Source organism: Hydractinia symbiolongicarpus, chromosome 2 (genome assembly GCF_029227915.1).
Source record: "Hydractinia symbiolongicarpus strain clone_291-10 chromosome 2, HSymV2.1, whole genome shotgun sequence".
NCBI lineage: Eukaryota > Metazoa > Cnidaria > Hydrozoa > Anthoathecata > Hydractiniidae > Hydractinia > Hydractinia symbiolongicarpus.
This window is the reverse complement of record NC_079876.1, coordinates 15,648,100-15,720,188: the sequence shown is the minus strand read 5'-3', so window position 1 is coordinate 15,720,188 and position 72,089 is coordinate 15,648,100. Positions and strand designations below refer to the sequence as shown.

Sequence of the window (72,089 nt, the reverse complement as noted above, 5' to 3'; positions counted from 1 at the left end):
AGAAACCATATAATACAAAATTTTAATTATCTTAACCAATAAAGGACGAATCCAGCAAATAATCAGGTAAAAAACAGCCTTGGAAACAGTTGGACCACAATAACCAGTTGTCGCAACAAGTGCTCCCCATGTTTTAAACAGAGGATACCAAGCATGAATTATCTAGGTTTTGTCCTCAGCCATCAATTGTTTCAAGAAACTGGTTATTCATTAACTGATAATTTTAATAAACATTTAACAATTTTCAAGGTCTAGCAGACACTTTGTGAATATCTAAACTTCCAATTTTTCACCTTAAAATATAAAAAAGTAATTGCATAAACCTTTGATGATTCCAATGTGAAGTTATCCTTTAACTCAGCACTTCGTTTGATAATTTGTTCACATTCTTTATCAAAACGTTCCCTTGTTATGCATCCATCCATGAACCTCTTTTAATGCATATGAAATTGCAGTTTAACTAAAACTTTACCTGTACGCTATATGAAAAAAGATTAGCAAAATTGATTAAAGCATTAGAATTTATTAATAAGCAATAACTGTATTGAAAACATGAAAAAGAGGAAAGATAACACACTGTAATAATTTTTTTCTTTTGTATTTTCACAAAAGTGCATATACATAATCACTAGTCTTCGGTCATTTTTATTATTGTTTTACCACGTGTGTGGCCCTCTGCAACATGTTTATAAGCATCTAATGCATCATCGATAGTAAATACTTTGTCAATTAATGGCTTTATCTTTCCACTCTCAATTAGTGGCCTAATTTGGTCCAACATTAATGCATTGGGTGTGAAAAAACCCCATCTATAACTTCCCTTTCCAGATGATAGTTGTGATAAATTGGATTGCAAAAACTTTCCACCAGATTTTAATAAACCCAATGCCACGCCTTGTTCATCCATCTCGGGTAGTAAAGTAGGGCGAAGTGACACATAACTTGAAAATGACATGTCTCTCAAAAGTCCCTTAAAAAGTTCAAAGTATTTTTCGTTCAGTGTGTCATATATAACATCAAATGGGCCACATGATTCAAGATCACGTAAGTAGTTTGTTGATGTATAATCGATCACATTCTTAATTCCAATGTTGTTTAAAATTTTAATACCATCTGTGGCACATGTTGTAAACACATCATGTCCAAAACTCTGACACAACTGTACAGCAAATGATCCGATACCTCCAGTACCACCAGGAATAAATACTTTTTTTGGTCTACCAGTGATGGGTACTGCCCCTGAATGGATAAGCGCATTCCAAGTGGTACATCCAACATATGGAAAACTTGAAGCCTCTGTATGTGTTAAGTTACATGGTTTAAGTGACATCTCGCATTTATTTACAACCACGTACTCTGCATGAGTTCCTTGCCCATCAATCCAACGTACACAAGTAACAGCGTCTCCAACTTTAAATCGCCGAAAACGTTTGCCACGTTTGATCACAATTCCAGAACAATCACGACCTAATATTAAAGGAAATTCTGGATGTTTTGACATTCTTCGGAAAACATTCATAGCTTCTCGACCATATCCTCTAGTCATTTCGATATCAAATGGATTGATAGATGCAGCCATAACCTTAATTAAAGCCTGATGAGCCCCTATTTCTTTATCAGTTGGAGGTGATGTTGTTGCATTAATTTTTAGGTCATCAAGGCAATCAGCATATTTATTAAGTTCCACACATTTCATTTGACTGGGCAAGTGATACGCCTTTGAAACCAAACTGCATTTCAATTTCTTTATTGGCAAGTTAAAGTTGGGTAATTTTTTGCAAAACATTTGCCTAAATATACAACTTTTAAGTAATTAAAGACATAAAATTCAATAACTATATAACAAAAAAATCAGTCCACAAAATATCAATCAAATACCGCAGAAAGACGTGATACCACAACATACATGTGTTTTGCATTTTAAAGTGTAGACATTGCAGGAATAACCCGGAAAATGTATTTTTTGCATGTTTCAAACCAAGAATGATATAAGCATATTCCAACAAAAAATTAAATTTCGTTTTTTACAATGCATTACTTGCCATAGGGGGAGTACGTGGTGGCATTGTACCTATAAAATGGCGTTTTCGAATAATGGTTTGTTTTTGGCTCCAAATAGGTTAAATATTATTTGAACGGTAATAATTCCTTTAAAAAAATAATTATGGTGAGTTTGAACTTTCTTGTCAACAAGGTTTAGTCAAAGAAGACTCGACTTTTGAGTTGGTTGTAAATATATATATAAATTAAAAATCTTCAGACCTTCACACTCCTGGAACTTCTACAATGTTTGTTTTCTGCACTGAAACAATAGCCCCTGTAATGGATTTAAGAAAATTTTTTACTGGAAGCAGGATAAACAAAGTATATAACTGAATAAAAGAAATTCAGTATTACGTGTTGTTACAGTTTTAACATATTTTTCTCTATTTTCTATGTTTTTATACAAATATAATATTACAATAATAATAATATAAATGCTCTAAAATGATCAGCACTTGCACAACTCCACACACACCTAAAATTAAACTGAATCTCGGGTCTTATTTGCACACATAAAATCCAATATTACTTGTGCAGAATTTAAACTTTTATGCCAGTTATAACAAAAAATATATATACTACCTACAGAAAAAAGACTGCTCCAACAGTAAAAGTTTCCAGAAAAACAATATGTATAACCCAAAGAAGTCTTTAAAACTACCACCTTAAAGTCTAAAACATTGGAAGAATTAGGTAGATGGAAGTCACATGTGAGTTCCCATCAGCACAACGAACTTTAAAACAAAATCATGCAGCAATTTTTATTATTTATTATTAATTTGCAGTACAAAAAAGACAATAATTCTCACAAATTTAGAAGCACCGTAGTAGTAGTAGTAGTAGTAGTAGTAGTAGTAGTAGTAGTAGTAGCAGTAGTATTTATTTCGTGTGAGATAACTGTATATTTTACATTAAATAAATACCTACGGGGAGACCATCAGATAGTATAAATACTAATGTAGGTGATGGCCACCTATATAAGATCAAACGATTGCAATAAGCAGTATGACACTACAAAAAAAAAATTTTTTAGTAAAATCTTTTTTATGCAGTGGAGAGATTAGTGTTATAGCAATCCAGAAGATAAGTTTTGCAGATTTTTTTTAGTTGTTTTAGAATGAGAGAGGCTAGGTCGTATTGGTGAAAGTGTTGTTGGATATTGTTCCAATTAATAATAGATTGGTAACGTATAGATTTGAGACCAAATGAGGTAGTCCTAACAGAAGGTCTAGCTAGAAGTTTAATGGATTTACTTCTTGTTGAATGATTAGATGAATGGCAGACCAATTTAAAAATATCACAAATATTACCTGGAGAATGCAGATTTATAATATTAAAAGTTAAAATAATGTTGAGAAATTTTATAAGATCTGAAAGAGTAAGAATATTAAGATTAAGAAAAATAGGATTTGATGGTGAGTTAAATTTAGAAAAAGTAATGATTCGGAGAGCAGCTTTTTGTAAGCGAAAAATTCTACACGACTTTGAAGTGAGACCCCACACTTGCGGACTATAAGAAATATGAGAAGAAAATAATGCATGGTAAATTAAAAGTAGGATATCCTTAGGCACATAATATCTTAGTTTGCAAAGAGCTCCATTTGTTTTTCTTAATTTATTGCCAATATAAGATATGTGGAAATCCCAATCTAGAAATTCATCTATTAATATACCTAGATATCTTACATGAGATGAGAATTCAAGTTTTTTTCCATTTAATTTCAGCCTTATATCATAGTTGACTGCTTTATTTCTTTGCCTAAATATGATGACTTCAGTCTTTGCTACATTTAATGCTATTTTATTTGCAGTTAGCCATACATTTTAAATCTATATTTAAATGCTTCTGCATTTTTTTCAGATTATGGTTAGCATATAACATGCAAGTGTCATCTGCAAAATGAAAAATTTCTGAAAAAATTATTGAGTTAATTAAATCATTAATATAAAGTAAAAATAAAATAGGACCAAGAACGGAACCTTGGGGAACTCCATGTTTAATAAAAAGTTTTTTAGATTTGGTGTTAGTTAGGGAGACATATTGTACCCTATCGCTGAGATAGGAGCGAAACCAGGAGTTTGTTACACCTCTAATTCCATAATGTTCAAGCTTTGAAAGGAGAATTTCGTGTGATACAGTTTCAAAGGCCTTTTGAAGGTCTATGAAGATTCCACATGCAAACTTACAATTATCTAAATTTTGTCGAATAGTTTCAGTGAGACTAATTAGTGCATGGGTGGTTGAATGTTTGGTCCTAAATCCAAATTGTTTATTGGTTATAATTTTATTAGAATCTAGGAAAGAAATTAATCGATTTTTAATTATTTTTTCAAAGATCTTATCCAAATTGCTTAATAATGATATGGGTCTATAATTATTTGGATCAAGAGGAGACCCTTTATTCTTGTAGATTGGTATGACACTAACCATCTTTAATATGTTTGGGAATACACCTTGTTGTAGGGAAAGATTAAAAAGTTTGGTTAATATTGCAGAAATTGCTATGTTGGCTTGTTTTAAGATAAGATTAGGGACACTGTTTGGGCCCGATGCTTTGGTTAAATCAAGGTTATTTATGATCTTTAAAACTTCTTCTATTGTTACAGGGTTAAAGAATAATGAGTTACTATTATTATTTTTTAGGTAAGATGAAAAGTGTGTATTGTTATGTGGAATTTGGTTTCTAATTTTATCTGCAACAGAAGTAAAATGTTCATTAAAAGCATTAGCTACAGTTAATTTTTCAGAGATTATTTTATCATTTATTTTTAAGGAAGAAGTGCTAGATCTACTGTTGTTATCTTTATTATTTAAAATATCCTTTATACCTTTCCAAATTTTTCTACTGTTATTTTTGTTGATTAAGAAAAATTCTTTATAATAGTTTGATTTTGAGTTCCTGATAAGATTAACTATACGATTTCTATAAAATTTATATTGGTTTTGATAATATAATTTTTTTTCTTGGTTTTTAGCTTTGATTAACTTTTTATAGTAATTATTGCGGATGTTAATGGATTTTAGAATAGCTCTAGTGACCCAAGGTTTATTTCTATTATATACTTAATTGTTTTTTGATAGTTTTTTATTAGGGGTATGTCTACTTACAATTTGGTCTAATTGATTAAAAAAAAGGTTAAAAGAGTTATTTACATTATTTTCATTTAAAAGCAAAGTAGAATCCCAATCTATAGATTCTATGTCATTTATTACGGCATTAATGTTTAAATTTTTCCAATCCTTGTAATAGGTGTCTAAATTATCCTTGACTTTAAGTCTATTGTCAAAATAAATTAAAAATTGAGGAAGGTGGTCTGAAATTGAGGTGATGATGTTACCTGAGAAATATTTTGTAAATGGATTAGATTTAAATATATTATCAATTAAAGTTTTAGATGTATTAGATATTCTGGTTGGAATTGTTATAGATGGTTGTAAAAAATTAGAATAAAGTTCATCCAGGAAATCATCAACTAGATGGTTACTTTCACATTTTAGAAGATCAATATTAAAATCTCCCATTAAAATAAGTTTTTGTTTTTGCTTAATAGCTACTTCAAAGAAGGGTTTAAGATACAAATTAATAAATTCAGGAATTGGCATATTAGGGTGTTTATAAATGCACCCAACAATGGTATTTTTACGATTGTTATCTAAGATTTCTACAAAAGTCGATTCTAATTTACTTTCAAGAAAGAGCAAATTTGAAAGGTCTGAGCGTACCACTACTGTTAGCGAATTAGAAATATACAAGGAAGTACCTCCTGCATTGCTGCTTGAAAGGTTATGAAATCCTCTATAACCTTTTAAAATTGGTGTTATTGAGTACTTACTAAGTCTAGTTTCACTGAAGCCTAACACATCAAAGTCAATATTGAGAGAGTTCAGAAGAATGTTGATATTATCAATATTCTTGGGAAGAGAACAAGTATTAAGATGAAAATAAGAAAAATTAGGTGTAAGGTCCGAAGAAGAAAGTTGTTCAAGAGTAGAGTTAAAGCTGTTATATTCATAGTATTTACAATTAGTAAACCGTTCATCTTCATCATCAACATTATTTGAAAAAGAGGTTTCAATATGAGAGTTAACGTCAGAAAAAATCTGACTTTTTTGTGCCTCAAACAGAGGTGTATTGTCACTCTGGAATGGAAAAATTTCAGAGTTACACTTTAAACACGACCATGCCTCATCTGAGTTATCCTTGGTGAGTTTTTTGAAGTCATTAGAATTAAGCAAGTTACAACTTGGGTGAACCCAAAGTTTACAAAAATCACAAAAAATACAGTTAGAATTTGCCCTAATCAATTCACTGCATATACTACAAAAAATGTACATGTGTTCCTATGGCTTTCCATCGTTTACAATATCGGAAGAGAGGAGGTAAAAAACATGTTTTTTGTTAGAGACAAAAGCGTGTTTTCTCCAGTTGTTAAACTTCTTTTGAATCAATTTCTTTCAAATCAGGAAACGTTTATAATTATAAGATACATACAACTTATGGGGACTTTTTATTAAAAACAAAACTCAGCAAGAAAATAAACTCTTATAAAAGTGTGATGTTTACCTTCCCTCTGATCGTAAAATAACCTGCGATGAAGTGTTAGTTTTCCCGAATTATCGTAAAGGTGTATTCTAGCATCTTTTTCCTGTCACACAGCCAGCTAAAAGACAGAATCAAAAAGATTACTGCCAAAAATTAAACAAATAACATCACACAGGAATACACTCAATCATAGTGCTGTGTTTTTCCTGTGCGCGCAGAAATGGAGGTAACTTTTCCACTTAGTTTGTTTACATTTTTACCTCCATTTCTGCGCGCGCATCGGGCATTACGTAATCACTTAGATGCATGTGCAAGTAAATATCGGGGCTGTGATTCCATGTTTTCATCTCTATCACTCTCTCTAGCTAGGATGGCTATGGCTACGAAGGGAGAGAGTGACAGGAGACTTCAACATTGGAATGTTAGAAGGATAATACAATTTTCATGACACTATCAAATACAATGCAATCCATAAAAAGTTCTTCCTCTTTTATGCTAATAGATTTTTAAAGCAGCCCCTTTGTTTTGTTAGTGAATGAAAGAAATGACTTGATATGATATATGGAGATATGGATGGCACAGCAGGACTAGAAGCCAAACCACTTGTACGATGGCCCCTATGGCTCACTTCTCTTCCAAATCAAAAACACTTCTCTTCTATATAACGAAACACTTCTCTTCTGTATTTTGACACTTCTCTTTAGTGTTTTGACACTTCTCTTCTACACTTAACACTTCTCTGCATGTGGCTCTTTACAACTTGAATTCTAAAATCTGGTCTGCAATTTTACATCATTGGTCCGTAATTTTAACCTTTTGTGAGGTTTATTACACAGGACCAGTCCCCTCGCCATGTGACATATTTTTTCAACAAGAATAAGGTCTGATGCTGGTACTGAAAACTGTATTTTGGAAGCTGTTGAGATTGCATTAAGATCTCAGCATAATGACGAATATGCTGGCACTGGCAGTTTTATTGTTGGTACACCAACAGCTAAACAAAGAAGTGAGTTTTTTTGGTCACAACTTTCAAAAGACAGACCAAGTTGGTGGAGGTTATTTTTAGGGAACTTGCACTTAGGATTTTTAGATGCTGGTGAAGTACTCATTGCCGAATGTGTACGCTACTGCTTTATGGATTTGATCAGAAAGAACCTTAATGAATTTGCGATCTGTTGGAATCAACATCTGTTAGCACCAAGCAAAGGTGCTACTGCTCCCCGTGGAAGGCCTGATACATTGTACTTTGTTCCAGAATTATATTGTTGCGAGTCTTTTAAAAAAAACTATAGATCTTATTGAGCTAGAAGAATTTAGCGAACTATCTGTACCAGATCACGATAATGAGCCTGAATTTTGCGGAAACAGTTCTTCCAATGGAGGGTTTCTCCAAACTTAAAGGTTACCTCCCGTGAAAAATCAAGTTGAGCTCATTTGAAAGAGCTTGAAAGGTTGTCTAGGAATTTAAACATTTTTTTAAAAAATTCTTGATTGGTTCTTTAGAATTTGGACTAAGAAAATTCAATAATTATGCATGATGTCTGCAAGGGAGTTAATTTAACATTTTTGAAAAGCCATATAGAGTTAAAAAGACTTTCTGGCCATTCACTTTGAAGGGTTTTGAACATTTTACATAATTTTTTTATTTAGTTACCATAATTATGCTCAATGTATACTCATGATGTCATAATTTCGCATAATTAGCGCTACTTTTAAGACAAATATCTCGAAAACGGATAAAGATTTTTCAAAAAAATAAAAAAAGATTTATAGACAACTTTCAAAGATCTTTAATATGAGCTCAACTTGATCTTTAGCGGTGGGGAATCTTTAAGCCAGATACAGCTCATGAAGCTATTGATTATTATATTGACTTGATTTATGCAGTCAAAAGATATATGTAATACAACACCTGTAACAATGTAAAATACTTGGATTTTAGAAATATATATCTTGTTTTTTCAAAACCACAAGTTCTTTTCCCAACATTGCTGCAAAAAAAATATCTTGGTTTTTGTAAACCACGAGTTCTGTTCCTAGGAGACATCACAATCAATGTTTTTCCCGGATAAAGTAGGGTCAATTGTAAGCCGCAAAACGTTCTAGTTTCGCCGAATCGCAATTATAAAAGTTCAAAGTTAGTGGAAACTAGATAAAAATAAAGCAATCTCGTATTACGCTTCTGGGACCGTATAAGAATATCGCTTGAAATTTCGCTTTTTTTCCCGCGAAAAATCTAATTTTGTAGAAACGTTAATATGCCCCGTAAGAATTTATGCAAACTTTACTGGGTTCAAAATTTCCTATGTGCAGGGCCAGGGGTGTGCCATTTATTCATAAACAAGATCTGGATAAATTCATATATTAAGGAACAGATTCAGTCTGGGAAATTTTCAAGCTTATGGAAGAGAAGTGTTTCGCACTGGGAAGAGAAGTGTTTCGCACTTAGAAGAGAAGTGTTTCGAACGGAAGAGAACTTTGGGTATCAAAGTAGAGAAGTTTTTTATACAGAAGAGAAGTGTTTTTATACAGAAGAGAAGTGTTGTTATACAGAAGAGAAGTGTTGTTATACAGAAGAGAAGTGTTTTGACTAAGAAGAGAAGTGTTTTGACTAAGAAGAGAAGTGTTTTTATTGAGAAGAGAAGTGAGCCATAGGGGCCATCGTACCACTTGAGATTGTGAACATAAGGATATTGTAGCTCTAAATCATGGAATAAATATCACTAGCATTATCTGGTCCTGGGAATTCACCTAAATTACCTAGACAACCTTTTGACCACTTGACTTCGCCCAGCCAATGTTATAAAAACGAAAGTGCTGTCTCCATTTTGAGCCCGTTTTCCCGATGCCAACCTCATCCCCAGACTTTTTTATCAGTCCCCGGAGGTCTAATTTGATTCTCTTCTTGCGCGGCGGAAGATTTCAAATATTATATTCAATCTCTTTTAAAATACGCTGCAGCACATTCAAAGAAAATAAATTTGGAAATTGCTACCTTATCGATAAAAAAGTTGGCAAAAAGTGACTAAATTTGAGCTAGGTTGACTAATAATTTTTGTCAACTAAACTTTTTACCGATTTTTTTATTATTACCCGCAACCAAACTTTTTAACGACATTTTTTTTCCAATCCAATTTTTTTTTCGACCGCCTTTTTGCCGTTTTTTCTTCCATGTTGCTAATTTTTATCAGTTTTACGCAATTATTTTCTATTAGTGACTAAATTCAAAAATTTAGTAGGCAAAAAGTGACTAAATTTCGCCCAAGTGACTAATATTTTTGCCGATTTTTTATTTTGCCGACTAATTTTTTCGCTATCTTTCTTTTACCGATAAGGTACATTATCTTTATTGCAGCACTCGATTGTCATTTACATTGGAGCGCCAAAAAATGTCTTATTGTTTGTTTGTTGTTGTTGTTGTTGTTAATGGATAGTCCTCCTCCCCCTTCTTGGGTAATGATTGTGAGTTGTCTGTTGGTATTTGACATCTTCGGATGTAGTTGTTGGTAGTTTGGAAGGTTTTTTTTTAAAGCGGGAAAAATTTCTCTGATAGAAAATTTCATTTTTTGCTGTCTCCCTTGATATGAAGTGATGGTAGTACAAAGTGGATTTTTAATAAAATTACGTTCAACTTGTTTCACTTGCAAAGAGGAAGTTAAATATTTTTAGGGATTTTAGCTTACAGAAAGCTAGACAACACTTCGTACACCGGTTTTCTTGTAACAAAAATATTTAACCAAAATTTAAATAAACTCCTCAGAACCCGTCTATGCTAGTTTTTACGGTGACCCACAAGTATCACGGCACAAATCTACCCCACGGCACAAAAAAACTCCACGGCACAAAAAAATACTCCACGGCACAAAAAAAACTCCATGGCACAAAAAAATAATATCCACAACGTATAAAAATGCACCAGGGCACAAAAAAAAAACCCACAGCACAAAAAAAATTCACGGCACAAAAAAAACCAGAAATATAGTACAATCTTTGTTAAAAGAATTGGATCCTGTTGGTGTTGTGAGACTGGCTCGGAAACTGCGCAGAAGGCTTTACAGAAATCCAGGACCTAACTATGCATGGCATATTGATGGGTATGATAAATACATGGATGTATTGATGGATTTAGCCGTAAGATTATGTGGTTACGCGTGACTAGAACAAACAAATCACCAGATCGTATAGCTTCCATGTACCTAAATGCAATAACAGAAACAGATGGTTGTACAATGGAGTTAATCACTGACTTAGGAACTGAAAATAAAATAACGGCTACTATCCAAGCTTTTTTTCATGACAACCCTGACGCTCATCGCTATCCACCGTCTACAAGAAATCAAAGGATAGAATCATGGTGGTCTTATTTTAGCAAAACAGATCCTCTTGGTGGCGAAACTTTTTTAAAGATTTAGAATCGCAAGGCGTTATTGATCTTACGCGTGAACTGGATAAACAATTGTTGTGCTACTGCTTTTTTGGAATAATTCAAAATGATTTAGATAATATAGTTAAGCACTGGAATACGCATTACATACGTAATTCAAAACACGAGGGTGTAGCGGGGCGTCCTGATTCCATATTTTTTTTGCGAGAAAGATTGGAGGGCAAGATCAAAAGGTTTCTGTCAACAACAGGAATATTCAATACGTATGGAGCCACACAGTACAAAAAAACGAACATGACGTGTATACAGAGTATTTCGATTACGTTACGGCTCAAACTAATCAAAATACTCTGTATACAACATAAAAATCTCGATAAATAAATAAATAAGAACAAATTTGTGCTCTCCTTCGGAGGGTTTTTTCTTTGTACCGTGGCAATTTTTTGTGCCGTAACTTTTCTTTGTGCCGTTCCTTTTTTTTGCCGTGATATATTTTTATAAGTTGTGGACATATTTTTTTTGTGCCGTGGCATTTTTTTGTGCCGGGGAGTTTTTTTGTGCCGTTGGGTAGATTTGTGCTTTGACATTTGTGGACCACCGTAAGTTTTAGGCTTGGCTTTCGTTACTTGGCTTTCAATGCCATGTGCATACTTTAATGTGTTCTCTAGTCGACGTATTTTTCGCTGGATACCCGAAAATTAAAATCCCGCGCCCTCTCTGAAGGTTCGAGAAGAATTTTATTGCGCATGCGTCACAACTGCTATCTTGAATCAGCAAAATTACCAAACCAACATTGTAGCTTGGCTTTCACTTTTCATAAAAATCATTTTGGTGTCGTGGCAGTGAAAGATTGAATTAAATAATATGGCACAAAATCAGTAAGTAAACTTACTTATAATTTATATATGGACTAACATCATTGATTTCTCCCTGCATGATTATTGAGTGTAGTTATCTATAACTACTGCTCTTTTTTATAGCTGTCTCAAAAGGTTCAGTGATAAATAGATGTAGCTACATATTTTACCTGTCTTTTTGGACTTACAGTCCTAGAGTATGCCGACTTGACCTAAAATGGCAAAAAAGCCAAAAAATAGTTCTTAATGCTGAAATGCGTAAAATAAATGAATGTACAAACGATAAATTCAATCAGAAATAAAAACAAAATGAACATGAGAAAAAGGAACATTGATGAAAGAAGCAGTCAAATAATTATACAAAAGTTTTAAGTTGTAAAAACGTATTGAAGGGCATTAGGATAAATGAACCATTATAATTGATTAAAGCTAAAGAAGGCTTGGTAGTCTGCATTATGCAAATTGAGGAATAAATTAAAGCGTCACAAAAGAAATCAAATAAATAAATAAAACAAGTGAATAAACAAGAAAAAAGAAGAAAAAAACGCAATAATTAATCAAAAAGTATAGTAAAAGTAATCAAAATCGAGCAATTGAGTGAGAAAAAAAAACAAAAACTGACAAGTCGAAATAAGGCTAAGATAAAAAGACAAATAAATTAAAAATCAGAACAACTTAAAAGTCTGGCTGTTGCCTTATCAGAAAAGTATTTTTTCGTTAGGTTTGTTAATTTATTATAGCTTCCCACTTGCCGAAGTTGGGACGGAAGGTCGTTAAAGTGGAGGGCAGCAGTGTGGCCGAAAGTACTCTCAATATTGTTTGTCTCAATTAAATTTGTTCTGGAGAAAAAAATGACATTTTTTTTCGACGCGTTTGGTTGTAACACTCATTTTCAAGAATAACCAATAATTACAAGTGGAAAAATTATACAGTATAAACTTAAATGAAGCGTAAGAATACATAACGAAACGCGCCAAAAAACATCGTTTTTTTCTCCAGTTTAGTCCTTGCGAAAACCAACTGGTTCGATTAATTTGTTTTCATAATATTTGTTTGTAACGATCGTTCAGTTACATGCAAAAAAGATAGTGTCAGATCATTGCAACATTAACGGCAAACGAAATTTGCTTAAGATATTTGTAGCTTTTGTAAACGTTTCAAATTTTAGTAAATTAGTGAAGATGGTATTACAGTAATATATCTTTGTCAGGATTAAGCTTTGTGCTAGTCATTTTTGAAGATTAAAATCTCCTGTACGTTTAAATTGCTGTTAAGATAGTAAAACATTATCTTTATTTTCGTTAATAACCCATAAAGAATATCTAAAAAGTCTTAATGTGGTTAGCCTCACTAAATTCAAGGAAAATACCCTTCAGGGACCGCAACGGTGATTTTAAAACGTTTGTTACAAAGTTAAGCCGAGTGCTCTAACAACAAGCTAACGATTTCCAGGTCTAGCTAGTTACAAATGTTTGTAGGGAGGAAAGAATTTGAAAGATAATAAAAAAATTCCAAATAATTTTAAAGCACTCCATCGTGTTTTTTTTTTTAATGTTGCTGGAATTTTCTTAGCAATCTCTAAGAAAAGTATATCTATTTGTTAACAGCCCAGACGTTACATTTAGACTGACATCAAATAATTTAATAGGAATAGTAAAGTCATTGCATTGTGCTTTTAATTTTAAGGCTAAATAGCTTGGAAATAGTTGGAATTACCTGACATCATCTCCTGCGTGGGTAACTAGGGACCACCTGAGACAAAAATTACACCAATTTTTTAATGCTGGGTCAACTCACCTGTTTCGGAATAAACCAGTTAATGACGTCATCAAAAAATCTTTAAACCGCAATATCTTTGTAACCATGCCTTAAAAGCACATGACCCTATACATTTTCTTGATCAGCATTTCAATTTTTTTTGTATATCCACTGCTGACATCAGTAAAACCTAAAAAACTTGTTTTTTCCATTGTTCTTCTACCTAAGTGGATTTTTCCACAGGCCTTATCAACTAGTTGTTTTTAATAAAATGAATTACAGCAACAGGAAAAGCGTAGTTGCATGTGCCAATTTTTTGTGTTTTTTTTTGGTATTATGAATGCCCACCTGTTGCTTTAAAGTAGCTAGTAAAAAGAAGGAAATAAAAGAATATATATTATCCAGAAGTTTAACATTTCGTAATATTTTTAACAGCAATTGATAAAATAGTCCTGGGCATTGGGTGGTGAAATCATGTCAGTGCCCCCTAAATTCACTTGGCATTTGCCGACATGTTTTTAAAAAAAGATTCAAACACGTTGGCAAAAAAATTGCCAACATGATTAAATAAATTTTTACGGATGAAAAGAATTCAATATAACATCTAAATGATTTGTTTTTTCAAAATGAAGAAATAAATGTGAATAATTGTAAAATCCAATATTTAATTTTAATTTTTTTATGGAATTTATAACAAAAATAATCTGCTGAAATTGTAGCTATGTAGTGGGATTATCTTTCGCTAAAATAATTATAATAAAAATAGAAAAACAGGCAGTTTTATTATTGTTATAACACCCTCCTTCATTATGGTTATTACATATGGTGAAAATACACTAGCAGGCTTTTTCAGGAGAGGCGTGGATTGCACATGTACACCTTGGCACACGCCTAAATCATTTCAGGCATGTGATTAATCGCACGCCTAAAAAATAAATATAGAGTTTTGAAAATCAATCTATAAAATCCATTTTGTAGCGTGCGATGGCAGGCCTTAAAATAATTTTTGAAGACTCGTCAGACAAAATGTCTGCCGCATTTCGAGTTCGGTCGGACATATCCGTACCTCGTTTCGAACTTTTTTCGGACATTTTTAAATCTCAAAATTATTGAATAATCCTTGTCCTTTTAATCCAAGAGCAAGCCTATTCATAGCCAACCTAAACATCTTAGCTAATTCACCGACTCCTGACTTAGATAATAGAACTACGTATACATGAATCTTTTGCCTGGTTACTTTGTTGTTGGTAACCAGGTCTTACACAAGAAATCCAGCCATGCGGTTCTTCACTAATGCGGAGGTGAACGCCGACGAAGCACAGATAAAGCAAGTCTGCAACATTGCACTTACAGGCAGAACAGACATTTTATCATTGATTTAAGGTGGCAGTAACCCTTTTTAGCTGTCCAAATAGGTGAATTATTTACTCAGTGTTTCTTTTTACTATTTCCTGAAAATATAGGCCTTAATACATAATAAAATGATTTTAACTTACACTAAAATTGCTGAGTCAGCAGAAATTTCTATTTAAAAAAGTATCATAAGAAAAAAATCGGCTTCTACGAACTCCAACTTTTATACAATCTCGTTATTTTTGATCAGCTTCTGGTTTTAAATGAACCTTGGGTTAACGCTGTTAAAACGGTGTGTGGATTTTTTGTTTATTCTTATTTTTTTAACAATAACCTTTTGTTTTTTTCAAAAGATTCTTTATTAGCATCCCCTGCTGCATCGAACACTGTTAAATGAAAAATATTACGAATAAAAAGATTTCCGCACACTGTATCATGGCTGCATGGTTCACCAAGTATGTCTGAAAATTTTAAAGTAAAACAAAAATGCTATTGAAAGTTAAAACTTGTGCATTGTAGCATAATGAAGACCGTCTTAAATTTATACATAATGCGCTTCTTTGTTGTTATTAACCTTTCTCTTTAATAATTACGTCATTTCTTTCTGTGCAAGCTCATAGACTTAAACTATATTCGACAGAACTAATTAATTATTCATGAATTTTATTTTAAAGAGGAATTGTTGAGGCTAAATATTTTTGGTGAAAGATATAGTATTTTAGCTATAAAATCGTGACAAGTGTGTTATAACAGAAAAAAAAATGAATATATAGTCTGTAAACAATTTTTGGTAACTAATTATGTAAAAAATAAAAGGATTACTGCCACCTTAATTGTCAATAATTTCTTATTTGACAAAACAATTTGAAACTATTGCAGGTCTGAATTTAATTGAGTTTTTTCTTAATGCTGCATGTGTCATTTTAATTCCAACAATTTTAAAAACGAAACCCAAGAGAAGCATATTTTTTGCCTATTTGCTTGTGATAACCTAAAAAATAAAAAATAAATTTATGAAAATGACAGTATAGTCATGCATAGGATTTTGGACATGTAGAAAAGGAAGTTAAGATTGAGAGAGTTGCTATACGTAGACGCTCGATCGTGTTTGGGATTCACGATTTAAAACGTCCCCCACTTTTCTACCACAAAATGAATCCGCCACAAAGATTAAGCTCTTATGGCATGCACAACATCCTTTGCACGTGGGTTTTACATCGCACACCTTACTTGATTTGCACTAACTAAAATGTAATACTACTGCGTCACTTAAATAATCGAATAGGGATAATATATAACTAGTAGTAAGCCTGTGAAAAAATCCATGGGTTTGCCTGTCCTTTTTATACCCTATTGTGTGCGCCTCGCTACTTGAACAGCTAAGCTACCATTTTGCGTGACAGACAGATGGATTTTTTTCGGGGCCTGTCTTTGATGTTGCATACACGATCGGTGCACAGTGCTGAATGTGCACGCAATTTTTTGAGGCCTAATTAAATGGGTTTTTTTATTGTTGTTAATAAAAAATGTAAGACTGTTGTTAAATAAATCACCATAGGAAAAATATGTGCAAAAAAACAAGATAGGATATGCTTGCCATTATGAATTCCAAATAATTTTAATGCTGCAAAAGACTTAAAAAATTAAGTAAACTAAAGATTAAAGATTTTCACTTAGATTTGGAATTTCTTATAGGGGCAAAAAGCATTAAACTAAATTTCATAAAATAGGGTTTCTGTTTTTCTTATAAATTTAAGTGGGAGGAGAATGACTTGCTGTATAAATTATCAAACAGCACAAGTCTAACTGCTGTATGACGTTCTAAATAACACAAGTATATTCTGTATAATTTTGAAGCAAATAAAAAGTAAGTCATTTTAAGTGACTAGTTAATGCTGTGTCAGCTTTTTATTGCTTCATAGAAATTGAGAATTAGTTGGGTTGGTATGTGCTACAAACAAAATGCTTGCAACCCTCTGCACAGTACTAGTTACCTTTTTAATAGCAGAAGAACTACTTAATTTAATTAAACCCTATTAATAATGTTCATTTTTTCTTAGGGATGAACTGGCCACTGCTATACTTAAAACAAAAGCTAAGCCAAACAGGCTCATGGTGGAAGAAGCGGTAACAGATGATAACTCAGTCGTCACATTATCTCCAGTAAGTTGACATACCAATAGACACTTCTCTTGTATTACAATGATTAGCATAAGCATCCAAATAGTATTTTAAAATTAGAAATATAAGTCAGTTTTAAAAAATTTGCTGACTCTAGAGAAGAAAACCTCTTTGCAGCTGTGATCTTAGAGCACTGTAGACCACTTGCCCATTGATCCCATGTTAATGGATATTTTTTTGCAACAACCATTATAGAAATAGGTTATACACACATTTTGAAAAGAAAGCATATTGATAACACAAACAAATAGCATACTTAAAGCTACAAACCAGTTCATGAATTTATGGTAGTTTTTTAAAATTGCAAAACAGCATCTTCTGTCAGAGTTCTGCTTTGGCAAATGTGTTGGCCTGTCGATGAGCATTGGAAATGAGCTAGTCGCAATTTTTGCAATATCTGCCTTGTCGAACAATTAACCATTAGGCCTGCAAAAGAGAAAATAGTCCATGTTGACATCAACAAGAATTATCACAGTTTGGGGTATCGGATCTAACCAAATAACCCAAGTCTTTTGTGAACATTCACAAGTTCAAAGTCTGTGGGTTGTTAAAACGCTGTAAATCATTGCTTTCTCGTATGATCTTCAAAAATTGAGCATTTATTCCAATAATGTTTTCAGCATAATTGTAGTTGATTTCTTAAAATCTCTCTCTGCACAATAGTTTAGTTTTGTCATTTTACACACTACTTTATCCCAACAAGTTTATAATGAACATCTTATCGCTCACGCTTTATATAAGAAGGGTAAAAGGGAAGTATACATCGATTATAATTATTTTTTTTGATGAAGATGAACAGCATTGATATATACCCTTTTTTAAAATATTTGTTAGGAAAAAATGGAAGAATTACAGTTGTTTCGTGGTGATACTGTGCTATTAAAAGGGAAAAGGAAAAAGGAAACTGTTTGTATTGTGTTGTCAAATGACGATGCCAGCACAAATGATAAAATTGGAATGAACAGAGTAGTACGACAAAATCTGAGAGTTCGACTTGGAGATATTGTTAGGTTTGTTCTTCTTTCCTTGATTAATTTCTTAATTATAAAAGAATAATTCATGTAAAATTATTTTATGATGGATTATTGCTAGACTTGTGCTGAAAAATTATTAACTAAAATATTGACTATAAGCACTGCTTGATATTTTAAACTTCATGTGTAGCGCGGTAAAGGAAATACATGGAATATTTCTTAGCAATTTTTGGTAAAACCTCAATTTGTTTTTATTTAGCGTGCAAGCATGTCCAGATGTGAAATACGGCAAGAGGATACATGTTCTTCCAATAGATGACACTGTAGAAGGATTGACTGGGTTAGTGAAGAAACATTCAATATACTCTCAATTTCTCACAAGGGATAAGCCATAATAAGTATATTGTTTTTGCATCTGCTTTACTTTTTACACAGGAGCATATTTGATGTATACTTAAAGCCCTACTTCCTTGAAGCTTACAGACCAGTGTGCAAAGGAGATCTTTTTCAAATTCGTGGAGGCATGAGAGCTGTCGATTTTAAGGTTGTTGAGACTGATCCTAGCCCGTATTGCATTGTTGCTCCAGACACTGTTATACATTGTGAAGGGGAGGCTATCAAGCGAGAGGATGAAGAAGAAGCATTAAACGAAGTTGGATATGATGATGTTGGTGGCTGTAGAAAACAGTTAGCCCAAATAAAAGAAATGGTTGAACTTCCATTGAGGCATCCTCAATTGTTCAAAGCTCTTGGTATAAAACCACCAAGAGGTATTCTTCTGTATGGCCCTCCTGGAACAGGAAAGACACTGATTGCTAGGTACGTAAATAAATTCATATCATTACCTTAATTCTGAAATGTTTGGTATCTTTTTTCCGGGTGCTAGAAGAATTTTTACAAGAATTTCTCTGCGTGAAGATTTTGTGAATTAGGGTAACTGGTTAGCACCAAGTATTTTGTTGAATGTTTGTGTTGTGTAAATGTTTGTTTATATTTTTTTTGAATTCCTTCATCTATTTAATGATGTTAAACTTTAATTTACCAAACTTTGACGTTAAAATAATATTGACAACAAAAGAAAGTATATTAAGATTACCGAAGCTATTGCATTGCACTTTTAAGTCTTAATAACTTGGAAACAGGTGGAAATAACTGCCATCATCTCCTGCGTTAACTAAGGACCAAAATGGGACCAATTTCCTAGAACTTGGTCAACTTAATGATGTCATCAAAAATCCTTTAAGCCTCAATATCTCTTCAGCAGTTTGTCAAAAACTCAATCAGGTACATTCTTTTAATCAGTGTTTTAAGCTCTATAAAATAGAGTCAACAATTAAATTTTTGTGTGCCAACGGATCATTGCTGACATCATCAAAATTTAAAGACGGACCTGCCTATATTGATTTTTCAACAGGGTTATCATGTAGTTGTTTATAATCCAATCAACTTAGGTCTAACAGGATCAGCAAAATCTTCCGATTAAAGGTTATGAACTATGATTTTAGTTCGACTAAATGCTGACCTTGGATTCTGGAGCTATGTTGTATGTTTTTTTTATAGGGCTGTTGCTAATGAAACAGGATCATTCTTCTTTCTAATCAATGGTGAGCGGAAAACCTTTATTTCTAAACTTTGTTTTTTACTCTTAAGTTTTTATGTGTTTGTCGTTTGTACCTTGTTTGCTCATTACACCTCGTTACCAAACTTCATTTTGGCGAACGGTCCAAATAGGGCAACAAACATTTCAGTTAGCCTAATAATTCTTTATGCGTAACAATGTGGTAAGCAGATGATATTATTCATTTCTGCTTTTGTTTATTAGGTCCTGAGATCATGAGTAAGCTTGCTGGTGAATCTGAAAGTAATCTGCGAAAAGGTAATCTAGGTTGTATTAGTATTGAATTGCATTTTTATATAATCGGTGTATAACATTTTCTTGTTTTCTTTTCCAGCTTTTGAAGAGGCAGAAAAGAATTCACCAGCGATTATCTTCATTGATGAAATTGACGCCATTGCACCCAAACGAGAGAAAACACACGGTGAAGTTGAAAGGAGAATTGTATCACAGCTGTTGACACTTATGGATGGCTTGAAGCAAAGATCACATGTTATAATTATGGCTGCTACAAACAGACCAAACAGTATCGACCCTGCGCTAAGACGATTTGGTTAGTGACAGTTTTTTAAACCCTATTCGTGCTAAGGTAGAGGTGGGGGTGAGCTGATTCAGGTCCCCCTGTTGAACTTTCTAGTATAACTTTCTTTGGACTTGAATTTACACCTTGTTACCAAATGTTAAACTGAGTTTTACAGCAGCCAAATTTTCTGTGATCAAGCCGAAATACTGTTCGCGCTTTCCCAGAAGTGGAGATCGAATTTCCATTTCCACTTTCCGTCCATATTATGAAGTGGGGGAATTCAGCTTTAAGGGAAAGGCGCCGCATTGCCCCCCTTTCCCTACCGATTTTTAAAAATTACTTTCTAAAAATTAGTTTAAAAATGACTCGCGAATTCTAACCATGATGCATTCCAAGCCAGTTTCTGTGTAGTAATTAAACTTTCTTTATTTTTTTTTGTCAATACCTTCCCCAACGCAATTGACAGCTGACTGTGCACTAGAAGCCCTTTAAAGGACCTTTATAGATAGCAGCACCAATATACAATAGTTCTTTTCCGTAAATCACGCTAATGTAAATGTCTAATTACAGACATTTTTTATAGGTCGTTTTGACAGAGAAGTGGACATTGGTATCCCAGACGCAACAGGCCGATTAGAAATTATACGCATCCACACAAAGAACATGAAATTAGATGACGAAGTCGATTTGGAGCAAATTGCTGCTGAAACTCATGGGTATGTGGGATCAGACATGGCTTCACTCTGCTCCGAAGCAGCTCTTCAGCAGATTCGGGAAAAAATGGATTTAATTGATCTTGAAGAGGAATCTATTGATGCTGAAGTGTTGGACTCACTTGCTGTTTCTATGGATAACTTTAGAGTGAGTGTTGGTTGTAGATTTTTTTAAAAAACTTCTAAGACATTTTTAATCATCTGTTTTATCCTGCCTTCTTAGCAAAAAATCTTGGGGAAAAAGACTTTTTAATTCCATTTGTGATTGCTTGTTTGTTTAATTTTATGACTGTCATAACTTCATCTCAGTTTCATTAGTCAACCTGATGGTATATATCTACAATATCGCCCTTAAAAACCCAAAATTGTACCTTGTATATAAACACACTGCTAATTTTTTTATCCATTTACATCACGAATTATTGCTTATTGTTCTTATAGTTTGCTATGGGAGCAACTAATCCATCGGCGTTACGAGAAACTGTTGTTGAAGTGCCGAACGTAACCTGGAACGACATTGGTGGACTTGAGAAAGTAAAGCGTGAGTTGCAAGAACTGGTACAGTACCCAGTCGAACATCCCGAAAAGTTCTTGAAGTTTGGAATGACCCCATCCAAAGGTGTCTTGTTCTACGGTCCGCCTGGGTGTGGTAAAACTCTGTTGGCCAAAGCCATTGCTAACGAATGCCAGGCAAATTTCATTTCGATCAAAGGTCCTGAGTTGTTGACGATGTGGTTCGGAGAATCTGAAGCCAACGTCAGAGACGTTTTTGACAAGGTATAAACCGCTCATAATTTCTTAATCGTTCAAGGAATCTTAAACCCTATGACTTTCTTGGTCTCTCCATGTGATTTCTTGGTTTATCCACATAATTTCTTGGTTTTTCCATATAATTTCTTGGTCAATCCACAAAATTTCTTGGTCTATCCATATGATTACTTGGTCTATTCACATGTTTTCTTAGTCTAATTACATGATTCCTTGGTCTATCTTCATTGACAGCGTAATGACATTCTAAGATAATCATATTCTATTTTACTTTTAAATTAAATAATTATTTTTTAAAAATTCCAGGCTAGAATGGCTGCACCGTGTGTGCTGTTTTTCGATGAATTAGACTCTATCGCCAAATCTCGTGGTGGAAGTGCGGGTGATGGCGGTGGTGCTTCCGATCGTGTCATCAATCAAATTCTCACAGAAATGGACGGTATGGGAGCTAAAAAGAACGTGTTTATCATCGGAGCTACTAACAGGCCAGATATTATCGATTCTGCAATCTTACGTCCAGGTCGTCTTGATCAGCTTATATACATTCCACTACCAGACGAACCATCTAGGATGTCCATCTTGAAAGCTAATCTCCGTAAAACTCCTATCTCAACCGAGATTGACTTGGGATATCTGGCTAAAGTAACACACGGTTTCAGTGGTGCTGATCTGACCGAGATTTGTCAACGGGCATGTAAATTAGCTATTCGAGAATCTATCGAGAAAGATATCGAAAGAGAAAAACAAAGAGATGCTAACGCTGATAATGACATGGTAAGTTTGAATCCTTATGTTGTTACCGGTAAACCACCAGATACCTCCTCAGTAACTAAAGACTATTGGAAAATTTACGAACATCTTAGCGTCTGTTTTATTACCTATTAATTAGTAGTTGGGGAATTAGATATCAAAATTGACATGACTTTTCTGGAATACAATTAATTAACTTTTCTATTATGTTTAGGACATGGAAGATGAAGAGGATCCAGTACCCGAGATTCGTCGTGACCATTTCGAAGAGTCAATGAAATTCGCTCGTAGATCAGTTAGCGACAACGATATTCGAAAATACGAAATGTTCGCGCAAACGTTGCAACAAAGTCGTGGTTTAGGAACTAATTTTAGGTATTAAAATGTTCTTTGACGAGGGACAGGGCAGCTTTTTTAAAGTGTGATATTCACCCTGTAATGCAACGAGAAAACGCAGTAATTTTAACTGGTTGAAATTAGGCTGCCCTTTAGGGTGAGGGTGAGGGACCGATGAAGGAAAAAAATCTTAATTTGTTTTTTTATGAAATTGTCAGTGGGTTGCCTTCTTCGTTACCGTAAATTTTAATTGATATTAATTTATTTGCATATATCCTTAGGTTTCCGGGTGCTCAACAAGGAGGTGGCGGTGGCGGTGGCGGAGCTGCTCCTGGCGGTGGAAACTCTCAACAGCCCAATTTATATGAAGAGAATGCTGACGACGATCTGTACAGCTAAACGCTCGGTTACGACGTAAACACAAACACAAACTATTAGTTATTAAATGAAATCTTTTGGAGATGATGTATCGTCTCTCACTCCCTCACTTGTTCTTTGTTATTGTTAAATTATATTTAATTAAAAAAATTTAATGTATTTTTTACAATAGTTTTGTTGTGGGATGTGAGAAAATTAACAAAAAAAATGCAAACGAAATATTCAAGCTTTTTCATGATTTATATTTTTTGGTTTAAATTATGTTTATCGTTTTGACATGCATGGAAAGTTCTTTTTATTATATTCTTACAGTGGGGGTAATACAAAACTGCAAATATCGGCCATATTGGTTCACATTTTCAAGCACAGCAATACGGTACAATTTGTCTCAATATATCTAGCTCGTGTGATGTTCCTAATTCACAACCATATAATGTCTGGGCGAAAAAAATAACTAGTACAAGCCAAAGCAGAATGCTCTTTTTGCAACTACTTCACAGCTGTGAAAACCTTGACATTAAATAAATACTCTGAAGATCTTATGTATCCAGTAAAAACACGTTCCTTAGTTTTTTTATATCCCGCCCTTATCATATTAGGCATGCTAACTATGCAGACTCCTTCACAGAGTCAAAAAGAAACTATTTTCGAACAAAAATGCTGTTTTTAATCATGTCTTTTTCAAGAGGCTTTGGAGACTCGTCGTTCTATTTATATGGGAAGTGGAGTAGGGCAATCACAGACTTGGATAAAAGTCTCGTTTCCGTAACATTTCTATTGTGTTTCTATGGAGATTTTGAGTATCGGGATGGTTTTTGTCGTGACCTCGCTAAGCAAGATACCGTTTAAAGTTTTAAAAAAGCGTCTTTAGAAACACGTTAACTCAGGACGCTTTCTTAGCTGCTTATCACGATCCTTTGTTATGATGCTAACCTTCGAAAATGCTTATATCTATACGTCTTTTGGAAGTGGAACAGCCAAAAAATCGCACAATTTCCCCATAGGCATATTAAAATAAACACCAAACTACTATGAAATCAAACCAAAACATCTGGCTATTATACGTCATTTTGAACTTCCGTGCCGGATCGGAGATCTGGGCGCGAGCTTCATTCGCTTATAAAAACATGAACATAAAACAATTGTTTGCACCAGACTACTTTTTTTCTTATCAATATGATCAATCTAAGAAAGTGATTAAACAATTGTGGTGTACGGTAAATTCCGCATATTGTTCTTCTCAAATATTTTAAAGCATGTACAGTAGACTCCCGGTTATTCGAAGCCTCAAGGGGGATAAGAATTTACTTCGAATAACCGGGAGTTCGAATAACTGAAAAATTCGTTTTCCCGCCAGATTTTCAACTTAACCTTAATGGGATGGACTTTTCTTAAGTAATTGAGGCATTGTGGTTCAGTTGAGCGTGTAAACACAAAGAATTTTTACTTTTTGAAGAAAGAATAAATTTGAACAAATTGTTAACAGGTTTTAAAATATGAAAGTTATAAAGAAAATGTATCTAGTAAATACAAGGAGTTCAACTCACAAAAAAATCTTTAATGCTACATTGTTTTTTACTATCGATGTAGTGTTTTTGACATGTACGTGTTATCATGTTTAACTGATTTCAAGACCATTCTCGTCAAAAAATTCGAATAACTGAGGGTGACTTAGCCTATAATTGGCCCCAAGGGGAATAAAAATCACTTCGAATAACCGAATTATTCGAATAACTGAAGTTCGAATAACCGAGAGTGTTTTTGCCTGAGTTGGGTAAGCAGATCCAAGGGGAACGCCATCTCACTTCGAATAACCGAATTATTCGAATAAGTACAGGTTCGAATAACCGGGAGTCTACTGTATTTTTAAATCAAGTGAAGATTTTTAACGTGTGTTACCGATAGTTGCGACAAAAAGTGAAATTCCACTAAAAATTGAAAAACATATTTCGTTAGTCAATATTGTCAAATCTTTTACCTTCACCCATACATAACTAGAGCTGGCAATATTTTGGACTTAAAAATCAATAATGGTTTTCTGTAACGAGTTTACCATGTTACAGTGATCTTATGACATCAAAAAAAACACTAAATGCAGTAATCAGAGCTTTCTCATCGAATTACCTTTTATCCTAATGATTAGAATTAGGGAATTGAAAAATATATTTACCTACAAAACATTAAGACGTATGAAACGTATTTTCGTGGACTAGATAAATTTTTTATTGTAATGAAAAGCATGTGACTGTGGATATCGCGCTTTTTTAGAATGTATCTGAATCTGACGTTTTCCAAAAACTTTATACTTCCTTCCCCTGCACCTGTTTTCGTGTTTCGCGGGACGGCGGGACAAGCATGACCTCTGGAGAAGGATTGGTCAAGTCACCCTTCAATGCACTGTTTTTTGAGTGAAATAATTGACAAGGTTTTGTCTCAACTAACCCAAGTTTTATGTCACACCTTGCCTACATCACAATTTAAAAAAAGTATAATCATTTCCCGAAAGGTCAAAGCACGATGTTTCAAAGTTTGCCTTCCTGTCTAAAACTCGTCCCCAGGGCATCTTGCATCTTTATGACATCGGGACGGCGATTACCGTTATAGACAACAGGCGCTGGGAACGAGATTTAACCTGTCTATCATTCATAACATGTACTGAATTTTCAAGCATGTCCACTTTGCTAATGCATAATGATCAACTGCGTTCCCAAAGGTGCTGGCACCCTTGCATTAAACAAAACCTGGGGACGATAGTAGCATGATGATATGGTTAAACATAGCGTGTATAAAGAAGAGAAAGTATTTGACGAGACAAAACTTCCTAGTTCTGGAGATTGTTTTTAAAAAGACATTCGTTTTGCAAATGTCCTTGGCTTTTTGTTGTTTTTTCGCTAGAAGATATATGAAAATGAACTGTGTTTTTAAATTTGGGTGGTTGTGGCCCAGCAAACTTTTAGTTATGTATAACTATTGTCTTGTTGCAAAATAAATTTCGCTCAAATTGTTCAAATCGCACGCAACTTAGAGCCATCTCAAAGTTGCGTTCGTCTTGTGGCGCGTGGGCTTGTGGTTATAGAGTTCGCTTCGTAATCACAAGGTCCGTGGTTCGGTCCACAGCACGGGCATGTTTAGCAAGTGCTTTTACTACAGCTACGGGTCAACCCATGCCATGCGAGAAAAATTGGGTAGGTATTGCCGGTATGTACTTAATGTATACATTCCGAACACAGGACCCACATTGATAACAGTGTTATCAATGTGGGTCCTGTGTATATTTATACAGGATATAGCTACACTGAAGTAGCTATATCCTGTATAAATATTCGGAATATTAATAATAATAATAATAATAATAATAATAATAATAATAATAATAATAATAATAATAATAATAATAATAAAAATAATAATAATAATAATAATAATAATAATAATAATAATAATAATAATAATAATAATAATAATAATAATAATAATAATAATAATAATAATAATAATAATAATAATAATAATAATAATAATAATAATAAGAGGGCTAAATATAATTGGAAAGAAACAAACAATTTGAGCAACACATGTCATCTAGATGTTACAACACAGCCTTTCCATGCGACAATACCTGCATGTAAACATGTTACTGTAATGAGGTTTACTACCGTCGATGAAAAGCGGGAAGAAAGTATTTCTTAACAATTATGGAGACCGTCAAGCCTTAGCTGCAATCAAAGATTAAAATTATTAAAACAAAAGGGAGATTTTACGTCATTTTTCAAATTTGGCAAAAGTATTAAATGGTCGATGCTATGTAGCTGTTTGCTGTAAAAGCCTTACTTTTGCGCACGCATTTTTAATCATACTTAATTGTGAAAAAAATCTGACAAAATTGAGAAAGAAAATGATGTTACGGAAACACAAATATCAAATGCGATATATTTTTATCCACTTTGTTGCGACGGGTAAATATAAAGGACGAGCGAACCGTGGATTTTTCCATGGGCAACGACTAGTCTATATTATAATACCTGTATACGTCTGTCCGTCTGTCACGCAAAATGGTACCGAAAGTAGCGAGACGCACGCTATGCGGTTTAAAAAGAACGGGAAACCTGTGGAATTTCCACGGGTTACCAACTAGTATGAAAAATTGTTACTCCCAGGTCAATTAAAATTCATTTCAGAAACTTCCACGCTAATGAAACCGACAAAGAAAAATATTTGTGGCCACAATAGTCCTTGAAAGCCTGCGATTTGTCTTCATAACACCTGTAAATGTGTCTAATAATATCTTGCTGTAAATAGCTTTAAAAATGATTAAAAAAAGACATATTGATTAAAAAAAGACATATTTTCTTTGACTATTGTTCCATTATGACGTCATCACTTCATGTGATGACATGTCGACGTAAATATTTTGTCACTAAATAAGTCACAACATATTGATGCTTCCTTGTGCCAAGTTTCGTTACTTAAAACCAAACTGTACAAAAGTTACACCCCGCGGGAACTCCCCCCCCCCCAAAAAAAAGCCCATTCCAAATAGGGTTAACGTTGTTTCCTAACCAACAATAAAAACATAATTTTGTGTACTAGTTTCGGCCGGTTTTTTTGTAACAGATGATAAAAACAATTTTGTTAAATATATTAATATGGGCATAAAACTTCACTCCTGAGTGCATTTTACGAATGGTATATAGAAGTTTTGTTTTATACGTCCTCTGTGTACTGTGGAGTCCGTTGTAAATTATAATATATAAACTTGTGAAATCAAGCGCTGCGCTTATCAGTGGTAAGAGCAAGATTTTGATGCGCTAATCTGAGGGTGCGCTTACAACCGAGTATAAAAAAAATGTTTTTCAAATTGTTCTCTCACGTACGTTTTAAATGGCTTGTTTATTGTCACATCCAATGGATGAACTTAACTGGTTGTTCCAGGTGGCACATTGTTAAGAGTAGTGCAGCACTTTCGCAACAAATTCTTAACTGCTTCAGTTTGTTGAGCGGTATGTACGTCAGCAAATAAATACTATATCCGTAGCAAAAATAAAGAAGCAGCAAAAAACTCACATTGTAAGTAAAACAAACATTGCATTATATATCTCTTTTCCCTATATGCGCTTATCTGAGGGTGCGCTTATAAACGGGAATAACATCTTGGTAAGAATTAGGTTCGCTTTACAACGGGTGCCCTTATAATCGGGACCTTTCACGGTAACTGTAACAATTCATACGTTGATAATGTCTTGTAGTAATACGACGAAATCATCAATAAAACATCTCGTATTTATTTTTGCTGTAAAAACAATTTACTGTTAATGTGAGAAAACGTGCGAGTTCGTTTAAAGTATATTTTAATTGTGAGCACATGCTCAAAAACATACACCCCTAAAATCTAAAAAAAAAAGAAATTGGCTAACCAATTATATTATCGTGAATAACAACAAAAACAAAAAACCTATAGTTTTATATACACTGTTCTCCACACCCTATATGAATGTTTAAAACCATAATTATGCAGGAAACAATTTGTACGGATACGCGAAAATTACCCAAAAAAAAAAGGTCAACGAAAGTATAAAGTTTATTGATTCAAAAAACAACTGTTTGTCATTGCTAACATGGAGGTAGAAATCATGTTACTACTGTCTGGATGTATAAAACAGTCAACTCATAGCATTCATGCTATAATGATAAAACATTGGTAAAAGCAAGTGTGTTAATGTGAATGCTTTCCAGCTTTGTTTTCATTACGTGCTTTAGGTATCTCGGAGATAATATTTTTGCTACATCTGCTATAATTTTCGCCTAGTTAACTAAGCTTTCTGCGAGGATAACAAATTAATTTTCTCTCAAACAAAAGTTTAGAAGCAAACAAATGTCTGAGCAAATCTTTCTTTCTCATAGCAAACCTCGACTAACAATCAACCATTAAGTGCAAAGTCGGCGTGGTCCCATTTTACCCTCTTAAAAAATGCAAAAATTAATTATATTTGTTTGGGAAAGTGCGACCATAAGCGTTTTAATTAAAGGGATTTTCAGATATTGACGACGTGAATAAAGAACAATAGAATTAAATATTCAAAATGCGCGGTCAGTACTCTAACCGCGGAAGAAGCATTTTAGACCTGGCGTAATTTTTCCCACCCTAAGTATTCAGATTTCATGGTGGTAAAAAAAATTATACTGAGTTCTCACTAGAATTGGTAATTATAACTAATAAAAATTTCACTTTTAAAATAATAGTTTTATTCACAAACTTACCTCATTCCGTGTGTCTCGCTACTTGTGGTACCATTTTGTGTAGCAGACAGACAGATGTTTACGGATATTATGATATAGACTAGCCGGGAAACCCGGCGTCGAAACGCCGGGGTAAGCCACAAGTCAATGTGTGACCGACATTGAACGCCCCAAGGGGAGCGCTTAATAACGGGGTCGCCTGTCGCGTTCGCCCGTCCTTTAAATTTACCCGTCGCAACAAAGTGGATAAAAATATATCGCATTTGATATTCGTGTTTCCGTAACATGATTTTTTAACTCAGCGGGGGGTCCGCGCAGAGACAGACAGAATACGGCTATTATTAAAGAGACTAGTCGGTAACCCGTGGAAAAATCCACGGGGTCGCCCGTCCTTTAAATTAATCCGTTGCAACAAAGTGGACAAAAATATATCGCCTTTAGTATTGGTGCGCATTTTAAAAATTTCGTGTTTCCGTTACGGGACACGGCTTTCGCGGACACACAGACAGAATACGGCTATTATTAAAGAGATTTTTGCGTGTCATTTAGCCAAATATTACTTTAGTAATAGCATGTTTTATATTTTAAAAAATATTCAAAAAGCTGAAATCTTAAAAAATGTTGACGACATTGCAGAAGGCATGTTTTCTGTACAGTGTAAAAGTTCTCCGAGTCCCTTTATTTTGAAATATTCTTTGGTCGGAATGTAAACAAGAACTACAGGTATCTTCTACAATAAACGTAAGCTAAACTAGCAAAAACTGACCAAAACTACACAATAATTGGACTTAGAAAACAAAGATTCTGTGAAAAATTCACCCCTTATATATGAGGAAGTGCTGACAGGTGAACGGCGTTTTTCCCTTAAATTATAACGACTAACGTTAAATTTTGCAATGTTTCCCGATTTTAAAGATTTCGGGAAACAATTTTTTTTTTCGGATTCCGCAACTCACGCAAATACCTTTTTAATAGAATATTGACCGACGTCAAAGTATTGCCCGAGCTTGTGAGGGCAATACGTGACAGAGGAGATGTATTTTTTATGATTTCGTCGCCCTGTTTTTAGTATTTTTGATAAAACTGGATATCAGATCATCGTTTTTCATGGACAATGTAGCTAGTTAACTACCCATGTTGAAGAAGCATCCAGACGAAATGTTGATGAATCTGGTTATTTTAACTGTTAAACTTGACATTGTTGTTGTGTTTATCCTATGAAAATGTTTTTATCGATAAATGTATTGTAGGAGTTAGATATATAATTATTTCCAATGCCTCTTAAATATTTTTTACGTGCTTATTTACATTTTAAGCTACCATTTTTCTTGACGACGGGCAATACCGCAAAATATCGGCCCGTCGTCAAGAGCGCTAAGCCAATCAGAATGCCTAAAAACCCGTATTGCCCGCTTAAAAAATCCAGACGGTTAACAACATCTAATTAAAATTCAATGGCTCAATACTATTCTTTCTTTCGAGCAACAAGCTGTTATCGTTTACTTTAATAAAGAAGACGTACGACAATGTTTTGTTTTGTTTTCTTTCTCTTATATTTCCTGTTAACCTCGACGCAATGAAGAAGCAACCCAATTACTCAAGAGATGATATTAAAATGCGTAATATTGTTAAATAAGAAACTGTGTAAAAATTTGCTTGCGTCGCCATTGAGTAGCAATCTCAAAGTTTTTTTCCATCCGGAAAAAGCAATACAACCCCTAATTCGGCTATTACAGAGTACAGTGGTTTTTATTCTAGAGTCAGAGGCGATTACAATAAAAGTAATCGTTCTTCGTGCAATGATCTCACGCTGACGCCTTTATTGTAAACTTCACTTGTAAAACGAAATGCCAATGTTGACCAAAAGTAGTTCTTAACTGTGTTTTTTAGGAAGATGTGAAAAGAAAACTATAAACACTTTATCGAGAAAACAAAATATTTTTTCAGCAATTAAAAGACGAATTATTTTCTTAATGTTCAGGTTATGTTATTTCCAGAGCTAAAACTATGTAATGCTCTGATTATTTAAAGTTAGTACTCGAGAATTCAAAAATTCAGGTATTATTTCCAACATCGTTCCCTAATTCACCCCGCGTTTATGTAAATTCAAATAATGAAGAATAAAGAACAATGTTGCTTTTGTGACAGGTTAAATATTGATTAATACTGCCTCGCTATGAATTTTGTCATCTCTGTTTATTTAAAACCACTATCCTGGATTTGTAATAACGACTCAGGGGCCACAAGACCCTGGGGACAAGGTTGATGGTAACCATCAATATACCATAAATTATTTTCGGTAGGCAAAGATTGTTTGCGGCGGCGTTTAAGTCAGCGAGCCGTAATTGCGTTCGGTCAGAGAATCCAAGGCAATATCCTGCATATGCTATATATTTGGGTATATTATATTTTAAAAGTGACAATACATTTATTATTTCTCAAAGTGCATTTTTTAAAAACAAAAAAGTAAAAAAGTTTCTAAAAAAACAAACAAACTGCAATTCTTGGATAAAAGAACAAGACTAAGATGGGTTATGGTGGGTACCATTTGATAGCTCTATCTCCTATGTAAAGCACACGGGAACACTCTTCATCTGTCTGATCATTAGAGCTGTTTTTGCCTGGGTGCATCGGGCCCGTTTCTGTTTTTTTTACCAACACGGCATAGAAACATTCAATGAATATTGTCGTTGTTGGCGCCCTATCCCTATACAAACAAGTGGCGCGAAACATTTTCAAATGTAAACAAAGATGGAGGTGGACAGAGTCCTTTTCCCATCACAGGTTTTTTTTTATCTGTGGTGAGTGGTAAAAGATTTAATAGATTTTTTGACCTGCCTTCAAATGTTATCTATATAACCAGCGTATTTTCCCAGTATTTGTGAGAAAACGGTTTTTGTATATAGCTTGACGGAAGGTCTAATATTGATATTTTGAGTAGAGAAAAAATAACTCTATACAGTTGGTAGCCTAAAAGTTTTGCCACAGCTATGTTCACATCTTTATGTAGTTGACTTGCATAAGATAAATAATCTTATTTACTCATTTTTTTTGTGTATCTTTATTTATTATGATAAGTTCTTATTGGAGTACGATTGTGAGTAAGTGGTTGCAATATACCATAACACCTGAGATGTGAGTTGAAATATATTGACTGCAGCAGCCTGTAGTTGAAACATTGGGATACTATGTTTCAACTACAGGCTGCTGATAGTACCCCTATTGTTTGGCAACTTTAACGTATATATTAATTGTTATATGATGCTATATGATATATCTGGTGGCTAAACAAGGCAATGTTTATATGCTTCTTACTCATTTAAAATGCCAAATTCTTAAATGTTAATTTTACCTATATACTTCTATTTTTTAGCTACAATGTACTCTCTCTATTTTTATATCTTGTACCCACCTGCAAGAGGGCAAGAAATTTGTTTAGATATAATATTTTTTTTGAGAGATGTTTGAGATTAAGTTCATGTTGTATGTTTACAATTAGGCTTTGCAATCTACTTGTCTTTGCAAAAAGTCTTAAGAGTATGTTGATGTTTTCCTTGGAAGCCAATTACGGACTTGCAACACACTGGATTTTGTTTCCCGATTTGGTATAATAATTTTATCAACAAATATTTTAGTGTTTAGTATTGAGAGCTATAGGTGAGTTGCGAATATTTACAAAGTTCAGTATATGCATGTGCATCCTGACAGGCAAGAAAAGAAGAACCACATAGCCAAATTTATTCTTTATGCTAATTTATACATTTTTAAGATTAAAAGTGAATTGAAATTGTTTTTTCTCAACTATTATTTCTCTGTTTAAAAGCAGACATTATATATTTTAGCATAAGTTTTTTTTTACACTTAATATTTTAGATTGACCTGGTTTGTTGTTTATATTTTTTACCTGTGCACATGCATGCGCATGTCCATCCTTCTTGATGCAAAATCAAAACATTATGTCACGCTGCAACTCATTTATTAAAGAGGCTTGATTTTCTTTTTTTTTTTTTTTTTTGTTATTGGCCAAAAACTCTCCCCTATTACATCTAGGGTATCAAGTTTTATTAACAAAAAGCTAAAATTACTTATAACATTTACATATTCCACAAATTCCACATTTGGGCGGTTATGCCCCAATTTGGAATATTTTTTAGGCTGCCCCAAAAAGATCGCTGGCTAAAGATGGTACTTTGTTCTGTGTTATGATGTGGTTGTCCTGCCTTCTTTTTAGTATATATAAAATTCCATTCATTAATTTATTGTATTGGAAATTCAGGGGTAAATTTTGATTAGGAAATAACCACTAAACAGCTACTGACAACGCTGGATTACACCTTGTATATTAATATATAAGATTGTATAAGATATAAGATTTGGCCCCAGCCTTGCTAATGCTTTTCTTTCGCACCACGAAAAGACTTGGTTGGATAATTGTCCATCATCCTTTAAGCCAGTGTATTATAGAAGATATGTTGATGATGTTTTTGTGTTGTTCTCATCTCCTAGCCATTTGCCTCTATTTAAGGACTATCTTAATAGGCAACACATCAACATATCTTTCACGTCTGAGTGCGAGGCCGATAAAACTCTTCCGTTTCTTGACGTATCTGTTTCTCGCAATGAATCGAAGTTTGTTACATCTATCTATAGGAAGCCTACATTTAGTGGTGTTTACACGAATATAAGATTGTGTTCTTTACTTGTAAATAACTGCATTTTATATTTATAGTAATACTAAAAATTACACATATATGCACAGTACCATTATGTCTGTTTCAGAAAATACATTGTTTTCGAAGAGTGTGACAGTATTGCTAAAAGATTATGAACAAAGGTTTGTTCATTTATAAAAAACAGAGTTCAAGCTAGCACGTCACAATTTAAAATATGTCAATCAAAATGGCATCTTCACAAATTATTCTCTAAAAACATTGGTAAAATTGCGATTCCTATTTTTTATCAATGGTTTGTAGTATCGCATATTTCTATAAAAATGGTTGTTGCAACAAATAAACCATTTTCAATGGATTAATTCTAGACCAAAGTACCAAAGAGGTTTCTTGTCAGCAAATTTTTCCAAACTGGCTTTATGTAATGGTTGCAATATTTTTTCTATTTTTGTTTTCTATTGTAGAACATAATTGTTAAGTTTTGAAAACAAACTACCAATACAAGTTTTGGTGGTTATTTGTTTATATTTATATTTCAGAAAAACAGTATTAAACATTGCTGTGTCTTTGAGACCAACATCATCTGCTATTCATCACAAGGTAACTATTTTTTTAGAATGTTTTTTAGGTATTTTTTTGGTGTGCATAGTCTTTTTAAAGAGGAAAGTGTATAATAGCATGCACATATACATGCACACTAAATAATTTAGATGAAGTATTGAAACATACAAATTTAGTGTGGCCACCAATCTCTACAAAAGGTGGGAAGTTTTAAAATTGGCTCAAAACATCATGGAATTATATATTAAATTTTTGTATTGTTGTTGTATAAAACTCTGTTATTGACATCTAAGTTAACTTATGTAAGTCAGAAAGTGTTGTTTCAGTCAGAAAAAGCTTGGGGAAATAGAAATGAAAATTGGTCAGTCATAAACAGCCTGCTTATAACTGCATTTGTGAGATTTATCAATTGTTTCAAGTTAATTTTTTTTTTTTGTTAATTCATGCTATGAATATAAACTATCATTTAGTATCATGTATTAAAATTGCTTGTACTTTCCATGTGGTTGTGCCCAGAACATTTTACAAAGATATTTTCACTGTGTGACTTATATTCCCACACCCAAAGAAATACTATTTTAATAGAAAACTGTCTGCTAATCTAAAATTTGTCTACTTTTATGGCTGCAAAAAGCAGAAGCTGTTAAACTCGCATTATGCGTATGACTAACCTGTAGGTTATCTTCACAGTTCTCCTAATAACGCAACACCAAATAAACCCAATTGATTTACACACAACACAATATATACCACTATTATAAACACAATGATTTCACCAGCGAGATTGGTTCAACACAAGTAAACCCCACCACCAATTGATTCTTATAAGTAATCGCCTAGAATGGAAGATTAACAGAAGCAGCTACAACTATTAAATAAAGTAAAAGCTGTGGGCAGAACAAATAGTACTACCCACAAATTAGCTTCCAATTTAAAATTATTAAACTACCAATTTCTTTGTATTTTAGGAATTATATGTTCAACTGACTGATTCAACAGATCTATTTTTCTTGCAAACACTGACGTTGAGTGAAGACGATTTCCAAAAGTAAGTATTTTTTGCAAACAACTTATTGTCATGCAGGCCTTGCCATGTATAAGATCCATCATTTACATTTTAAATGATAAGTTGTTTTTTTTGAAATTACGTGTTGCAACCCTTGTAAGTCGGCATTTTAAGGGTGAGCAAATAACTTTTGTTGCAAGAATATCACAGCAGTTGTGTAACTTATGTCAAAACATGTTTAACTACTTTTTCATACCAACGTAAAACACTTGCATGGTGAATCACACACCCCAAGCTATTGTTTTCTTTGCATGGACAACCTTTTCAAACATATATATACATATTCACTATGCACATTACAGACGGAATTAGTCTAAGAGATTTTTTATAATTGCTGTAAATTAGGTCAAAATAAACAATCTCTGGCATTTAAAATAGGCTTGATTATTGTTTCTTTTTAGGTTTTATTCTAACTCCAAACCTCCTACATTCTCCTAAAATTAGAAAATTAAAGCTCTGTATTCACTGTTGGAGCATTATATATAATATCTTTAATGCTTCCTAACAGCATGAACTCTAAAATAATATTAAGCTAAAAAACTTTAAATTCATTTAAGTGTTGTTATTAGTATTTTTTACTAGTTCAAACATGAATGAAATTTGACATTCAATGTTTGTATTCAAAAAAAATTCTATGCTTAATTGTAAAATTAATTAATTGGTATTTCTATGCTGAATTGTAAGACCAATTCACAAATATTTGTATACATATCATCATTAATATCTGTAATAATAGCTGTCATCTGTCTGTTTGTGTATCTGTTATGGAAACATGAAATGCGATATATAAAAGACAGGTTGACAACAAGTATATAATATTTGTGTAAAGACATGCAAAGATTTAAAAATTGATCACCCCTGCTTTTTCTATTTTCAAGCCAACATGAGCGAAGACTAAAACTCTAAAAATTTTCCTAATATGGAATCAGCCATGCAACAGGGTTTTTTATAAATACTTAAACATTCACTTTCAAATTAATTCTGTCCCTTAGAATAAACTCCAATAGTTTCTTAGTTTATTCTTTATTTTTTTCTAGTTAAAAAAATGTTTTTTTTCATAGCAATTTTGAATAAAAACATTCACTATTTTTTTTTTTTTTAATAGCTTAAAGAACCAACAGGGACTGCTGGTTGACTTCTCTGCTTTTCCGCAAAAGTTTATTGACTTATTGGAACTATGCATCACCGAACAAAACAATACAGTGCCAAGGTAAACATTTCTGGACTCATGTAGGAGTTTAGGAAGAGGTTTTATTTTTTTGCTTTAGTGATGTAAGCAAAAACCAAACATTCTTCCATTATAAAAGGTAAACTTCACGTCATGTAATGTTACGTCATATTGTCTTGGGCTACTTTAGTAAAATCCGAATTATGTAACCTATCAACATGACCATTTTTTGAGTTCTTTTATAGAGACTGGTTTAAATAGTTCTGTGGTGTTAAGTTTAAAGGGGCACTTCAGTGAAAAATTTTTTTTGAAAAAATTGTTATTTTGATAAGACAATGCATAAATATGTTAGAATAAACCTTTTACAATCGTTAAAAATCTTTTTTTATATCTTAATTGGGTCTGTAAACATCTTCAATTTTAAATAAATTTGCAAGGTCGAGGGGACTAGGTTCGAATAAATGAGCATACGTCACATTGTGCAGAAAGTCCGTGAGCTCAGCAGCACGCCTTCTAAAAGTTTGTTTACTTACTGTTTACATTGTTCGTTGATAAGACGTCTTGTAATAATGACGAAGATTATAAATTAAAAACATAGAATCGGATAATTCTCTTCATGAAAAACACTTTACAAAGCTACAGCCACACAACTTCGAACCTCTTGAGTCTCACAAGGGAGAAATTAATAATGATGCAAAGTGACAAGCTGTCTGTTACTGACTCAAAGCAACGTTCTTGACAAAATATTTTCTTTGTAAAGAAATAAAAAATATATTTAATCGCTTTTTTTAACATTCGTTTTGTCAAAAAACTTTATCATTCGCTTCAATAAAAAATCTTTCCTACTTTACAAGCCAATTTATTTTTATTTCACAGTTCAGTAATACTTTTCCTCCGCACAAATGCAAACAAATTTTATGTAACGTTGGAATTTTCTCCGTGATGGAGGACAATTGAAATGCGCGATTGAAAGATCGATTAATGTTTGGGTCGTGATAAGTTAATAAAATGGGGGTATTATTATTGTGTAAATAAAAATCATTCTTATGATTATGATAGGTCAAAAATGTGTTGCAGAAGCTACTGATTTATAAATGGTTGTTTTGACAAAGCTTTTTTAGAAACTGCATTATCAGCATTACATGGAGCTTTAAACAGTAACAAAGATTGAAGAAAATGGGTACATTTACCCCCTAACAATATTCAACATGTCCTGCCATTAAAAAGCTTCTTTTTTGAAAAACAAAGAATAGAAACTTGAGCGCTACGAAAGATACATGTGTAACTAGAAAATTTTTTTGTCGGTGATTGTATTGGTAATTGGTATAATGTTCTTTTGTTTAATATAAAAATACACAAAACGTTATTTGGTTGTGTTCTGTGGATATAAGTACAAATAATGAAATGAGAAGAAATGAGAAACTTTGATCGCGTTCACCAGCTATATTGGCATTTTTACAAAGTGGCAATATTTTAATATGGAAGTTTATTTCCTGGAGATCTCTTTTAAAAGAACTATCTGTGAAGTGCGCCAACTAAGTATAAAAACTTTGATCGCTTGGTAGATCACCTGCACGACGTATTTTGTTTAGCCATTTTTGTTTGAGTTCTTTCTTTTTCACAAACGGGATTCTGTGAGAACTTACTTCTTTATACTTCTCTGGCCGATTGGTACATCGAAACGCAAAGCAACTAACCATTTTTAAAAGATTTAAACGTAAATTACATACAAAAAGCGATTTAATGTAAGCTATAGGTCTTAACATGAGCGTTCTCTGCGCTCGCCTAAACTTTCTGCACGATGTGATGTCATTATTTATAATCGGGTCCAGTCCTAAATGAAATCGCGCCTGCTTGTTTTTTTATGAGAAAAAAATTGAATATGCGAAGGCTTGTACAAAAATTTTAAATAAGGAAAACAAGTGAAGTAAGTTTTTTTTTTGATTTCTTATGCTTTTCTGAGTACGTATAAAACAAAAAAGACAAAAGTGATTTTTACTGGAGTTCCCCTTTAACTTTTGAATGCATCAAGTAAAATATGACTCCTTAGGATAGGCATGAGTGATAGAATATTAATCAGTTGAAGATATTTCTCAGTTTGAAAACATGGCTTTTATAGTTTGTTTAAGTATAGGCAATAGCTGCATGGAAAGTCTTTACAGGATATTTTCTTGCACTTTTTACGTTCAGTTAAAAGGCTATTGTCACAGCCTAAAATAATGCAATTTAATTTGTGTCTCCCATGCAGATACATGGTGTGATTTTTGAAATGAGAATTTTTGGTCTGATAATTTCATATTCAAATCTTTTTTTTTTTATTTTTGTTTCAGATTTCTACTCCATTTTACAACCTCCAGTGCATCGCATGGTGTTTTGGATGTTGTTGAAACTAATCCATTTAAACACTTAGTTCACCTGTCATTGAAGTTTGTTGTTGGAAACAACGAAGAAATAAAAAATTACTTGGCTTTATGTTTAAAATCCTTGAAAGTGAGTGTCTTTATAGTAGATGTGCTTATTTTCTGCAGTTACAAAGGTCCAGGAGCATCAACAGTCACAAAGTTTGAGGATCAGAACAAACGACGGATGTACATGGTTGCTAAACAATAGTGTCCTACTGATTCGACTGTATAGCTCATAAAGTTTAATTGAGCTTTGTCTATGGAAAATTAGGATTGTTGTATAGTTAGGTGTCTACGTGCAAAAAAATTGGGACATCGGAAGTTATAAATGCAATTGTTAATTCAAACTTAGCTAAAAACTTTAGTTAAGTAGTATGTTATATTACAACTTTACGTCACTAAATAATGTTAAATAAATAAATAAAAAAAATGTCAAAAAAGACAAAAAAAGTTGATAATCTTTCTTCTCTATGAAGCATATTTCTTTGACTTGTCATATTTTCGACTAAATAAAAGTATTTTTAGTCTTTCTAAGACTTTGTTTAAAATTTTCTGCATACTTATGACACGGCTGTAGCTGCCATCCATTTGGTAAACTTTAAAAACATTCTATCCATAACATGAAAACGATTCCACAGAGCAAATGTTTCTGTTTTTATGTTTATGAGAAAACTCTCTAACGCGTCAATACGTTTAAATAATTCATGAATTTCTTTACATGCGGTGTTATGTTTTGCTACATCCTTTCGCATCATCTAAAAATTTATTCAAACATAGTTTTACTTGATCAACATTCTTCTTTCACACTTTAAGCTTTTCTTTTTTTCTTATGTCAAAATGCTAGCAAATTTGTAATTTTGCATACCTGCGCATGACACCCTGCCAAGTAAAATGAACAATCAACAAATTGATTGGGACAATTCTTTTTGTGCTTGATGATCTGAATAACACAAATTCAAAAGCTGAAAATTTTAGTTTGAGCACTTATTGGTATTTATTAATGTTAAGTAGCGTGGTTTGTTAATTGAAGTAAAATATACCTCGTCAGGGTGACCAAATTCACCACACTGGTAAGGGCATTCAATTGGTTTAATGTGTGATTCCTGAAAATGAAAATTTAGTTAAAAAAATTATAAAACAACTTTGGCTAAAGGTCCTTGAACTATCAAGATTTTTGTTCATGCATCAGTTATTGAAATAGGACATGTAAATTTGAAGTCGTTGTGCCAAGCTGAATATACCATATTCCAGGAAATTAATGAGGCATAAAATAAACAATCACAGAAATAACACAATAACACAAAGAAAATTAATACAAACATAACATCTAATAAAAATAATTTAATTTTTTCAATTTAGCTCTTTTTATCCTTAAAATCTGCCCAATATGCATGTCTTACATACAGTTGAGTAAACATATCAGGACAATACTAATTTTTTTGCGTCAATCAAGCCAAGATGTATTTCGATTGCTAGAAAATTATATGTGTTTAAATTTTATTACACGTGAAATTAATTTGTAGCCTTTTTAACGTCCTGGGGGGCATTTAATTAACATTAATGTGCCTCGATAATTTTCTGGAATATAGGTAAGGATAAGAATGGACAAGAAGATAAACATGGTAGATAATTTGTGTCTGGCGTGAAATACTTCAAAACTTACATTTAAAATGGCGTCAATCATATGGTTAATGCGTCGTCTTCTTTTGACTTGTCTTTCGGTCATGCCCTTACGAATACTTAATTTTCTTTGTGTCACCATTCCTGCATGTGTGGAATTCTTTGCAAATTTAGATCTAGAATTTGAAGTTTGAAACAGTTTTATCTGCTTCATCAAGTTTAGTTTAAATTATAATAAGCCTAACTGGACACAGATAATTTTTATTGCAGTCATCAGTAGCAGTAGCTTAATATATAAACCCACTATGATATAGAAAAAACTAAGAACCTGTCATCTGTATGTATTGTGTATTGTATGCACAACCAAAATTGTCGGATTATAAAGTTGAAGATATTGTTTAAAAACATTACAATCTTCCTTCCTTTCAAAATGTTTTATTTGCCTTATGATGTTTTGTTTGTTTTCATGAATACTTCAAACAATCTTGTTATTTTTTCTCGTAATGCTGACAAATTTTAAACAACAAAGGTCCAGACGAATGTGGAATTTATTAAACAAATAAAATGTTAAAATAGGAAGATAAATAAACATAACACTAAGGAAGGAAGTGAAGTAATGTTTTCTATGACAAAATATTTTGTTATAGCGAAAAATGTGACCTGTTTTTTTTATTTGTTCATTTCGAATGACTTGTTTGGCATTTTAACTTATTGTTTCCTTAGGTGTTGCAAGTACATTTTAAAACAGTAAGTTATAATAAATAATAATAACACAGAAGCAATAAATTCTGATGACAAAACAAGTTATTTTAAGCACAAAACAAAAAAAACTCATTTAAAAATAAATATTCACACTTAAGTAAAAGGTATTAGATTCAACATCAAGTTTACTGAGACTGACTAATAATCTCTTTGTATTTAAAGTCATGAAATAAGTCATCAACAGTTACTAAAAATAATTACTTACATAAATTTTTTTTATTCTTCTTATATCTTCCGATTTGTTGCAGAATTAATGCATGAAAAAGGTACCAAAAGTAGTTTATTTAAAAATTCAAAAGAAGTAGTTTTGTTTTCAGGGTTTTTAAATGGAAATAAAACTTTTGACTGTGAATGAGCTATTTATCCTGCTAAGAGCTTTTTCGAGGCATCCAAGAGCTTTAGAGTGGAAAACTGATCAAATTATTTGAGCAAACAAAGATATTTAAAAGCCTGCATTGAAATTTTTCTTTGTGGGCAAATATAAATCTACCAACATTGGTGATTCAATATCATATTAGAAAACTCTATTTTCTTATTTATTTCTGTAAGAATTTGTATCAAGTTAAAAGCACATGACTAATCTTTGTTTTAATAAAATTTTGTACATTAGATTTTATATTGGATACTTGCATTGCCTTCCATTTTAGAATTAACTTGCATAAGGGTCTTCCAGTAAAAGCTAGAAATGTAGAGCTAATGACAATTTTTTATCAAGCTTATTTTCTGCTCAAGATTTTGCATCAAACTTTAATTATGCTGCATAAATTAGGCATCAGAATTATAGCTTAACTCTTGTGAAAAAATCGAGCTTGTTTTATGTGTGAAAACTTGGAAAGTTGTCTAGGAATATTTTATTGTTTTGAAAAATCTTTATCGCTTTTCTTTATTGAGCTTAAAAGTTTCGCTGATTATGCGAAATTATTCATTGTGATTGCTGTAAAATTTTCATAACGTCTATTTGAATGGCTTAACACATATTTAACCCATATGCCTTATTAAAACTGGTAAATCCAATACCTCACCTAGAGCTACTTCATGATGTCATGCATAATAAGTTGGAATTTTAAATTCAAAATCTAAAAAAAGGATTCCAAACCTTTTTTCCACTTTAAATTTTGTCAGGAGGTTGAGGCATGCCAGAGACTATAAAAGTGTGAATCTATCCTTTCTGCTTAGCGTTCAGCATGAGAATAGGATTGATATCTTAGGCGGTTGTCTAGTTGAACGATTGCTGTGCTTGCACGACTTTGTAGCTCCAATGGGAGCTTTAAATGCTGTAGTACCCCCTTCGCCCTCGTTGATAGCAGTACCAATAGGAACTGAAGAGGCTTTCCTGGGTAAATAATTGCAATAATAATAATGATAATAATGATAATAATAGATTATATGAGTGAATAAATTAACAAAAAAAATATCGAAATAGTTCTTATTGCTCGTTCTAGACATCTCAGTTTGTATATTTTTGTATTGCAAATTGGCCTTCTAATAAACGTACATGTATGATCTATCTCACTTATTAATGAAAGTATGAGAAAAGAAGGTAAAAATGTATTTAAAAATTGGTTTTATGCGGAAAAACAGTGTTGTGAAAAATTTTTTTCAAAGAATTCCTTTTCCAATTGCTTTTATTGGATAGAACATAATTTATATAGGGTTCTAATTTTTTGATGAAAAGTTATGTTTGTGATGATATCATCAACTGATGTTTCTGAAGCAAGTGAGATCATCCAACTATGTGGACAACAGGTTGAAACAAGTGTATCCTAGTTAACCAAGCAACAGAAGTTATCAATTTTCTATATTAATTTATTCAGTTATTTTACCCTTTTAGTATAATATTTGTAAGACTAACAGTTGTGGAAATACATTTTGAACAAGTCAACAAAAAAAAATGAAACATGTATAAGAGGAAAGCAAATATATCAGGTCTCCTCTGATGTACTGTTTAAAACAGAAAAAAACATGAATTAACACAAACCTTGTTAATAAACAACTCCATTCTTGGAAGATATTTGACGAGAAAGTCAAAAAACTGTTCCCATCTTTGCCTTGGTCTTTTCTGTTGTTTTTGCAGAGTAAGACTTTATTTTTTTCCTCGTAAATGGGACTCCTGCTTTGCGTACATCATAATAAACTGTGTTTGTGACCTTATTTTTCGCTTTTGTAAATATTACGTACCGCCATGCTTTAGGAAAGCTATGCATAAGACAAGAAAAAGCTCATAATTTTTGTTTAATAATAAAGTTTATTAAAAAAAAAATTAATAAATAATTCTCTATAAATAACTGTCTTTCTTCTCTGTCATTGTTTACGTATCTGTGCAGGCACAATCCATCTATAAAATGCAAGAGAAAAAATAAGTAGAAATGAAATAGTAAAAATATTTTTCATCTAAATGCAGTAAAATTTAAGTATACAAATGAAAAGACACATTATTTTATTTTTATGATAATTAATTATTAAAGAAGCTAAAAAAGGGTATTTTCCTTTAGACCAAAAGCATGTTGACCATTCACTGCATACTTTGTCAACATTTGACTAGAAACTAGAATTCAAATGACCTTTGTGTGCAGGATAGCATATTAAAATTACCTCTCTATTTATAGGCTTATTCCGCGTAACCAATCTACTGGTTATGGCGCAAGTTTCCTGAACCGCTGTAATCTAAAAAAAAAGCAGTATGTAATCAACAGAAATACTGATAAAATTATTTAAATATATCATAAATTATGTTGAAAAAGAACTACTTTGTGCATCACTAACATATACTGCCTGGCAGTGAGCTAGATTCGATCCGTGGTCCCCAGTACAAATGGGCCATGGTAAAGAATCACCTATATATCATAAGTTGATTGCATTTTTGTATTTTGGAAATATCCAGTCAAAGTTGTATAATTTGAATTATTTCCCCCTCCCCCAATCATGCAAAACAAGGTTAACTATAGTAATGTTGCAAGCAAATGATAAAAAACTGTTAGCTTTAACACATTTTTTCTGATATGTTTGTTTCTCTAAATTTTCTTTGGCACACGAATCGTGACTTATGAAGTGAAAACCTTTTGACAATGTTTTGAGTGTTCAGTAGACCCATTATCAAGTCTTCCAATTAACAGCAGAAAATATGTGTTACAAAATGTTTCCGTACAATTAATAAAACGCCTAAGTAAATAAATACAACGGAGCTGATCTAATATTAATATTCAATACGATATTCAATACGCTATCACGTTGAATAAAGAGACTCTCTTTGACTTCGACTACAAAATGGTTACTTTTATGAGCAAGAAACCACACAATTGTTTAATTTTTTAATTTAAAAAAAGAGATTGTAATCTTCTGTGATTTCTCTTCATCGTGATGTAATTGCAAATTTCGAATTGTGAGTATCATATGTAATTATTGCACATTGGTTTCCATAAGAACGAAAGATTGCACAAGTAAATTTTATGGCTATATCACAAAATATTTTTGCAAAACTTCCCTTTACTCTTGCTAAAACGTTAGCAATGAAAAATTTTTCAAGAACGATTATGTTCAATGTTTTTTTGTGTTTCTTAAATTATATTTGTTTGTATATTTTCTTTTTTAACCTGAAAAATTTTTTTTCTTTAACCCTATTAAGCCCGGGCTTTTTTGGTTCGGTAAAGGCGCGGGGGGCACTTGATTTTTAGAGAACGGCTGATAGTTAGAACATAAAACTTGGCCAGTAGGTAGTTTCATCTATGACGTCATCACTTTGAGTATGACGTCCTTGATGAAAGGTGGTACTTGAAAACTACAAGTTTTGAATAGATATCTCTGAAATTTGTTTATTTTACCAAAATTTGTTCAAAATTATAATTAATAATGTTAGTATGACTAAATAAAATAAAAATATTATCAAAATGGTAAATATTAGCCCGTGTTGGGAGAATTTGTTTACGATCAGAAGACTATTATTAAATGAAATACTGGGATTATAAATAGACTTTCTTTGATTTTGTTCACAAAAGTCAGCTAACAATTAGGACTTGAAAGTTGCTAGTTATTAGTATTAGTATTTTTAAACATGTCAACAAATATTCAAGCTATATAAAAAACTTGAAATAAACACTATAAAATTGATAACGTTCTTGGCTCTAATAGTTGGTCTGTATTTTTTCAAATTCCGGTCTGTAAAATATACCACCTGTTTTTTTTCACCAAATAATAAATACAATACTTCATACATTCCACCAAATACTCAAGTTATATAAAAATTGAAAAAACATCATATATATATACTCTATATAAATGGCATATAAAAGAACAAATTTCAGATTCTTTACCCCCTGCAAAAAATGCCTTACCCCTGGCATAACGACTGATATTTTTGCAAACATTTTTTCATCTCCGTAATACCAGATAAAAGTTAGGAAAATTCACAGAAGGGCAAGGAATATAAAGCATTTAAAAAAAAGGTTAAAGCACATTGAAAATGCTGCAGGTCATTATGCCCAACTTGGACTGCAAATTTCATGATATATATTCTAATGATCTATGTTATGTGTTAAAAATGAAAAAAATATTTTTATTTTTTCTTAGTAATGATTAAGAATGACTATGAAGTTTAAACTTTTTTTAATTCAATGTACACAAGTTCTAGAACGCAAAATCATGTTGAAATTTTTTCATGTTGGGGACAGGTTAAAAATGTTAAAATTTGTGAACCCCAAACATGAGAAGCAAGTGTCTAAGCTCTTTTTACAATTCTGTCTTAATGGCATTTAAAGATGTACAATGATATTTTCTTTTTCTACAATTTCGTTTGATGATTTTTAAACAATTCGCAGATCCGCAGTGATATTTTTGCTTTTACAATGCTGTTTTATTTTTTAAAAACATACTCTTTTGCTGTCATGTAGAATCGGTATGAAAAGTATCATTTCTTTATTAATAAAAATGAATATTTCGGTGATTCACACATGCACATGCCATAATTATTTTACGTACTGCTCTTGGCTTCTGTCAAGGTGTCTTAAGAAATTGCTACTAAAACTTTGCTTACTATTTGTAACCCACCTAAAAAAATAATAGCAAACTAATATTATAAGACCACGAGTTAAACAAACAAAACTATTTCCTTTCTTCAGAAACAATATGGGAAACACTTTAATTGGTTTTATTTTCTCCTTATGCTCACACTAACATGTACAAAGTAAAAATTTAAAGAAAGCATTTCAGTTTTTTAAAAGTAGTTTAGCAAATTGTAAAACCAAAAATATCACTGCAGATCTATTGTTTAAAAATCATCAAACGAAATTGTAGAAAAAGAAAATATTGTACATCTTTAAATTATGGGTTATAAAAATAATAAGATAGAATCAAATTTTTAAACATTTTGCAGTACAAACGCAACTGCCACATTTTGTATTTTAAGGGCTGACACATTAAAGTTGACAGTTAAGCATGGCACATGCGTGTAATCATTCTCTACTGAGAACGGTTCACCCTCGTTAGTTTTAGTATACAGAGAAAAGAAAAAAAATTAAATAAATTTATTACAAATAAAACAAGACTAAAATTGCATATTCCAGCCACATTTAAGAAAACGTTTTATCCAGCTGGTACACTGGACACATTGATTTATTTTATTTTGTTTTTATTTTGAACATTACTAAACACACCCTATAATTTGAAACAATTTAAAATACTGCTAAAATAAAAATGCAAATCTCAAAATTTTTACTGGCCGGTTTAACTTAACTGCACTTATTCCCCATGTATTTAATTAAAAATAGTACCATTAATCCAGTTGGACAGACCAATATTTCGTCATACCAAAAAAAAAAAAAAAATTAATGCTAGATTTTCTGATCTGTGATTTTTGTCATGTGACTTGATTAAAAGTTATCAGGAAACTTGTGTAGTGGAGATTCAGCTTTAGAGTGGATGTAGATTAGATTATTGTTTCAAGCAAGTTGTGGATAATGTAAATGTGTTAAAGAATAGAAACTCTAATCAGCAATATTGAGCGCTTTTATTTGTTTATTTATTAGTGCAATTCAGAGAAGCCAATTGATAACCTTGTGATAGAGCTTTCCAGTTGTGGGTTTAATCCCATGGTTAAATCATACTAGAGATTATCAAAGTATAAATCGAGCCTTAAGCGTTAAGCATGAGAATAAAATTTATGTGTAAGGTAAATGTCTATTTGGTGTCTAATTGGTGGTTGCTTTACTTGCATGACTTCCTTTCGTAACTCAAGTGGAGCTTATTAGCTTTGCAGGACATATATAACAGTATTAATGCAAACTGAAGAGGTTATCTTGGGTAAATTATCATAATTATGGTAATAATTATAAAATTAACTAACATACTTGATTGTGGGTGTCCTGAATTTGTTGGCTCGCAAAGTGATGAATATGTTGGCTGAATGGTTGATGAATTTGTTGACTTGCAACTGTACCAGTGATTAGATGACTGACCTTAAAATCCTGTTCATGCTAGAAAGAATCAAAATTATTTATGTAAAGACTGTAAGAAGTTTTTCTCTAACCAAAATACATTACTAAATCTGTAAAACACAGGTGTTATAAATTTGTCATGAGGGGCTCACCTGTACGGCCGCCATTTTTACGGATAATTGCTATCAATAAATCAATAAATTAATAAAGTCTTTTTTACGGAACAGATTTTAACCGGAATAGTATTAGCCGGATAATGGAACTCGTTATATTTCAATGGAATGAATAAAAAAAAGACCTGCTGGGCCCATTTTTTTTTTAATTATATATTAATCTGTCTATTGCATTTTATCTATTGCAATTTTTCAATAGAATACTTACCACCAATAAAATACATATGAATTCCATGTTTGATTTTGTCTAAGTCAAAAACAGCCATTTCCTTATGAAATAATTTGTTGTCACTAAACAATTTTATGCTAACATTCTGTCATGTTGTCATAGTTGCCGGTACTTTTCTTGGTAATGTAGTAGATATTCTGTAGTTATTGAACTGTTGCTTCTAAAATAAATGATAACACTTAGAAATGTTAAAAATGTTTCATATAAGAATTCTTTAATAAAACAGGAAATTGCCAAATATTTTTTAAATTTTTGGGATAATTTATCATTAGTGATAAAGTCAAAAATTTTAATAATATTTATAAAGTCCTGAAAATCCATTTTTTCCAGTAGTAAGGAATAAATTAACAGTGTAATATAGATGTCATAGACATCATAGAAATACATACCTGTGTGAAGTTATTACCTTTCTTGACGCTACATTTTATTGACAGTATCAGCAGACATAGTTGCTTACTCCCAGACAAAATTATTTAGCTGCTAAAGTTTTAGTGCAGCACCTAAAAAAACAATTGAAGTATTATTTTTTGAACCAATGCATCAAACTTCTTTAAAAAAAGCCTGTATGTCCATCCAATAGCATTCTATCGAATGTATCAAAATTCTGAATTTTATCTGAATCTTTAAAACATTAATTTTTAATACAAGGACTATAAACAAAAATTATTCACAATGAATTGATGAACTTTAAAACAAATTCCAAGAAGTCATAAAACATTCATGTTAAAAAACCATCAAAAAGAATGTTGAATAGCCATTTCTATTTCAGTTATATGAAAGCTACGGTTATTTTCTATTTCTTGCTTCAACAAATATGACAAATAATCTATTTTTAGCTTCATTATGTCCTGGAAAATCACATTCTATTCATTATCAAAATCTCATCTCCAGCATCTACAGCCTTCCTTTACTTGATAAACAAAAAGTGTGTCTCATTAATTATAATTGAAAATAGGGTTTAAATTCCCTTAAAGAATAACTCCTACATAAATACCAATACAAAAATTTTACTCAGTGTAATACATTTTAGTAATGATTCGAATTGATGTCCTTTTCAATTTTTACATAGGCTTTCAAAATGGGTTGAATTAAAATAAGATTTTATAATTTCTATTAACCACTCCCTACAAAAGCACTTGTTAAAATATATATGAGCATTTATTAAGCTTTGAGACATTTACAAGTGTTTATTTAAATAGGGGTGGTTAAAATATCTTGGGCACTAATTCGAATCATTACAAGTGGTAGAATGTTGTGTATAATCCATACTATCTGTCTATTAATCTGCATGATGTGAAGTGATGAGGATTTTTTTTCTTATTCTGTTCTTATTTCTGCGAATATGGTTATTATATTATATTATATTATATTATATTAATTCTATTGTAGAGGCTATTATAGAGGCTTAGAATTCCTTAAAAAAATATCAGCTGACAAATTTAATTAAAAACATTACTTATTGTTCTATAAAATAGGACATTTACTAATGGCATTATAGTTACCCTGTGCATGTTTGTATTTTGTTCTGTATCCTGTTTATATATTCTCTTCTGTATAAGGTTTTTAAAATTTAAGTTGACTATGCTCTAAAAAAGCAAAAGTTACGCTGCAAATGCAATTAACAGTTGAAGCAACGGTTTAATAATAATAATCAAAGAGCTAGGCACATACAATTATTTTTGTCCAAAAAGTACGTGAATGTCTTTTTTGGGGAATTTTCTGAGTTTTAATTTCTAGTTCTTTTTTGTTTGTTACTTCCTCAGCAGAAATACTTAATTATCTTATAGGTTTTTGTACAAAATTATATATCCTCAAATATGTATTTTAAAATATATTTATTTTTCATTGTCAAAAGATAGTACTTTCGCTAGAGTTAGAAAATATGGTGTGGAATTTTGTGTATAGCTTAATTTAACTAAAATTCTGGTCTGGTCGAGTGCACAGCATTTAAAAGTATACTAAGGTAAAAACTGTTCTTGGGCCCATGTTATAGTACTTAAAAATTGTTCTTTTACATTTTTTTCAATATTACAATTCGACACAAAGTTATGAGATTAACGTCAAATGTTGAAAAAATCCAGAAAACCATGACCATCTTGGCATATCAAAAGTTGCTATTTCGTAAATGTAACTGCATAATTTATGCAGTATAATTAACTTTAAATACCTTAAATGCAACGAAAAAGGTCTTCATCATCCTCACATCATTTTCCACCTCAGGATCCTGTTAAAAGACACTAGTCAGGAATTTTCACACAACATTTACAATTTAGAAAACAAGGTCATCTATATTACACATTTGTATTACATTAGTATTGTTTTAGGCTGCCAATTTAGTTGAATAAACTAAATTGATTGACAATCTTTAAGATTTACTGTCTGTAAATATTTTGTTTAAGATTGAGGATCAATAAAAGGCAAAGCCCCCTTGAAGTAACGTAACAATTGTTTTAGTTACTAAGCATCTTGTTTAAGATGTTGTACCTTAGAAACAATTCAGGAAAGTTTATTTTGCTTGACCGAATGATTCTTCAAATGTAATATCAGGAAACACGTTGTATGTAGGTTTGATTTTTTTTAGGAAGAGAAGACTGTGTTAGAAAAAAATTTTTCAAGCAAAGAAAGTGAACTATCAAACCGATTATCTTCCACCAACCAGGTAGGTTCAATTCACATTCTTACATAGGAAGATTTTATTTCTTGTGTTACCTTTTAATATTATTGGTTGTCTCCTTCTCTTCTGTGGTGTTTGCTTAGTTGCATTATCCACGAGAATTACACAGTACTGAAAAAAATATTTTCTTCAAGAACTAAAAATTAATCTTGGTAAACAATGCTTTTTAATTTATGGTTTTATATTTTTCCTTTTTTTTAAAAAAAGGGGAAAGAAGCAAGGACTCCATGGTTTTTTGTTTTATAATTTTTATTTATTTATTTATTTATTTAATCGTAAAACAGCATGTAATAATTTTATATAAAATCAAATTACTTTGCGGAACCTGTTATATTCAAGTTTGTATAGCAACCAGTAAAAATGATGGTGGTCCTATAAGTGATGGTTAGGCTTGTATGAATAAGACCATGAATGTGGAACAGTAGTCCTGAGAAATTTGGATTTTTTTATCTTGCTGTGTTAATCCAGCAATTCGATGTGTTTAGATATTAGCAGATAGAACAAGGGAGCTTGATGAGTTAAAGATTCAGCTGAGAGATAAACTGGGCGAGACAACATCTCAATTGAACGAACAAGTCAGCAGAGAAAAACAAAACCAAGAGAAGGTGAAGAAAATGTTTTAAAAAGTTTTAATATTTACACATCCAGGGAAAGAGTAAAATAATTGTCTAGTTACTATCTCATTTCACGCCTCCTCATAACTCCTCAAATCTCCTCAAATTCAAAAGGTCTTTTCAATTCTCCTGAAATCTCCTCAATTTTTTTTGAAAATTAGGTTTTCTTCTCAATTCTGCTCAAAAAGGTTTTGACATTTGGTTATTTTTTATATATGTTTTGTTTTTTTATATTATTTATTTTTAATCACCACAACTTGTGTTTGCTGTGGCCTGCAAACATTACTTTTTTGTTGAGTTTGTATTGGAAGCAAAGTTTCTTAGTTATCTTTTGTAAGAAAATATTGAGATGACAGTCTGTGTGTTCCTTCATTTTTACAAGTGCAAGTTTTTCTCCTCAAATCTCCTCAATTTTGTTTTGAAAAAAAGAGTGGGAATCCTGTGTATATTTTTCATTTAAATTATTAACTGACTTCTCAATTCTTAGAATGAATTTGGATAGAAAAGGCCCCATTGATACTTTTTTGGTATCAAATATCCTAAAAGGGGGTGGATTAAACCACTTCAATTAACTTCTAAATGACTTGTGCTGTGTTGATGAAGTATAGAGTTAACTTTGTGAAAGAAAAACTAAACAAAACGCCTATTTTGCTTGTAATTTCGACACTTCTCATTATTTTCAGTTGCGACATTCTTATGAAGAAAGATTAAAGAATGAAAGACTCACATTTGATGAGAGATATAATAAAACGGTGGGTTTTTTTCCTTTTATTTTTATTGGTCAAATTGACACTTATTCCTTTTATTTCTATTGGTCAAATTGACAAGTTATTCGAAGGCCTGAAAAAATTATTGTCCCATAACCAGTAGGCTATACTACTTTGATTATAACTATTAAGATATAAAACATTGATGTTCTTTCATTTCATTTTTATGGATTTCTATTGATTTTTATTGATTTCTATTGATTTCTATTGATTTCTATTGATTTCTATTGATTTCTATTGATTTATATGGATTTCTATTGATTTTTATTGATTTCTATTGATTTCTATTGATCAAATTGAGTGAGACATAAGTTACTGAAAGACCTGAAAGAAGAACTGTCTTTCCTGATGTTGCTTGATGTTTAATTTCTATTGATTTTTATTAATTTCGATTTATTCTATTGATTTCTATTCATTTCTATTGATTTTTATTAATCAAATTGAGTGAGACATACTGAAAGACCTAAAAGAAGTATTGTCTTGTCTGATGTTGCTTGGTGTTTATATTCTGTTGATTCTAACTTGTCATAAATCAGGAAAATTATTGGGTAATGCTACTTCTGACTACAACATCATCTTGAAATGTAGGGTCTTGCATGCAGTGTGTCGTGGTTGTTGAGATATCACGAATTGATCTTAATCATTTTTTTTGTTGGTTTAAAATGTCATTCGTTTTAGGTTCGAGAACTTGAAAACAGGTTGAGAGAGTCTCAAACGAATAACAAGGTGAGTTTATATGCTAAAAAATATATTCTGTGTTGCATATTTATAAAAAAATATCTAATTATATCGATTATAATTCACATTATTGATGGAACCTAAATTTTTTATTGTTAGTAGAGTAGGCTTTCTCTCACTACACAGTGGTTAAATAAATATTGAGCAACCTTTGTCTGTCCCAGTATACATGGTTCAGGCAAAAATTGACACCGTTAGTTTAAGTAAACTAAACAAAAAAGTGAGAAGTCTGTAACAGTTTAAATCGCTAAAAAATTATTTTCTGTAAATATATATATAACAGAAACTGACCTGCAGTCTTGAGTTTGCTAGTTTTATATGAAGTGTAGATGCTGTAAGAGCATGAAACCAGTGAATTTTGAGGATTATTTATGCCAAACTTAGGTGTTTAATATCATATATAATAATGGTGCTTAGTACTTTTTTGAGACAAACAAGGAAAATTTCATCTGTTAAAAAAAATATATTATTTTTATTTTAATTTTTTAAACTAAGCTGTTGGTCAATTGTAATTTTAGATAAAAAAATTTATTCATAAATCAGGTTACGAAATTTAAAAAATGTCCCATACATGGTCAAAAAATATGATGGTGAGCATATTAGACATAACCTCAAAGGGATTATTTATTTTTTATTGATTTGGCAGGATTTATATTTTTTTTTAAAAAACTTCGTGCTTTTATTTCGAAATTATGTAATGTTAATACATTTTTTTTGTGCATTACATTAATCTAAAAATACTCTGTTATTAGTTTACAAGTCATTAACGTTTTCTACTCCACTACTGGCTACCCCACTTCACTACTAACTACTCCACTTCACTATTGACTACTCTACTTCACTATTGACTACTCTGCAACTAGTAACACCACAACTTTTTGCCAATCCTCTATCCCTTCCCTGTTGAACTGAAATATTGAAGTAATTGAAGTATATAGTCAATATAGTAAAAGTGAAATTATTTTCTAAAATCACAATTCGGTTACCTGGTTTAAGGAGGGCTGTTATAACTTAAATTTTTCTTTAATTTGCGAAAGTTACTAGTCGCCAAATCATTGAAAATGGCCCAATTATGTTCGCAACATGCAAAAGTATTGCAAAATTTCACTGAAGTATTATAATGCCAGCCACAGCCAAAAACAATTTTAAGAGAGATAATATATTTTATTTGCATGCAATGGTTAGAACAATAATTGTATTCCAATAGAGGCTTTATGTTCTGGGTCTATCACCTCGAGGGGAACAGGTTAATCAGAAAAGTGATATTTTTGTGATTCATAAATGCTTTGCTATGGTAAGAGATATATCATCATTTTATCGTTGAGATTAACGTTGTTATTTACTTTTCTATGTAGGACTTAACTGATCAAAAATACAAATATGAATCACTGATACGTGAATTAAAATCACGTGTTTCAAGTTTGGAAGAGGTATGATGTGTTTTTTTGTCTTCACTGCTATACGTGGAAGTATAAAGAGTTTCTTACGCCTATTATCCGAAACAAAAAGTTAACTACAAGAACTATGATTTTCGTCTCAGACCTCCTACTTTGAAACAATAGGATGTTTTTAGAAGACAACTTAATTATACCAAAACGATTGTAACAACGTTCTTTTTACAATATTTTAAGTAATATAAGTTAGGAGTTATATATTTTCTCAAATATATTCTCAAATAAGGCTATGATATGATTAAAATGTTCTTATGAAGATGTAATGGTTTTTCTCATGATATAATGATGACGATATTATTGCTGGGCGTATGAGAACTCTGTGTCTGTTTTCCCCCACCCACATATGCGCGGTTTGGCATGTTTTTGTTGTTTCTTTGTTAATGTTTGTTTAGTTTTTATTTTTATTTTTGTTTTGTTTTACCAGCTACGTTGATTTACGTAGCTCTTTTTTATCTACACCAATAAAAAATTACAACATAAGTTACAGAGGATAACATAAAATATTTCTCTAGGAAAGACATGTGACGTCACGCGATCTTCAAACTTTACGTCGTCAAAATACAAACCTCGATTCAGATCGACACGAGCGTGATAAAACTTTAAATCATCTTCGAACACGTGTTGCTGTGTTAGAACAAGAACTGAAGGATAAAACACAGGTATTAAGAATCTATTGTTGTTTGGGTGGGTTGAATATTCTCTGCCATGTTGAATGAACCAAAACAAAAACCATGAAGTAAATTTACGTGAGTTACCTAAGAGATTTACGTATGTGAACAAAACCTCATGTAAGGACAGTTTTCTTACATTTAATTATTTGTAATCTACTGTTCTTTGAGGGGGTGGAATATTCTCATCATCATAGGAGCCTTGCTCTTCTAAGGGTTGTGCTAATCCCGCGAAAAAGAAACAGTAAATATTTGACTGTTTCTACTTTATATTTCATTCGTATTACTAAATTTCCATTCATATTGCAACATTTTTTTTTATTCCTTAAATATATATTTTCAGTATTAATTCTAATCTATCTACAACTTATGCCTTTACGAGGAAGCTGTAAACACTTTGATAGAATTACCATGACACTTGTTATTTTTCAACACCCCATATAAGGGGGAGGGGCTATTAATTACAGACTAGTCGGTGGCCAGTGATTAAATCTACCGGTTTGCTCGTCTGCACGAGCAGACAGACAACAGTAAGGATAAATGCCTTGATTTCTACATCAGCTGTATTTTAACTTTGTTTTGTAGGTTATAAAAAGAACAAATGATTTATTAGAAAGTGCGAATGAGCAGAAGGTATGTATGAGAAATGTTCCCAAAAACTTGAGTACAATATACATGGCTGTGTTAAAAAAAGTTCCAGACCTTGCAGAAGAATTTTAAAAGTAGTGCAGGTTTATATTCTTCTTTAGTCGATTTTTTTTTTAAAAAAAGAAAAGAAAAATTCTCAGACCAAGGTTGCACTGTCATGACACCCCTGTCTAAACGGGTTGCTCAAGACAAAAAAGTTGCGAGTGATGCTACAAGTATTATCACTCCTCATTTATTAATATATTTATTAACAAATTTATTTATTTTTCAAAACTCTTGACCAAAAAAGTGTAGTATGGCAGCAGCTGTGTTACAGCAACTGTTTCGCCTGTCCCGAGTTATAATTTACTATTTGACTTCTTTACCCGATAAATTTGATGAGAGAAAATCAGAAGATTCCTTTTTAATTTTGCCTAACTTTATTTGATATAAGTCTGTATATAATTATATAAGATATAAGCGTTGTAACTTCAAAGCTATTAAATTAATCAGTCGCTAAAATCTCAATCGCGGTTTTTCCAATTTTCTCATCTATTCTCCAGAGCTAAAATATAAGCTTTCTTTTCTTTTTAGAGTCGATTTGAAGTTGATGTTGAAAAGAAACAGACACAAATTACCCAGTTGGAAGACACAGTTCGTTCTGTATCAGCAGAGGTTATAAAGGTGGGTGGTGGGAAGTAATAGTATCTGATTTATTGATGTACACAACACCTATTGGTGCGGGTAGCGTTCTTTATAACTTCGGTGAAATAATAAAGAGGCTGTCTTCGCAAAAGAACGTACCCCATCTTTTTTTCTATTCAGAGAAGCCTATATACGATTTTATTTATTTTTGTGCAAGTTCTGCTTTGAACAATTAATGCTACTGTAGATAAAATACAAAGAAAACAAATGTAGTATATATAAAAAATAATTTTATTAAGCCAGCATTCAAATATCTTGTTATATACATGTCTGTTATTTTTTTTAGGGAAATGAAATAATCCAAAAACTACAAACTGAAATGAAAGCTTTGAAGCCGCGAGTAAGTTTGCTATCCATATTACCTTGTGTTCATGTGTTGTGGAAAAAAAAGGTAAAAAGTGACAATGTTGACTTCATTTCTTTCTATTTAAAAAAAAGCTAGGATTTTGTCTTCGCAATAAAACAAAAAGCTTATGGAATTAATTTTCCGGAACAATACCATTAAAATTGTTTGTGTGTAGTTACAAGTGATGGAGGGTTCCATCTACGCCACATGTTTTCGTCTTAATTCGTGATTGCGTTAATATGATGTTTGAATTTAGTTTAATTATTTTTTGAAAATTTTGGTATTTTTATTTACGTCAGGTGAAAATGATGAACATCGTGACGACAAAGCAGGAACGATTAATCGAAGAAAAGGTAAAAACCGAAAAAAAAATGTTGTCCAAGTTTCGTTATTTCCCCGTTGTAATAATTTGATTAATTCCCACAAACATAAACAATACTTAGTGTTTGAGAACTTCTGTTAAAGTAAAGGCCGGTTTCCGTACAACTGCATTTTGCGCCCAGTCGTAAAAAGCGCCGTGACTTTTGATCTACGCATGCACATTATCAGAATAATACCGCTGACCCCGCGCATCATGCGATTGGGCGATATAAAAAAAGTTGAACATGCTCTACTTTTTGCGAGCTATATTTTGCGCTTCAGCTTAACAGCCAATCAAAAGGTAGAAATTTACATGAATTACGAAAGAATTTTTAATTAGATCGTTTCAAGATGGCTAGCAACATCTCGTTTCTGTGTGAAATTTTTGTCAAACCAAATAAATGTAGAGAATCAGAATATATATCAATCAAGAGAAGTAGATGAAAAACAAAATAACATTAATGAGTCTGTGGAGGCACAAAGAAACAACATTGTAATCAAACTTAAAAAGACTACTCGTGATCTGACAACATTAAATCCTCAAGCAAAACGTTGTACAGTTTGATTCTTCTTTCTATGGAAAGTCGTCTCATCCACATGTTTTTCTTACGTATTTTACAACGTTGTTTATTTCTACGCCATAAAAATATTGCTAGGACTACTCTCAAATTTTGCAGCAACAAATATCGTCTGTTTACATCAGTCATGTTTTGCAAAAAATACGTGAGCAAAAGTCGCTAAATGGGAATGGTTCGGTATATGTGATAAAAGTCGTGGCGCATTTTACGACTAGGCGCAAAATGCAGCTGTATGGAAACCGGCCTTAAGGTTATTTTCCCTTTTACATCCTTTTTCTCATATAAATCACACTAGTACTACACGAAAAATAGAAGGTAAAATAAAAGAAAATTTCCACCATCCACTTGGTTTGTCTAATAAAAATCCCACGACTTGCTATTATGACTTAACATATTGGTTCTCTTTGGCTTAAAACTCTAAAAAAAGTTTTGATATTTCAGGATTTGATATTATCACAAAAAGAGAAGGAGCACAGAGAGGATAAAAAAGTAATAAACAACTTACAAGACCAGGTATATAAAGAGATTATTTTTTTGTTATTGTTTCATTTCTTTATCCATTCATTTGCTTATTTATTAACAACCTCCTGTTACCTAGTTCAGATCGACTTCACTTTCCTATGACTTCTTAAAAATTGTTGTAGCTCATCTCTTTACAACCTCGTGTTACCTCGTTAAATTAATCGACTTTATTTTTTCATGACTTTTTTTTACAGCCTTTAATCGTGGAGGTATAAGACCTTAAAGCATTAACAAACGCATTAACAAAATTTGTCTTTATTTTCAACAAGCAGAAATTATGAAAACATTCTATGCAGAATTTTCCCTATTTCAGTCTGTAAACTATAAAAGTTTCAGCCCGTAAGGTTGCTTTACTGTCGTGATTTATAATATCGTCTTACCAACTCGTTTTATACAGCTTGCAGAGATGAAGAAAAAGATGGACGATACAAATGAAAAACTCAACGAAAGTCAAGAAACTTTAAAGAATAACGAAAACGGTAGGTAAATGTTTTAAGAGAGTCTCAATTTTGATTATTTACTTTCTCTCTGTTGATGTCCATACTAACGCCTGATACCTTTATATCCGTAGGAATAAACCACTCACTATGAAATATTTTCTAGTTATGTCCTACCTTAATAATTTTTAAATATGTTTACTTTAAAGGTAGAAGATTTCACAAAACAAATTTTCGCGAATCAAATTAATCGCAGAATTTTCATAAAAAATTTAGCGAATTAGCCGATTTTGGATTTCTCGTGAAAATTAACTTCGCGAATTCATGGCTTTAACGAAAAAATAATGCAATTATTGAGGCAAAAAAAACACATTTTTCGCGACAATAACCTTCGTTTTCGCTAAAGTTTGTACCCAAAGTAATCGTTAGTTGTTCATGTAGGTCTTAGTTGTGATAGCCAATACATGTGCACTCTAATTTCGCTTCCTTATAAGCATTGCTAGAATGAGATCTTTTTTAAATATATGGATAGTATCGCCCTAAAAAGAAACCAGTTAAAGAAAAAGCTAATTTGAAAATTAATAATTTTAACTTTTACTTATTGCAGATGTGTTCTCTACCTTAGAAAAAAATTAAGGATACTTTGCAAATTGGTCTGATCATTGTAACCCATTAGATTCTTCGACAAAGAACATGTAGTTTTCCTTAAGGCATTCTCCAGCTTTAAACGTAAAAGTTTCAGGCCTCATTTTTTATGTTACTTCTGCATCACAGCTTAGTCTCTATCTCAAACTTGAAAGTGACAGACAGGAATGTTGAAAATAGAAAAAGAAAGAAAAAAACAGCAAGAGAACGTGTTTATTTTAGATAGAAAAATTTTTAACTTATTTTTTTATATATTTTATATATTTAGTCATAAACTGGTTGAATAAGCAATTAAATGAACAAACAATAAACAAGTTATCATCAACACACAACTCGACTTTATCAACATCCAATCAACGCATCCCATATGTTACAAGAACGTCGGTAAGTATTCTAATAACTGGCGTCTCCAAACAATACAATGTCGAGGATGGGCAGTACCGTTAATATCAAGTAATGCTTAGATAACATTAAAAACCCAAACATTTTTGGCAAATTAATATTTAGCATACTTGGGTGGTGGTAGATTGTAGATTTAAAAGTATATAAATACAGTGGAGTCTCTATAACTCGAACAGCCACGGGGAATCCGAAACCGTTTGAGTTATAGAGAGGTTCGGGTAAAAGAGAGTTCGGAGTCTTTCCAAGTTTTTGTATAAATTTTGTATTAATGGCCAATTAACATGATTTTTTCCCCTTATATGGAATGGGGACGAAATCTTTGTACAGGATAAAATCTCGACCTTGTAGGTTAAAGACAATTAATTCTGATATATATCACAATCAAATCTCGGTATAGGTTACGGGAAATAGCAAAGCATGGTTTTCCTTTGTTACGTGGTGTCATTCGTAAAGAGTGAGCCAATGACATAAATTTTTAGGATTTATGTACAGGGCACCTTGGTAGCGCAAGAAATGCACACATAAAATTTGGTACTTATTACAAAAATACCACTGGGTTTGTTTACAAAAGAGAACAGCCTCGATGTTGTTTGATGTTGTTCTTACAGGTAGCTTAGCTACCCTATAGTTAGATTTAGGATTAAACTAGCATTTATTACTTAATACTCAGTAAAATAGGTCAAGTTTGAATAATAAACTATTTCGCTATAGCTAGCTAAACTAAGTATGAAAGGACAAGGCTGAGCTTTTTAGCTGGGTTAAAAGTCTGAGAACACCTGCAGGAAAATGCATTGTTCATCAAGTTACCCCATATGGCTAATATGGAAGATTTCTTCATAAAAAGCATCAGAAACTTTATTCATGTGGATTACTTTTACATTAACAAAAATTAAAAATTTGAAGATAAACTTTTGCGATTTTGTCATTCATTAGTTCTCAAATTTCTCGCTGGAAATTTTCAAGGTTTAAAACCCATGTCCCACAGTAACTTTTTCATCCTTATCCTAATGTTAATACATAATCTATGCAACAGCTTTTGCGGTAAAATTAAAACACATAAAGAAAAAAAAGTTGATATTAAAATATTATATATAAATTTCAAACCGATTAGTCCCTGCAGCCATTTTGGTGTCAGCGGTATGAAAAACTATGCTAAAACTATACTAAGTAAAAGTCCTATTACTTCAATAAAAATTGAAATAATGACTTGAAACTTAGTATTACATGTATTACCAGTTTGATGAAATGAACCCAAAAAATTTTTTTACTACTATCATTGTTTCTGAGTTCTTGAATTTAGCCATTTTTTGGAGACGCTGATAAGCTGTTTTTGACAGCATATCAATTTTGACAAGCCATGTGTACAGAAAACATTCAAAGTGATTCTCAGAATTCAAAATAATTCAAACAGATAAAATGTGGTACAGGTTTAGGACCAAATACCTTATCCAGCTCAAAGAAAGTAGGAATGTGCTTCTAAAGCATGGTGCCAAATACATAATCTAAATTTTATGCCGTATAAATACAAAGTAGTTAGAAAGTTATTTTTTGTCCACCTGTATCTGCAACACGTTTACTTGCACTAATTGCTCAGCCTGGTGCGACTCACAATTAATTTTTGAATATCCACAGGAACTTATTACGCAAAATAAAAAATGCTAAACAACTGTATTTGCTTTGCAGAAGTAACAATAAGCTTTATCTTTATCATTAGTCCTGTGAATGTTGATTTATGAAAAAGGTATTATGCCTTTAATGCTATAACCGTTTCACTGGATTTGTGACACATTACATTAAGTGTACTCCGTGTGAAACAGTTTACGCTTACTAAGTCTTAACCTGGAGACTTTAGGTCTTCCAGCTTCAAGTGAATATTACTTCTGGCTATACTTCCCCAAATTTTGTTATTTCATAAAATAAACCTGAAAATCTACCAAATTATTTATGAAAATAGGTTCCCGTTCGATAAAAGAAACCTGAGCATATGCAGAAATTTATTTATGAAATATAGGTTTCAGTTTGTCGTGAAAACATGTTTACCAACATACTTGCCTTGCATACCTATCTAGCTATATAGCTACTCAATTCTTGACTGTTCACTGTTATGGGAGGTCCAAATAACTAGCTATCTATTTTTATTTAAAATGACAGAATGCCTTGAAAAATCTTTTGTGCAGCTAGCTACATAAAAATAATATATTTAGCTCTTGTACTTTATCACTTAATTATTTAATAACAAATGTGCCCTGGAGTGTTGGCATGTACTGGCTAGGTAGCTTAAAATCACAAAATAAATACTATCCAGATGTGACCATCCCTCATCATCAGACATCGGAAAGGCGTTTCTGTTCTTTACTTCTCATTGTGGGGTACCTCAAATTCTTGTAAATCCAATAAAAAAAATTACTTAAGAATTCCTCTTCTTTCCCTTGTACTACTCATGGCATTTCTTTGCATGTCTTTAGTTCCAACCCACGATCCCTTAGCTTCCAACCGCGTCTCGGTCACAAGTTTCAGCGCTAGCCAAAATGATGAACAACGTCGGGGAACCCTGGGTAATTTTGAAAAAATGTGGTTATGCCTTATGATTCTCAGATATTTGCTGCTGATATCAGCATATTTTAGCCATCGAGTGCCACACCTCCGTATATATAGGAGTTAATTATCTTTAAGGACGGACTGAAAAAATAAAAAATACAAAAGAATCGTGTTTACGTTTTGTTCGCATGACAATCGGGTCGTTTAAGGCCCCTCACAAATGTAGATATAAAACATTCAAATCAGTTAAGACTCTATTTACATTTACAGAGCCAAAACATTGCAAAAAGACTGTTTGTGTCATATAAAGTTATAGATACAGTTGCGATGTTCGAGATATAGATGGGAAATACCCGAAGAGACCAAAAAAACGTTCGAGTTGAGAGTTTTGAGTTATAGGGGTTCGAGTTAAAGAGAGTTCACTGTAAATATATATAAAGTATAAAAACGTGACGCACATCACATATGTCATGGCTCCAAACACGGTAATAGCGTTGACTTTGTTTACTTCGTCAAAGAAACACATCTAATCATTCTATTTGTCTGGCAGAATAAAATTTTTACTCCCAGAAAAAAATCCGAAATTAATGTTTCTGCATTCTCTTTTAGCCTTCCTCGTTACCCCAGCAGACCATACCTGGCTATAATACAAGAATGGAAGGTAGCATACGAACAACCAATCCAATAACTGCAATTCCACCCAGGCTGGCACAGCAAGCTGGAGTATGTTTGGCCTTACATTTTTATTAGTTCTGTCACTGTTTTGACCTGTTATAATTTCTTTTGTTAATATTTACTTGAACGAATGATTGTATTGCAGCTCATTAAAGCCATCAAATCAGAGTACTTTGGCTTTGATTTTTTTAGTAAATAGCGATAAGCGTATAAATTATATCGCAGTTTTGAATCCTCTATCTCGCATTCGAAAGGGGCCGACAAATTTGTTTAAGATTTAAATAGGTAAAGTCGAAAAAAATGGCATGTGATTAAAATATTTGAATGATATTAGTTCGCAAAACAAAAGAAACATGAAATTGTTTTTGCTATCTCGCAATTTTTTATTGGTTATCCTATGAAAATCTCTATCTGTCGCCTGTCTGTCTCTGCACAATATGGTGCCGCAAGTACCGAGACACACACAATAATGCGTTATAAAGGACGAGGCGAGCCCTTTTCAGAGTGTTGGCTACCATTTTTGCATACATAATGGAGATTAAGCGTTTAATATCCAATAGATTTGCAAAGAAAAGTTTGTCGTTAAACCTAAAAGTGTTGTGATACCAAAATCAAATTTTAAATATTTTAGATTTTTATTTATATTTAGATTCCGTATCGTCCGATTTTGAAGAAACCTCAGTTTGAGCCTGATAATATCAGCCCCATCGTTTCTCAACTGAGAAATCCTCTTCGACCGAAGCAGATGTCCACTCCTGTTATAAATGAAGAATCGGAACCCGTGTTAGATCCGAAATACCTCATGCGGAAGAAACCTGAGACTAAATCGAATCCATCCAACATAGATGAAAATGCGGACCCGAATTTGCAACAAAACAATTCGGACAATATAAATCCTCGCGGGGCAAAACCATTCGTTTTACCATCTTCTTATTTTCCAACTCAAAAAGGTAGTACTTGATTAAAAAATACACGGTTGTACTAGTGTGTGGCAGTTACACGGTGACAATTGTCTGTGGCCGTATCACAGTGGTAATGATTACTGACAAGAAATTACACGGTGGTAAGGTTTGTGACAATTGCATGGCTGTAGTAATGATTAGTGGCGTTATTACCCGCCGTGGCAATTACCCAGCGGTATTTACAACTATGATTAAAAGTTATACTCCAAGAAACGATATTTTTATCATGTATCTTAGAAAATTATTTTTTTAACTGCTGAGTGATTCAGAATTTATAATAATTAGGACGAGTTAACGGTGGATTTTTGCTCAAGAATGATATGGATCAGATGACTTTGGAATCTGACTGTTCGTTCCAATTGAAATCAATTCAACTTTTCTTTCAGACAAGAACGGAAACAAATTAAGACAACAGAAGAATAATTAGTCAATAATAATTAGCCATTTCCTGTTCACATCTTTGAGTGTAATTTCATAACAATTGTATATAATGTATTGTGTACAAAAAAATATATTTCCTACGAAATATGTTTTTTTCATTAAAGGGGCTACGAAACGGCAGTTGGATATATTTTACAGACCGTAGCTTATTTTACCGCCAAAAAGAATAATAATGAAAAAGGTTTCTTTTTCACAAAATAAAAAGAAAAAAAGTAGCAAATTCATCATAACAAAATATTCACCATAACAAAATATTCACAAAAGAGGTTGTCTAGACATCTATATGGTTCTAAAAGTGTGTATAATTTCTTGCATCTTGACGTCTTGAGTGGTCCGTTTATTACACGCCATTCTTCAGAATATCTATCATTGATCGATTTTATAGATTTTGCTCCGCTAGCGTCATAGAAATCAATTAAATTGTTTACATGGATCTAGATTTAAATTTTTTGAATATACATTTTTGTTATCTACAAAAATGTCCGAAACTTGTGTTCTATTTTTTTGGTGGCGTAGTATTTCCCAATCAGCATTATCAAACAATCCTTTGCCATATCTTTTCTTCTAAGACTAGTATTCTCCTATAAAAACATTTTACGTCCTTCCCAGGGCTCTTTATCTTAAGTCTTTGTCTTAATTTATATCGTCTTTGTTTCGCCGTACTGATAAAAAGAGATGAGAAACTCTGAGAATGAGTTGGAAAAGCATTGACACAGAAAAAGCTTTTTGTATTTTTTTTAAGAAACTACAGGCCAAACACAATTTCTCTGCTTGCTCATGAAATTTTAACTAGCATTCTGAAGTAACTTTGTAACTGTTAAGCGTTTTCTAATGAACTCGAACCCGGCCAATCTCGTGCTCGTGCTTGTATCTTTTTGACACCCGGTATGGTCAAGATGTTCTGGGGACGAGGTAAGAACTCGGTACGTGTATCATCCGCCATCGAAAACGCTTCAGACCCTGGGCTGATTTTTTACTGTTCTGACACTTTTACTGTTCTGACACTTTTTATTAAGCATTTAACAATATGTATTATATATCCAGAAACAAGACGTTCTTGAGTTGAAAGAAAGTTTATTTTCTATTCACAAAACAACTTAACGACTAGTTTCGAGTGATTCAGCTAATTTATAATGATGACACCGCAGTGTAATTATTTTAAAAGTTGGTATTTTGTTTATAAAGCAGTTAAAGATACTTGTTATTTTAAGTATAGCTTTGATGCACTGTTAAGCTTTTTCTTTGTGTGTTTGTTTGTGTGTTTGTTTGTTTGTTTGTTTGTGTGTTTGTTTGTTTGTTTGTTTGCTTATTAACTGTTTAATTGTAACAAGTTTTTTGTAATGAAATTTCTCCCCAGAGCTCTTTGAGATTAAGTTTACGTCAAAGAGCTCTAGGGACGAGAATGAGTTGTCTTACCATTTTATATTTATGTTTGTGCTATGTCTTCTCAGAGGTATGATACCCCTAACGGAGACTTGACAATGTCGTGTTCAGTCAATGAAATAAAAATTACGATTACAATCTCTGTTCCAATCTATAGCTACTTATTCGATGTTTTTTATGTTGTTGAAAAGTCGACATAACAAAACTTATTTTTAGCCTTAATTATGAGTTGGGATGGGTACATCGAAAATATTATCGGTCGTATGAAAAACCACTGCGATAGGGTGTGTATAATTGGACTAAAAGATGGTGGTCATTGGACATCAATTAATCATCCGAATGCGATGCATCTCACTTCATCGGAGAGCCAACATATCGCTACAGCAATGAGAAAAGCTGATTTTACTACTTTCCATACCGGTATGGGCTACGTAGAAGGGAAATCTTACACATTTCTTCGTTCTATTGACGATAAAATCGTGCTTGCGAGAAAGAAAGATAGCGGCGCCATAACTATACAAAAGACGAAAACAGCTGTTATTATAGCACACACGAAGGAGGGTGGTCAACAAGGTTTGGTTAACGTTGGCGTTGGTGAGATTGCTGATTATTTAGAGTCAACTGGAATGTGAATAAAAATGGTACCACGAATTGCGAAAAAATGGTAGCACTAGTTGTGACTTTATCTCAAACTTATGACTGTTTGAAGGTCGAAGCAGCTACTATTCTATTTTTTATTTCTTTCGTTCCGTAAAGTTACTTTGCTATAATCTGACAAATATCCAAATCAAAGAAAGACATTTTTTATGCTGCAAGAGAATCGGTTGAAGCCGTATGCTAAAATTTCTTATATAAATTTATTTTTACGCCTATATAACAAACAAAAATGTTTATCTACCGTAAGGGAAGAAACGTTTGCGGAACTTATTTTTGCGATTAAAAGATTTTTTATGCACACGGCGGAACTTATTTTGGCGACTGGGAGGTCTCGTGAAGAAAATGCGGAACAAATTTTTCATGGAAAAACAAGAAAGTGTAGATTAAAAAACATGACAATGTAAACAAATTTAAATATTTTTATAGATTCGATGGCTCTTTAAAAAGAATTGTAAGAACTTATTTTTGCAATATTTGTGATTTGCTTCAAAGAGTTCAATATTTGTGAAGCCTATTTTTGCGAAGACACTTCAAAATCGCAAAATAAAGTTGCGCAAAAATTATGGCAATCCTCTAAGCACAAGCTATGCTTACTGTTTCAGATTTGAGATAGCAAATCATGGTATTCCAAAGCTTTAACCTAATTTAACCTTTCCTTGCCTTTTAATGCGTTCACACTGATATTGCGTAACCTGGACAATACTTCTTCCTTTTTTATAGCAAATAAAATCACCTTAATTTTTACACTGGATAGCTCCAAAACCATATGAACACGTGGCGTATTCGATACGAAAACTATTCTAAAACGATATTTATCTGAAGCGTGTGAACATTGTTAAAAACTAAATATAGCAAGATCGTTAAAATCTTTAATAGCCCCCGTGCTTCTTGCGATAAGTTTCGATTTCAAAAAAAAATTGGGAACAAGTAGAATACTGAACACACATTCCATATTTTATGCGCTTTTAATACCATACCATTACCATTAATTTTCGAAATATTATTATCTACTTTGCGATGTCCTGTGCATAACAACGACGAAACTTTCCAGCCCTGATTGCATTGAAACACTCAAGCTATCGGATTGCACACAAGTAATTTTGAAGTGGACCGGTAAAGCGCAGCCGTTTTAAACTGCGTTCTGTTTGTACACAGAACTGGCGCATGATTACCTGTTAAAACAAAATAAATGTCACAGGATGGATTCAGCTGGAGCCAAATTGCGTTATATAAGCTGCGACCTAGTTTCACCATTGTATTATTGAACGGCGTTGTTATGATATCTAAAAATCATTGAAACTTGATGAAAATATATTATAAACATTAGGAAGTAAAAAACACCGTTTGAGCAACGTTTCGGGTGTTCCAGTACACCCGTTATCAAAGTCTTCCAGTCTATAGCGGAATATATTTGTTACAAAATGTTTCCGTTATATATAAAACTCCTACTTAAATATATACAACAGAGCTGATCTAATAATAATATTCAATACGGGATTATATCACGTTGGATAAGGAGACTCTCTTTGACTTCGAGTGCAATTCGATTGTTTCTTGGCGCAGTCTGTTTTTATTGTGACTCAATATACATCGGAACGAGGAAAAAGCAGTATAAAAAGCAAGGTCTGTGAGTGTAAATGAAAGCCCTTGCCTCTCTGGTTATCTTTTTACCACACATACTCTGAATCTTCCGCCAGAGAATACGGACATTCACATCCTAGTTCCCAGGGATTATTGTCTGATAAACGAATGGGGGATTATCCATCACGTTTTAAATTTATGTCAACTAGTTTTAAAATCCAGCAGAATTTATCATTATTTGTTTTAAAGAATTATGTGTTTGAAAAAGCAGTGTTTTAAAAATCATGTTTGCCCGTTTGCATTTTAATCAGGTCAAAACATAATCCTTTGAAAAGACTTAAAAAACGGCGTCCTTTAGCCTAACTAAGTCGACCGCTTTTATCACACCAGAACTCAATTCTTTTACTCGTCACAAAATTAACACGAATAGCTAAACCTTTTCTAACAAAATTATATAAGCAAAACACCTGGCAACCAAGTTGCTAATTTAACTTCTTTTTTTTTCATTTCTAATCGATTTCATGTTGATTTCAACCATCCAAATCGTTTAAGCATTGCTTTCTTTTGTTTTGAACTTAAATACTTTACCCTGATTGGTTAAAAGCATTCGAAAATTATTAGCGCGGAAACTTTGTGAACATCTAAAAGCGCATTTTAGAAAACACAAGTCAGAGGGCAACAAACAGAGATTCAAGATTTATCCACTCTCAATAACGCAATATTTCGTTAGTCTGGTTAATTTCTAGGCGATAAGTTTGTAGCTCTGCAGTGAATTCAAAGACCATGTTTACAGCTTGCTTTTCGAAGAAAGATCATTCCATGTGTACAGGGAAAGTAGAAGAACCAAAAAAGGTAAAAACCTTGAGCATGTCGCCACCTTGTTTCGATACTTTTGTTTACACGATGCCGTTTCAGTATCAACAGCCATTTCACCTATAGCATCCGAACGAAATCGCTCCGTTTCACTATTGGATAGGCCCAGTTTCAGACTCTCTATCTGATACGAAATCTCTGATGTCTACGCTCTTTTAGAAAGCAGAAATAGATTTTTTTGTTGACCGTGTACGTTCTGTTTGTATGCAGGACTTGGTTCACTTTTATTATGGAGCGATATCACTACTTAGGGAAGAAGCGGTTATAAGAAACAGGTCCATGTGTATGGTGAAGTCATTGTTTTTTTTAGCTAATTTTCTATCTATGAGCAACTTTCTTTCAACATATTATATTCTAAATCCATCACAGGGGAGATCGCATTGGGGACAGTAACACAAAAGCGAATTTTATTTTGCGTCGCTTCTTTAAATCAAGCCATCCTGCTCGAATTTATTATTGATGAATCGTTTTTATCTGAGATAAAGTGTTCTAAAAACGAAAACAAGCGTTTTCAATTGTGTTGTGGCATTTGTAAATAGTAGCTAGCTACGATGTTTTTAATCAAGCTAGTTAGAACAAAAATTATCTTTTGAGCATTTGAAATACAGCGTCCTTTAGCCTAACTTATTTATCTCAACACAACGCAACAACTCTAACTTCATACAACATACAACATTAAGTGTAGTTTCAAAAAGGTTTTTGTCCAAGAAGAACAGAAACAAAGTTGCAATACAGTCCGCAAAACTGCAATGAAATCATAACAATCGAATATTGATAATTCGAACGATTTGTTAACATAAAGACCACGACGATGTTTTTGATAACAACACCAAGTCTAAAAAAGGTGATCATTTTATTTATTCACAAAACTTATAAAATTATGCGCGGTACAAAGACGCTACAGCTGATGCTTTATATTTTTCTAGATTACAATTACAGCTAAGGAATTTTTAACATAAAAAAGGAGGTTAGTTAGTTTCATGTTCTCGGGCATTTGGAAACGTAGTTAGCTAGCTAACTGGCTTGATAATCAAAGGATGTCAATCATTTCCAAAAGTAATTTTTGAGCCACGGCGTTTCCATTTTCTATGCCATTTTTCAATATAAAACTTCTTTTTTTTAACTTTTTTTCGCATTTTGTTTATTAAACAGCGAAAAATTTTAATTTTCCTTTTTTTTAGGACAAGTTTATCATAAATTATACAACCTCGTCCACAGGCCCCCGAACCGTTATTACGGAGCGGCATAGAGACACATTTTCTGCAATTTCGCGCTTTAAATTACTTTCGTGAGATTGAAAAATTGAATGTCGTTGGAAGTATAGTTTGACGCGTACCATAGCAGATCGTAAGTTTGTAATGTTGTTGTTACTTCAACGGCATAGATAAGGCGACACTAAAAAATAATATTATTGGCACACTTTTGATATAAGCATTTTTTTTTTGTAAAAGCTGGCCACGATGTAATGTATCACTTTGTAATCTCGTCGCACTTTGTAATAAAATCACACTTTGTAATCCATTTTTTGTAACACATTTTGTCGCCCTTTGTAATCCCAAACCTATCCAGGTATGTAATCCTTTTATGTCCCACTTTGTAATCCCTTGATCTGTCGCACTTTATATCTTAATGCATTATGAATCTTACCAAATGTTACTAGCTATTGGTAAAACTAAAAGCAAGTCTAAGCGATTCATAAGAGGCAATCTCCTGAGAATCTCGGCGCAAAATGATGCAACATTTCATCCAACATTTCGTTTCTATATTTGATGAAATGCTTAAATAAAATTCAGATGTTTGATGGAATCGAATTTTCGATTTGCGTATTTTCATCAAACAGTGGTGATACAGTTTAGTAGTTCATTCATTCGCATCTTCAAAATGGGGGAAGCATCAATGGCAATGTTGGTCATTTTAATAGGGTTAGTAGATTCTGTCAATGACACAAAACACACGAGGAAAAAACAAGAGAATAGGTAAAAGGCGAAAGGGGTTTTTAAATAAAATTCTTCAAGAACTAAAAATGGAGGACCGATTCAGTTTCAAGGACCTGTTGAACGATCAAAGATCATATTTTTCCATTCTGATGAAGAAAAATGTTTAATGAAAATACGTTCTGGAACACTACACAGTGTTGTGTTGAACAATGAAGTCTTGTACTTTTAGATCTTTATTTATCCTTTGCAGGCATTTGTTATTTAGCATTTTTTACGAAGGCTATTTTAATTCTCTTTTTCATGCATATTTTTATATAAAAGCGTCTTTTTAGCAAGAGCATGATATGATATTTCAACAGGTTCTCAATGATAGGACTAGTTATTTGTCTTCTGTGAGTTTCCTGGTTTACAAAGGTGTTTAGTTAGATAGTATTATTACATATTTTTAATTTTGTAACAATTAAATTTATTGAATTTAATACTGTAACACTTTATTACTGTATATACCTTTGTTTACGAAAAAAAATATCTATCTAACATATTTTAACAAGCACCAAGAAACACGATTTTTTTCTTATGCAAACCAAATAAACATTCCATTAAAAATGTCGATGTTTGATGAAATGTTTAATCGGTTTTGCGCCAACCCTAAGGCGGCCCGTATAATACGAAAAAGTGTAGATAGACCCTACCGCAGCTGTGTTTACAATGTGGCCGGATTTCCAAAGAGTTTCATATAAAAAAATTATATGGTATTATTTAGGAAGGGCTGGCCACAGTTGTGAAATTTGATACTCTTCTCAGAAAATCCATAAAATGAGCTAAATCACATTCGCCTGAGAGCTGACCTTTAATACGGTATTCTCGGTATACGTGAATTTAGTTAGCCATGTTAGTAAATATTAGTCCCGATATTTTAAAATTAGGTCTGTGAATGGGTAGCATTTAGCTGAGGTTTATTAAAAATATTCTCAAGAGCAAATGAGCAATCAGAGATGCGTGATCAGGAAGTGAA

General features: G+C 32.4%; 6 protein-coding genes across 9 annotated transcripts in view; 3 read left to right on the top strand and 3 right to left on the bottom strand.

The window, feature by feature from the left end:
• The window catches only part of LOC130629838 (ubiquitin-like-conjugating enzyme ATG10), a 5,137-nt gene extending 4,650 nt beyond the window's left edge, over positions 1–487 (bottom strand). Inside the window, exon 1 of the mRNA XM_057443201.1 lies at positions 324–487. Coding sequence (XP_057299184.1) covers positions 324–425 — 102 coding nt within the window. The 5' untranslated portion in view covers positions 426–487. The remainder of the gene's footprint in view (positions 1–323) is intronic.
• A 141-nt stretch (positions 488–628) lies between these two features.
• Positions 629–2,817, bottom strand: LOC130629647 (reticulon-4-interacting protein 1 homolog, mitochondrial-like). 3 transcript variants are annotated; one of them, XM_057442925.1, is made up of 3 exons: positions 2,630–2,817; positions 2,263–2,317; positions 629–1,790 (listed from the first exon to the last, which is right to left on the bottom strand). In XM_057442925.1, the coding sequence occupies exon 3, from the start codon at positions 1,784–1,786 to the stop codon at positions 629–631; it is 1,158 nt and encodes a 385-aa protein (XP_057298908.1). In that variant the 5' UTR covers positions 1,787–1,790; positions 2,263–2,317; positions 2,630–2,817. The 3 variants fall into 3 exon arrangements, with proteins under 3 accessions (XP_057298908.1, XP_057298907.1, XP_057298909.1); XM_057442924.1 differs by having other exon boundaries at positions 2,263–2,817; XM_057442926.1 differs by lacking the exon at positions 2,263–2,317.
• An 8,875-nt stretch (positions 2,818–11,692) lies between these two features.
• On the top strand, positions 11,693–23,311 carry LOC130629646 (transitional endoplasmic reticulum ATPase-like). The gene is made up of 13 exons (XM_057442923.1): positions 11,693–11,849; positions 17,000–17,102; positions 17,955–18,130; positions 18,354–18,434; positions 18,530–18,913; positions 19,655–19,698; positions 19,917–19,970; positions 20,047–20,262; positions 20,816–21,093; positions 21,387–21,722; positions 22,020–22,487; positions 22,678–22,838; positions 23,081–23,311. The coding sequence occupies exons 1-13, from the start codon at positions 11,836–11,838 to the stop codon at positions 23,196–23,198; spliced, it is 2,433 nt and encodes an 810-aa protein (XP_057298906.1). The 5' UTR covers positions 11,693–11,835; the 3' UTR covers positions 23,199–23,311.
• A 10,832-nt stretch (positions 23,312–34,143) lies between these two features.
• Positions 34,144–65,306, top strand: LOC130629643 (spindle assembly abnormal protein 6 homolog). Its single transcript, XM_057442918.1, has 20 exons — positions 34,144–34,248; positions 34,624–34,684; positions 35,614–35,693; positions 36,817–36,921; positions 39,210–39,369; positions 51,072–51,149; positions 51,650–51,769; positions 52,462–52,530; positions 53,224–53,271; positions 54,639–54,713; positions 55,250–55,396; positions 55,991–56,038; positions 56,627–56,716; positions 57,024–57,077; positions 57,383–57,436; positions 58,463–58,534; positions 58,941–59,022; positions 59,894–60,009; positions 63,175–63,288; positions 63,890–65,306. The coding sequence occupies exons 1-20, from the start codon at positions 34,166–34,168 to the stop codon at positions 64,199–64,201; spliced, it is 1,968 nt and encodes a 655-aa protein (XP_057298901.1). The 5' UTR covers positions 34,144–34,165; the 3' UTR covers positions 64,202–65,306.
• On the bottom strand, positions 39,601–41,974 carry LOC130629644 (uncharacterized). 2 transcript variants are annotated; one of them, XM_057442921.1, is made up of 5 exons: positions 41,869–41,974; positions 40,945–41,077; positions 40,322–40,384; positions 40,147–40,221; positions 39,601–40,036 (listed from the first exon to the last, which is right to left on the bottom strand). In XM_057442921.1, the coding sequence occupies exons 2-5, from the start codon at positions 41,041–41,043 to the stop codon at positions 39,842–39,844; spliced, it is 432 nt and encodes a 143-aa protein (XP_057298904.1). In that variant the 5' UTR covers positions 41,044–41,077; positions 41,869–41,974; the 3' UTR covers positions 39,601–39,841. The 2 variants fall into 2 exon arrangements, with proteins under 2 accessions (XP_057298904.1, XP_057298903.1); XM_057442920.1 differs by lacking the exon at positions 41,869–41,974 and adding an exon at positions 41,230–41,436.
• Positions 65,307–65,645: 339 nt separating the features above from the next.
• Positions 65,646–67,119, top strand: LOC130629645 (profilin-like). Its single transcript, XM_057442922.1, has one exon. The coding sequence runs from the start codon at positions 66,251–66,253 to the stop codon at positions 66,656–66,658; it is 408 nt and encodes a 135-aa protein (XP_057298905.1). The 5' UTR covers positions 65,646–66,250; the 3' UTR covers positions 66,659–67,119.
• Positions 67,120–72,089: the final 4,970 nt, after the last annotated feature.

Coding starts and splice junctions, on each gene's coding strand:
- LOC130629647 (XM_057442924.1), bottom strand. CDS start 1,786: ATGTTTTGCAAAAAATTACCCAACTTTAACTTGCCAATAAAGAAATTG.
- LOC130629646 (XM_057442923.1), top strand. Junction 18,435..18,529: donor ACTGTAGAAGGATTGACTGG/GTTAGTGAAGAA, acceptor CTTTTTACACAG/GAGCATATTTGATGTATACT. Junction 22,839..23,080: donor GGTTTAGGAACTAATTTTAG/GTATTAAAATGT, acceptor ATATATCCTTAG/GTTTCCGGGTGCTCAACAAG.
- LOC130629643 (XM_057442918.1), top strand. CDS start 34,166: ATGCACAGTACCATTATGTCTGTTTCAGAAAATACATTGTTTTCGAAG. Junction 34,249..34,623: donor CTAAAAGATTATGAACAAAG/GTTTGTTCATTT, acceptor TTTATATTTCAG/AAAAACAGTATTAAACATTG. Junction 51,770..52,461: donor AAAAACAAAACCAAGAGAAG/GTGAAGAAAATG, acceptor CATTATTTTCAG/TTGCGACATTCTTATGAAGA.
- LOC130629644 (XM_057442920.1), bottom strand. CDS start 41,309: ATGTTTTTAAACAATATCTTCAACTTTATAATCCGACAATTTTGGTTG. Junction 41,078..41,229: donor ACAATACATACAGATGACAG/GTTCTTAGTTTT, acceptor TTCAAATTCTAG/ATCTAAATTTGCAAAGAATT. Junction 40,385..40,944: donor TGATTGACGCCATTTTAAAT/GTAAGTTTTGAA, acceptor TTTCATTTTCAG/GAATCACACATTAAACCAAT.
- LOC130629645 (XM_057442922.1), top strand. CDS start 66,251: ATGAGTTGGGATGGGTACATCGAAAATATTATCGGTCGTATGAAAAAC.